Below are 72,089 nucleotides of genomic sequence, written 5' to 3'. Positions count from 1 at the left end.
TACAAGTATGGCAGACTTATTTTTCAAAGTCCTAATAATGCATTATTATTATGATTATTATTATTATTTACTGTTATTATTACAGCACCACACTCCTGTCAATACATGGTATTTTTAGACTTTCCTATTTTTGCAAAATAAAGTATTGAACAGACGTTTCAATTTGTATTTCACTCATCACTATTAATGTTGAGCTCTCCTTCATGTGTAACCTTAAGCCAGTGCTATTTCTCCTCACATGAATCACATTTGTATATTTAAGGGAAGTAATTTCCTTAGTTTTACATAGATCACAGAAATCCTTTCTTTCCAGTATGCAGTAGGAGAAAGGTCTTCGATGTTCATCTTTTGGGGAGCCACGGCAACTCTTGGGAATTTCTGACCATGTCAGTCTTTTTGGATATGCTGAACCCACAACTTCTAGGACAACATCAGATGCAAAGTGGGTCCCCAGTAAATATCTGCTGAAATGAACACATGGATAAAATTGCCTTACTTTTGAAAAGACAAGTCTGTAGACCTTTTTCTTACTGGGGTGGAAGCTGGTTCTTGACCAATACCATAAAATTCTCAGAAGGAAAGGACTTGTAGAAATCCCAGCATAGCTCATACACAATTAGTGAGATAAATGAGAGGAATAATTTAAGTCTATGTGCAAATATTTGACCACTATACCTTGTGGAATTTTTCAGACTCCTATCACCAATTCAAGAAAGGACACATCATTCTCACATGCTCCTCTTTGCCTGAATGGAGCACTAGTTAAGGTTTAATGTTTAGCTTGTGTGTGTGCATGTAATACACTATCAATACCAATATAGTTAATAATTTTTATTTAATTTTAAGTATAATGACATCCATGGGCAAGGCAATCCCTCTTCCAACTTGCGATTTATTTTGCACTCAATGTCCCAAAACCTTGTTTATCGTCCTAAATGCAACCAGGCAGCTCCTCCTCTCTTGCTAATTCTTCATCAGCAAAATCCTTTCTCATTTTATTTAATATTTTTGCTTTATAAGAGAAGCAAAAATTGGTATTTTGTCTTTCTGATCTCTCAAGATAACTTTTCTTGTTTGAGGAAAATCAGATAGTAGGAGGAAGCTTTCTTTTCAACAGACGCACAGTATGTTGTAATATAACATTAATCAAAAGCAACTCATCATTATTATAAATACACACAAATAATATCTACACATATCTTCATTTTATATTAGTGGGTAGCAAAGCATCAATTAGCTTATTCAATTTTTACCAAAGGAAATGAAAAATGCACATAATGAGAATGAAATAGATTTCTTGTCTTTGTTGTCAAATTAAAGATGATCACGTTAAAAGTAAAAATTTCTTTTCTGAGATTAAGAGGAAAAGAAACATCACACTCTGTAACCACCCAGAATTGTATCTAGTTTATATAATACATGCTCTTTTTTTTTTTTTTTTTTTTTTTTTTGCATAGGCAGACACCAGAAATCAAACCCAGGTCTCTGGCATGGGAGACAAGAATTCTGCCACTGAGCCACTGCGGCCTGCTAAATAATGCTATTTAATTTTAAATTTCCTAACACTTTTTCTGTAACTTTTCCTTTAATATTCTCCCTTTAAGGTAGAGAAAATATTGAGATTGTGCTTTCATTTATTAAAATGATAGGACGAAAGTATTTTCACAAAACATGAATGTAAACTTTTGTGTTTGATGGTGATGAAAACAGTGCATATGATAAATCACTAACAATGTTTCATGAACACAATTTTAAAAGAATAGATTAAAGGCATATTTAGTAAAACTGTGCATTATAAGAAGTCACCTGCTGTATTCAGGAATCCAAAGTATGGTTGTGACTCCTTCAGTAACTTACTCTAAATTACTAGCCTAGACAATTTGGCTACACATCTGTTAAACTGAAAGCAGATAGTTTGCTTAAGTGGCAAGTAGGTAATCTCTGTCTACAAGCCTTATCAATTAAATCATTAAATTAATGCAGCTACTTCTGATGCCAGATGCTGGCAGATAAATGCCTTTGGTGAGTCTCAAGGTCTACAATGATTAAATTCTAATCATAAGAGATTGTAGTGAAAATGACCCATTTGGAAAAATGCTGACTGAGATGTGCATGGCTTTTCTTTTAGGAATACATGCCCACATTCTTGAATGATCATCAGTGAGGGTATCATGGTGACTTATTGTTGCTTTGATTGAATATACATTTAATAACGCCTGCTCCAGTCCTCAGTCCACAGTCATGCAATAAATTGGCCCTACGAGGGAAGCATCTGAATTTCTTCAGTTTTTCATTTTTCTATCGTCCTCATCTATTTCTACTCTGTAGTGGTCTCCTTGTCAAGAAATTCAGGATAGTGTTTTATTAGCCTGTTCGGCTTCCTACAAGTGTTATTTTATCTTTTGTGCTCTCTGAATTTCCTTTCAAATGTATGATGCAATTTGGTAGGGGAAATTCTGGGAAATAGCTATTTATTTGTAAACTATCTTTGAGGGTGGAAGAAATAAATATGAATCTTCCCCTGTTTTTTTTTTCCTCCAGCACTATTATACCCTGTGGACACAAGAAAATGAAGCAGAATATTTTTATGGCTGTAGTCCCTGAACATGATTTTGTTTGCAGAGTGTATTTGAGAACATGACTTGGCCTATAAATCTCAAAATTAGGACTTGAGTAGCACGCTGGACCACGGCATCTGCAACCCCTGGTTATGAACATATGGTGTTACGAAATGCTCAGCATGTCCAAAGATAACCTGATTTGTTCCCAAGCTCTAACTTGACAGCTTCCCAAACAGCTCATGATTCTCGGTGTTTCCCGCTGGACCTTTGTTACCCCTATCTCTCTTTCGGAGAAGACATTCCTAATCTCTATGGTTGATAACTTGTTAAAACAAAGTCCATTACTCGTGAAATTTCCTGATGAATTCTTCAAAGATGCCAGCTTGTAGTTTTTCTCAGAATAAATTTAATTAAATATTTGTTAAATTATAAGGCTAATATCTTCAGTTTCAATCGTGCTTTAACTATGTAGGCCAGAGATGATAAATATTACTTTCATGCACACTCATACATACACTGTTATTTTCCTAGTATGTGCTATTTTCATTAATTACTAATTATTTTATTTTAAATAACATTTATTGGTATCTCATTTCTTATTCTAAGAATTCTAAGTATTCACAACTACTTAAAGTATAGAAAAATGATTTTACTTAAAGTTATAATGAGAAATTTAACGATGTATTTATAAAGTCCACATACAATTTCCATGACATTCGTAGGACCTCCTTCAGCCTTTGAATGCTCATTCACTGCTTCTACTTTTAAAACCCTGAGGTGTGTCTGGTTCTACAATTTTGATTTGAAATTCCTCAATTATCCCAGACCTGGTCTGAATGGTTTGGGTTTCTGTCCTCTCTGTGGTCCTAGTTGGAAATACTTCCACCGTGGCAGGTTCCTCAGTTTTTCCTTTCATCTAATATGCCCTGCAATTTGGAGCAGTCAGAGAATACAACTGATCCCCAAGTTCTCCCCTGTCACTGACGGTGCAGTCTCAGGAATGCACATGCTTAGGGTGCCAACATGGCTTCCTGTAGACATGGAGACCAAACGGACAAGGGTCACCTACCCTGCTCTTAGACCACAGCTCAAGGGAAAAACCATCCATACTTTGGTATTGTTTTCTTTCTTTCTCTAATTTTGAAAGTCAAAGCAATGTGTGTGTTCCCCTTTTGGAGTCTTGTATCAATTTTATGAATCTCTAGCTTGAATTACCATTTTTTCACTATATGTTGTTTCTTTTTCCCAAATAGCAATCATTATAAAGAGTGATGACAATTTGGGGTTACCTAATACAAATTAGGAAATTAATGTTCCCAAATATAAACATGATTTTGAGAAAGCAATGCAAATTGTTTTGGTTTGCTAAAGTTTCCAGAATGCAATATACTAGAAATGGGTTGGCTTTTACAATGGAGATTCATTAGTTTACAAATTTGCAGTTTTAAGGCCATGAAAATGTCCAACTTAAGGCATCGAGAGGAAGATACCTTCTCTGAGGAAAGGCTGCTGGCATCAGGGTCTCCTCTACTACATGAGAAGGCACAGAGCCAGCATCTGCTGGTCCCTCTCTCCTGGGTTCCATGGTTTTTGGCTTCTGATCCCAGTGGCTTTCACTCTGAGCATGTGCGAGTCCTCTCTTAGCATCTCTAGGGTGTTTCTCTCTCTCCAGACTCTCTTGGCTTTTCTGTCTTTTATCCTCTCACAAAGGACTCCAGTAAAGGATTAAGACCCACCTTAAATGGGCTGGGTCATTTCTCAATTGAAACAACCTAATCAAAAGTCAAACCCACAATAGGTGTGCCCCCACAGAGTGGTTTAAAAGAACATAGTCTTTTCCGGGGTACATAACAGCATTAAAACAGCATACATATCTTCAAGGGTTAAGAGTTAAAACTAGAATCTACACCTCCTAACTTCTGATGCAATGTTCTTCCTAATATATTTCTCTGATTATTGTTTCACAAGTACACTCAATACTCCCCTGAGTGCTTAAAAAGATGTTAAGAATGTAAAACTATGACAAGCCATAATAACCTGATGTGATGGGTAGAATATTGGATCCCCTTAAAGATGTCCATTGCTGTTCCCCCAAAACAGAGAATATGTTATGTTACATGGCACAGGGGCCAAAGATGAAATTAAGGTTGCTAATGAGTTTTCCTTAATATAAGGAAATTATCCTGGATCATTCAGGTGGGCCCGGTATGATCACAAGGATCCTTTAAATATGGAAACCAGAAGGTCAGTCAGAGAGGGATTTGAAGAAGCTATGCTGCTAGCTTTGAAGATGGATAAAGGGGTCATGAGTCAAGGAAGCTGGAAAAGACAAGAAGATGGACTGTCCTTCAGACCTCCAGAGAGGAGCTCAGCCCTGCCAACTGCTGGACGTTAACACGGTGAGACCCATTGCGGCCTCCTTACTTCCAGAAATGTAAATGAAGGTAATAAATGTGGGTTCTTTTAAGCCACCAAGTTTGCAGCAATAGAAACTAATACAACTAGTTATCAGGGGGAAAGTAAAAATTTAATTTTCAAGATCTTCAGGGTAACACGTGTCAGTTGCTCTGGAGAATCACAACTTTTCTGTTATAATCTACCTACAAACACACAAACATATTGCTGTATAGTGTTCTGATAATACACACAGGTTCAAAATGCGTTCCCTGCTTGGTGAAAGTTGAATTTCTTATAATCATGTCCAATCCAATAACTACAATTGAGAATTTGTTGAACTTCCTTTCTTCTTCCTTTCTTTTCCTCCTCCCATTCATTCATTCATTCATTCATTCTCACTATTTTTTGTTTAGGCTGATTTATTGTTTTTCCACCATCAGTTGATAAGGGAAACTTCTCAAATAATTTCCTTATAAATACATTCCAGATAGCAGTAGTAAGTGTTATCTGCAAAGTGTTTAGAACTATTGTTTTAATACTAAAATTACTGCTTCAATCCTAAAATACCATGGGTCATTCGTTCATGTCCCCATTTACTTTATACATCACAGGAATGGAGAAAAATGCATAGGTAGAACTTATGGCACCTGATATAAATTATAGAGTTTTTATAGTGTATGCTGATATAATGCTTACATGAAAAGGACACTGGACTTTCAGTAAACTATTAAATTCACTTTCTCATACAAACTAGATTTAAAGAAAGCCTAAAACCAAGCAAAAAAAGATGAAAATTACAAACATGATTAAAAAATAAAATGTGAAAAATATCTATTTGCTGCAGACTCTTCTTAGAAGTAACCTTATAATTTACCTCATACTTGAAAATAATCTTAAAATCAAAAATATAATACGTAATTGAAATTAAGTTCTGTAAGCCATACACAGTATAAACATTTTCTATGATAAGTTAATAATTTCCTCTGGATAGGGCAAAAAAAATAGAGTTTTGTTCTCATCCCAGCTTTTACATATGCATTTATTATAAATTAAATACTGAATTAGTAGTTCAAGGATAGATTTAAAGAGCAAAAAATCTAAATTTGCTTTTGTTTTATAGAATACATGTTCTTTATTGTATTTCCTTCAAGGAACGCTAAATATAATTCCAAAGTTGGCATATTTTCCTTGAAAGCCAATATTTTAGAGAAATATACATAGCCATAGAAATTAAAATGCTATATTACGATGAATTGAAAAACAATGTAAACATTAAAGAATGCTGAAGAGTTAATTAAGTGAAAATAATCTGGTATGATATTATGTTGAATTTTTAGTACTTTGGAAAAAACATCCCCAGTTATAAGAAAGTATTCCAAAATTAATTGATTTTGGAATATTTTATTAGAAACATAAGCATATATTGTGAATAAAAGATGCACTTACAGTGATAATACTTGATTATCAGATGTAGAATCAGTAGCTTCATTATTTAAAATTTCATAGATTTGTCTACAATAATTTCTAATTTAAGTTTCCAACATACAGTACTGGTTAGGGATTAGATAAAATGGCTGTATTTACAAAATGCAATTGTGATTAAAACACGGCTTTTCTAGAGGTATATAAATCCTTTTAAACTAGCACAACATCCAAGGGTGAAAGTCTGCCTGGAGTTGTGGGAGATGACTCCCAGGGATAAGCCTGGCCCTGTCACCACGGGATCAACAATGCCAGCCTGACCAAAAGGGGGGAAAGAAATGTAACTTACTAAAGTATCAGTGGTTGAGAGAGTTGAAATAGAGTCCAGAGGCTACTTTGGAGGTCACTCTTATGCAAGCTTCGGTTCTATATTGCTACTTATTATAGCTTGCCAAACCACAAGCAAAACCATTCCGGCCAATTCTAAAGAACACCTAGGGCAATATATAGCATTCTACAAAGGATCCATGCACAAAGGGTAACTTTCCATAAACCTACAACCTCCAAATGGGTCCCTAGACCAGAAAAGTCCCGAAACTTTGAGGACCCAGCCTCTCCAGAACTTCAGCTAGTTCCATCTCCCTACCCTGTATTATTGACAGCCCCTTCTAACATGAAAAAGTTAGAATAGCCATAGCCCAAATACCCCTAAAGAGAGGGCTAGATAGATTAAAGGTGATGATGGAGTCACAGAGAAAAGGTAGGGTTTAAAAACGACAATGATTGCTGAATCATTAAATTGATATTTCTTTTAGTCTCCAGTATCTTAGAGCAGCTAGAAGTAAAAACCCAAAATTGTGGAATTGTAACGCATACCAAATTCTGAAATCTGTTCTATAATTAATTGTTGTGCTGTGTTTTGAAATTTTTTGCTTTTTTGTATATGTGTTATTTTTCACAAAAAAAGAAGAAAAAAGTAAATTGTGATGATAAAAAAATATTTCTTCTACCAGCCTATATTCTGGAGCAGCTAGAAGGAAAAATCTGAGAGGTCTGTATGGTAGCCCATGACAAACTCTGGGATCTGTCCTATAACTACTTGTCAAAGAGTGCTCTGAAAATTATTGCCCTTCTCTTTCTTTGCTTTGTATATAAGTTACATTATACAATAAAAAGGTCATAGAAAAAAGTAATAGAAAGTATACCATTCACTAAAGCCACAAAAATATAAAATATATTGGAATATAGATTTTATATATATGTATATATACAGATAGTATAGATAGATAGATAGATAGATAGATAGATAGATAGATAGATAGATAGATAGATAGATAGATAGATAATGTCTTAGCTTCCAAACAGCTACAACAAAAAACATATATTTCATTGGCTTAAACATTGGAAATTTATTGGCTCATGGCTTTGAAGCTAGGAGAAGTCCAAAACTGAGGCATCAGCAAGATAATGTTTCTCCCAAGTGACAGGCATTCTGGAACTGTCTACAGATATTCCTTGGTTCTTCCCTTTTCTATCATGAGGCAATGCAATGGCAATGTCTTCTTCTTTCTCCTCCAGTTTCTGTTGACTACTGGCTTTTTTCCATGGGTTTCACTATGTCTGAATTTCATTCTGTTTAAAAAGGACAGCCGTAATCCAGATTAAGGCCCAACCTAATTCAGTTGGGTCACTTCTTAGCTGAAAATAGCATCTTTAAAGGGTCCTACCTACAATGAGTTCACACATGTGCACAGGAATGAATTAAGATTAAGAACATGTTTTCTGGGGCACAAAATTTAACCTGCCACACATATTCAAATACATATTCATACATACACACATAAACATATCCAGAGGTACATGTCTAAAACGTACATAAAGAAAACAATGGGGCTTTAATCAAAACTTTAAAATATGTTACTTCTTAATCTATATTCAACAAAAGTCTGATAAAGTTCTTTAAAAGGTTTTTGAAGGAATTTAATGTTCTTCTGGAAGGGAAATATTTAATACCAAGACATTTTGCAAAAAATTAAACAAATGTTGAAATATACTGTGAAGCCAAATATATTAACTTTAAGAATAATAAAATAGTGTTCCTAAAGTTAAGATAAAAGCAGCCAAACAAGAATTTTCTCAGTGTGTACAAGCAAAAGTCATCGAGAAGACTGAGGTGAACCACCCTAATAAAAACAAAATGTCTTGTGTGGTCTATAGACCTGGTCCATTTTCAGACCTTGATCCCAATGACAGAAGAAGCTGATTCTAAGAAGGAAGAACCCTGCCAGATCTCCGAACTCATGCAGCAATGATTCCCATTTTGGATCTATGGCAATTTACTCAGGTACCCAAATACTGGGGAGAGGTAAGGGGGATACCTAGACATTTCAGGCAGATACTTAATGACCCAAAGCATATTTCTCCACAAGCAAGATGGATCCTTGAGTATGACAGTGAACTATGCAAATTCAACCAATAATTGAATAACTGCAACTACAGTTGCTATGCCAGAGATTGTATCTTTGAATAGCGGATAAGATAGCTTCAGGTAAATTCTATGTGGCCATTCATCTGACAAATGCCTTCTAATTCCCCAACAGGAAGGGAAGGATGAGACCTGAAGCATTCTGTATGGAAGAGACAGAGTTAAGTCCCAAGGCCAAATTAACTCTTCCTCTTCTGTCTTATTTCCCGAGAGTATGGGGACCATCTGGACCGTCCAAAAACATCACATTGGTCTACTGTAGCAATGGTACCCCACTAATCAGGCCAGATGACCCATAGGTGGCAAGTACATTAGAGGTCCTTTGGTAAGAAACAAACACTCCAATGGATGGGAGAGAAACTCTGACTCTGGAAACATCATTTGAAGTTTTTAGGGGTTCAGTGGTCTGGGACATGCTAGAATATCCCCTCCTAAATAAAAGACAAAATACCGTGTTGCACCCCAACACTAGCCTAACTAAGGTTAACACTTTAATCCTTTAAAGATGTTATTTTCAGCTAAGGAGTGACCCAACTGAAAACTTGAAAAGCCTCTTTGGTTCTTGGAGGCAGCTTATTCCACATTTGAGAAAACTGCCCCAATCATTTGAGTAAATGGGAAGGGAGGATACTGAAAACAAGTGGGTCTCAAAAAAGAAAAGGAATCTTCAGAGTCCAAGCTGCCATGTAATCAACCATGAGTCCTGGGCCATACAACATAAGAATTTATAGTTTTAGAGGTATTTATAATCAGGAAAGACACAGTATAGAGTTTATGGCAAACCCCATTAGGAGAATCATAATATAGACTCTTGACTTCTAGAGCAAAGTCATATAATTTGCAGCTGAGAATTATATAAGATCAGAGAAACAGCTCCTGGCATGCCACTGCACCCTGGAAGGGTCCAGACCATGGAATATCAAGTAACTGTGCAGGCAGAACTTTCCATCATGAGCTGAAGGCTCTCAGACCCACCACAAGTTAGGGAGGGGCCAGCAGCAAACCCCAGTAAGATGGATATGGTTCATGAGCAGGACACAAGTGCACAAATAAAATGTACAAACCTGTGGCTTAGAGTCCCATGTCACTTAACATTGTTATGCTGGCATCACTCCCCCAACTCATACCTGTGACGGGGCAAGGGGATGGGAAGCATGTCCAGCTGAAAGATTGACGAATACGTCCAAACTTGGTTCACGGATGGGTCAACTCGGTATGTAATATGGGCTGAAACGACTCCTACTTCACTACAGTCCCACAGAGGGGGCGCCCAGAAGGACTTCAGCTGTGCCTGCTGCCTGGCGACTTCAGGCTCATTGTACCAAGAAACATGTAGGAAAGGGAAGAAATAGAGCAGGGATAACTGACTTTGGCCATTAGGTGGAATATTATACAATAGGGACCAGAAAATAAGTGATTGTTATCAAGGAGCTGTAGTAGGGTGACTCTTGATACTTCCTTGCCTAGAATCAATGATAAAGGACACTTGTGCATTTATGGCCTCCGAAGGGTACACTGACCAGGTGCTTAGGCCCCTGAGGAAGGAGGCTCTAGGCCATCCCACCAGGTGAGCCACCTACACCAGCAGAAGCGCTAGCTGCACTTTACCCCATTCATCTTCTTTTCAAAAATATTCAAAAGAACTAGAATCCTAAAGAAGCGGTTTCCAAGTGTGGTGAACTTATCAAATCAAGTCATCACAATTTAGCGGCACAAGGAACTTAGTGGACACCGTGGTGTAACAGTCTCGGCCCCCACTGTCACCTTCTCAAACCAAGGCATTCATCCTCCAAGCACAGACTGCTGTCTGCCGAGAACCACTTCCCCAGGAAGTGCCTTTGGGCAGAGGAGCTGCTTCAACCAAGGCTATGTCTTAAGGTGGGACACCTTGCTTCTCACGACTGGTAGACATGAGAATGACAAAAACCTAGTTATTTTGCCTCAATTTGAGACATCTCATGAAGGGCCAATCCAATTTCAGAATTCCCAGTGGGATTGTCAGAGACCGTTGTCCCAACTGCAGATGGTTCCTATTTCTTCTGTGTCCAGTCCTGCTGCCTTCACCCCCTCAGAGGGTCTGACCCTGAGAGGACGGCCCAGCAACCTGTCTGCAGACTCGTCTGTGTCAGAGTCGCTTCGCAGAAAAGCGAGGAAATGAGCTGCTGCAGAATATGAAATAATAGAGTCTTTTCTTGGGGGGCAGGTTGGCAGTATCAAAATGTAAATGTCCTCATTCTTGATCTGGTAACATTACTTTGAGAAATCTATCTCCAGAAAAACCGGTCTATGTACCCAAAGATATAAGAACAAAGATATTTATTGATAAATTAATTTAAATACATTAAAACAGAAATCTGTAATTACTATTACTAGGGGAACGCATGAATATAGTATGCCATATAAGGAAATGCTAGCATTAAAAATTGAATTTGAACCATTTACTGACACATATTTCTAAAACATGTCCTTAAGTGAAAAAGAAAATTTCTAAGTAATACATGTAAAATGACACAATACCAAAAGGCTATAATTTGAAATACTCCACAGAGATTATTATTTCCCCCCCAATCAAATTTTGGTAATTAACATGTATCCTGATTCCTGTATTTTTTGTGGTGGGAAATAAGGAATAACTTTAATGAGAATTTTTTCAATAATAAACAAAGTAACTCATGGTTTGCTTTTATGGATGCATCATTATCAAATATTTCAAAAGTTTGATTCTAACTAATATAGATGTCCCTACAGTGGGATAAGGTAGACAAGTGTTGACAAGAAACGATTGTACCTTTAGTCTCTAGTCCAAAAATATTGATATATGGACCTGGGTCAGATGGTGTTAGTTTCTCCAACCTGATTCTAAATAGTTTAAACTTATTCCCATATTCCCAGTAGCAATACGCTAAAAATTTCATACTTGCAAGTTAAAAGCAATTTTTAAATAAGTTATTTACACAGGAATGTCAATAAATTTTAGTCTATAATATTAATGTGCTGTTGAATCCAGTAACAGTAATCTACTCTGGTAGTTGAAATATCATGCTTATGGTTTATTTGACAGTATTAATTAGCAAATATTTTATATATGTGTGTGTGTATATATATATATGTGTGTGTGTATATATATATATGTGTGTGCGTGTATATATATATATATATATGTATATATATATATATATTTAAAGCCCCGAACAGACATTCAAATGCAGCAGGTTATTAAATATTTTTTCTGTTGATTGTTAAACTAGACTGAAATGACAGTATAGTGATTATTTCATCCATCTGATGAAGTGACAAGGCTTATATTTGAAGTTATATACAAGTGGAGGGTCTCATTAATTAGAATTCTGTATCCATAGTTGCTAAAAGATATATAGTAGAATTGAATATATTCAGATATTCTTTTATTCTAATATTTGTATTATTAAATATTTAAAGCTTCACAGTAATGTTTAAATTCTTTTTATCTCCCAAGAAATAACCTACTATATGCCTATAAACTCTATTTTCTGTTTTACTATTTTTAAGAATGTCACAATAAGGTTAGAGTGATATGGTTGATATCGTTAACTTTTATTATAAGCAAATTATTCATAAATATGTTTTCAAGATATTGTTTTAAAATTTTAATCCTGCACAGTAGTAGAACCTTAATAATGTTAACTGGGAAGCAGTAATTAAAGTAGTTCAATAATGACAAAATAATAAAATAAGCATTTTAAAAACTTACTGAAAAACTTCAGTCCTAATTGAAATGTAGTAATTCCAAGTGTCTACCATAGCTCAGTTGTTTAACGTAGCAGTAACCTCACATGGATGCTCCCACAGGGAGGCTTCTGGTTGGTAGTTAAAGTAGAATAGGCATGGGCAGCCCAAAATATGATAACTTAACTTGGCAGGAATTAATTTCCCTATAGTCTCTATCTTATTAAAGCATGTGGGTGCATTCAGTTCTTAAGGAAATTTTCATCAAACATAGCCAAATGCATATTCTGTTTTATCTATTCACAGAGAAACCAATGTGTGCCAAAGTTTCTATAAAATAATGAATGCCAGAGAATATTTCCTAGCAATGTTCAGCAAATAGTAACATTAATTTAAATAATGTGTACAATACCCAATTGCATTGTAGAAGGTACAACACAAATAACTGCTGATTTCAGGAACTAACTTTCAAAAGATGCAACCACTCATTCGAAGGCAATATAGTGAAAGAAAAATAACATAGTCCAAAGTATCAGAATTGCAATATACTTCAATTTCTTATAACAATCTGAACATAATGCAGATTTCTTTTCACCTAAGCCAGTAAGAGGATGTCATTCACAAAAATAAATGAATAAACAAATAAGAAAATAGAAAAAATTACTGTAAGATTAAAAAATATTGTCTGCATGGGTGAAATTTTATATGAAAAATCAAAGTTGATCTAGATTTGGAAGGAAACAGATAATGCCATCTAATAACATTCATATTATGTCTGACGAGGAAACAAAGTTATGTGGTAGTTAAGTAAAGAAGGGAAGTCTAAGGAAAGAGTGATTTTGGAATTATATACACTGTCTGCATCTGGGCTCAAAAATGTGTGTCATTAGATTAAAAAGTTTAATTTTTCAAGACTCCTGTTCATCCTCTGAGTATTATTGTACCGCTTGAGTTATATAAGATAATGTGAAACTCTTCCTGAGCCCTATGCTCCTGGAAACCAGGGAAAGTTAACATATCTCCACCTCAGTTGTTTGTGTTCCAGGATATGGCTTACTACAAAGAATCACCCTTCCCTCTGTGACTTAAGGCTCATGAATACCCCCTTGTTTACACATATTAAAGCCAGACACAGACTAACAATATTTCTTTTTTGTCTCCCAAATTATTAGCTGAACTGTTTGTACCCCCGACCAGTTTAGACAGAACACATGATGATTAAACTTCTATTCTACCTAAGTTTCTTTCCTTTCCCTGGATCCCTGAGCTCTGACCCACCCGCAGCCAGGACCAGCATACCCCCTCCTTAAGTGCCTCTCCAGTGGGTCAGCTGATCACAGGAAAAGCTATTCCTGGATTTACAATCCAATTACATCATCCAGCCTCATATTCCTGGTTCTTTCTAGCCTTCTTTGCTGCTCATTATAAAACAGAGTTCCTTCTGCCTGACCTTTGAAATACTTGCAGACCTTTGAAAAGCACTTCTTATTATGGAGTTCCTTCCTCTTTATTACAAAAATCCTTTTGAATAAAGTTTCTCCTTATGTAAATCATGACATTACTAATTATTTTGCCCAAAGCTATACACTGAATGTGTTCTATGCTGGAGCTAAACCATAGTTTTTACTTCATTACTTTAGAGGTGCCCTAGCTGTACTAAAACGTTAAAACAAACAGACCACGATAAAATCCTGGAAGTGAGAAGAACAATGCACAGCATGCAGGGAAGAGTGGGGGCAAGAGGCAGAAAAAACACGATAAGTAGCTGTAAGTTGCTCTCTCTGGGCAGCAGCGACCAGTACCCATCCCCCAGCGACCAGTGCCCATCCCCCACTCTTGCTGCCAGACTTAGGGTCCTGCTTCTGGGTCACAGAAAGGGACCTACAAATCCTCTTTTCCAAGAGCAAAGGTGGGCATGGCAGATCACTGATCACAGCTTTGGATTAGCGAATTTGGATCATTGGGACCTGGCTCTGAGGGCAGCTACTTTAACCCACCCCAGGTAAAGACAGAGGTAGCCATTGGTTCAACCCTCCTCAGACAGGGATGGAGGTGGTGGCAACTAAATGATGCATAACTTGCTCAGAGCTGCAGAGGAGAGCTATCTGAAGAGCTACATTTGCTGGAAGATCAGGGAAGCTCAGTTTCGGGGAGTCACCAGAGAAGCCCTTAGAATCCTTGTTGAGCCCCTTCCCAGGACACATTGGAGCCAGTCTGCACAGCTTTTGTGGTCCCTGTCCCTGTTTTGGATAGGAAAGACAGCCCTCTCTAGGGTGACCCTCCTCCCAGAATGTGCCTTCCAGGCAAAAGCAGCTTGAGCAGTGAAAGCAGTGTGAAAACGTATAGAAGCACTTAGTCTGGGACAAAGGTCTTCCAGCTGCAAACACGCAGGAGAACGTGCTCTACCTACTGGGAGACAGAGGGGCAACCAAGCTCCTACAAACAGGGAAACAAACGCCAAGACACCTAACAAGCAAAAGGACAAGTCAGAGGTCCAGAAAGACACGGAAAACCCAGCACACTGGGTCCGTAGGTAACTCAACTTCTTACTTCCTATGAGCACTGAAATGTAAATGCATAGAAAGGAATGATATATCCATGGTTTTGGAAAGAAAATGTACAAAGAAGTAAGTGGTAACAAGTACAAAAACATTGAGGGGAGGCTAGAGTTCAGTGGGAGAATTCTCGCCTGCCATGCAGGAGACCTGGGTTCAATTCCCAGCCCATGCACTTCCCAAACAAACAACAAAGAAACCAAGCAACAAACAATTCAACAAATGGTGCTGCAATAACAGGATACTGACATGGAAAAATAATGAAATGTGGCCCCACCACATTTAAATTAAAAATTAAAAAATAAATTAATTTTAAAAACGAAGAAAGACTTCAAACCAGAGACCTAACCTCAAAACTGGAAGAACAAGAAAAGGAAAGGCAAAGTAAATACAAAGTGAGTGGAATGAAGCAACTATCAAAGACTAGAATGGATATTCTCTTGATATTCTCACAAGCAGTGGGGACAACCAAAGCAAAAGGCAGAGCCCCCAGTCTTGGGGTTTGTTCATATGAAACTTAACCCCACAAAGGATAGGTCAAGCCCACTTAAAATTAGGTCTAAGAGTCACCCCCAAGAGAATTTCTTTTGTTGCTCAGATGTGGCCTCTCTCTCCAACCAACACAATAAGCAAACTCACTGCCCTCCCCCTGTCTACGTGGGACATGACTCCCAGGGGTGTGGACCTCCCTGGCAACATGGAACAGAAATCCCAGAATGAGCTGAGATTCAGCATCAAGAGATTGAGCGACCCTTCTTGACCAAAAGGGGGAAGAGTGAAATGAGACAAAATAAAGTGTCAATGGCTGAGAGATTCCAAATAGAGTCGAGAGTTTATCCTGGAGGTTATTCTTACACATTAAATAGATATCACCTTGTTAGTCAAGATGTAATGGAGAGGCTGGAGGGAACTGCCTGAAAATACAGAACTGTGTTCCAGTAGCCGTGTTTCTTGAAGATGATTATATGATATAGCTTTCACAATGTGACTGTGTGACTGTGAAAACCTTGTGTCTGATGCTCCTTTTATCTACCTTATCAACAGGTGAGTAAAACATATGGAGTAAAAATAAATAATAGGAGGAACAAATGTTAAAATAAATTTAGATTGAAATGTTAGTGATCAATGAAAGGGAGGGGTAAGGGGTGTAGTATGTATGAATTTTTTTTCTGTTGTCTTTTTATTTCTTTATCTGAATTGATGCAAATTTTCTAAGAAATGATCCTGATGATGAATATGCAACTATGCGACGATATTGTGAATTACTGATTAAATATGCAGAACAGAATGATCATAAGTTAAAAAAAAAAGATTCTTATATAAATAAAATTATAACAAAAAAAAGAAAAGAATACATAAATTGGAGTTCACCAAAATTAAAACCCTGTCCAACAAACAATGTCATCAAGAAACTGAAAAAACAACCCACAAAATGGGAGAAAGTATTTGCAAATTATGTATCTGATAAGGGACTTGTATCCAGAACATGTAAGAACTCTTCAAGTCAATTATGAAAAGACCAAAAATCCAATTAAAACATGGTCAAAGGAAAATTTACATTCATATAAAACCAGTACACGAATGTTCACAGCTGCTTTATTCATTCATAATGCCAACGTGGAAACAATCCCAAAATTAAACAAACTGTGGTAGGTCCATAGCATGGAATTACTACCAGCAGTAAAAAGTAATTATTTATACACACAACTTGAATGGCCCTCAAGGGAATGCTGTTGTGTGTTAAATGGTTGCCAACAAAGTACATACTGTACCATTCCATTTATATAAAATTCCAGAAAATGCACACTAATCTATGGTGACAGGAAGCAACCCTAATTCACTCACTATCCAATTTTCCTTTATCGCCTCCATTTTTGGGGGCAAGGGCGGGGGAGGTGCAGGGTCTGGGAATCGAACCCAGGTCTTCTGCATGGAAGGAGAGCATTCTACCACTGAACCATCCGTGCATCCTACCACCTGTTAAAGAAAAAAAAAAGACTAGAATGGAAATAAATGAAATAGAAAACAAAAACAAACAACAAACAAAAAACAATAGAGATAATCAACAAAACCAAAAGTTGGTTTTTTAAAAGATCAATAAAATTTACCAACCTTTATCTAGACTTACAAAGAAAATGAGAGAGGACACAAATAACAAAAATCAGAAATGAGATGGTGGGCATTACACCGACCTGGCTGAAATTAGAAGGACTTATAAGAGGACATTATGAACAATTGTATGTCAATGAATTACATAAACTAGATGAAATGGACAAATTTTTACAAATACATGAACTACCTACATTGATATAAAAAGAAATAGAACTTCTTAACAAACCAAGTAAAGAGATTAAATCAGTAATCAGATATCTCCCAGCAAAGAAAAACTCAGGGCCAGATGGCTTCATAGGGGAATTCTAACAAACTTTCCAAGAAGACTTAACTCCAATTCTGCTCAAACCCTTACAAAAAAAATTGAGCAGGAGTGAACACTCCCTAACTCATTCGATGGGACTAATTTCATCCTCATAGCACAGGCAGATAAAGATACTACAAGAAAAGAAAACTACAGATCAATATCTTTTATGAATATAGGTGCAAAATCTTTAAATCAATACTAGCAAGGCAAATTAAACAACATAGTAAAAGAATTATATATCATGATCAAATGGAATTTATCCCTGGTATGCAAGATTGGTTCAGCATAAGAAAATCAATTAATGTAATATACCACATTAACAAAACAAATGAAAAAAAGATATGATCATCTTGATGCAGAAAAGGCATTTGACAAAATATAGCACCTTTCTCGATAAAAACACGACATTAGGAACAGAAGGAAACTTACTCAAAATTATTAAGGGCATATTTGAAAAACCTACAGCTATTAGCTAACCTCATACTCAGTGGCTAAAGGCTAAGCTTTTCCTCTAAGATCAAGAACAAGACAGGGACACCCACTATCACCATTGTTATTTAACATTGTATTGGAATTTCTTGCTAAGGCAATTAGGCAGGAAAAAAATAAATAAATAAAAAGCATTCACATCGGAAAGAAAGAAGTAAATCTTTCCCTATTTGCAGAAGATATGATCCTATGTACAGAAAATCTTTTTTTTTTAAATCCACAACAGAGCTCCTAGAGCTAATAAATGAATTCACCATAGCAGCAGGGTACAAGATCAACAACCAAAAATCAATAGCGTATATATGCACAAGCAAAGAACAGCCAGAAGAAGAAATCAAGAAAAAAATTCCATCCACAATAGGAATAAAAGAGTCCAATATCTAGGAATAAATCTAGCCGAGGATCTAAAGAACTTGTACACAGAAAGCTCCAAAACATTGCTAAAAGAAATTAAAGAAGTCCTAAATAAATGGAAGAATATTACATGCCCATGGATTTGGAAACTAAATATAATGAAAATGCATCAAAAGCAATTTATAGATTCAATGCAATCCCAATCAAAATTCCAACATCGTTTTTGCATAAATGGAAAAGTCAGTAATGAAATTTATATGGAAGGGTAAGGGGCCCACATACCTAAAGTCATCTTGAGAAAAAATCATGTTGGAGGAATCACACTCCCTGATCTTAAGCTTATTACAAAGTGAGAGTAATCAAACCAGCTTGGTACAGACACAAGGACAGACCTATAAACCAGTGGAACTGAATTGAGAGCTCAGGAATCAACCCTCACTTTTATGGCCAATTGATTTTTAACAAGGTGGCAAAGACCAGTCAATTGGGAAATAACTGTCTCAACAACTGGCACTGAGAAAACTGGATCTCAGTTGCAAAAATAAAATAAAGTAAGGAGGACCCCTACTTCATGCCATATTAAACTGTCAACTCAAAATGCCTCAGAGAACTTACTCTAAGAGCTAGAAGTGTTAAATTATGAAAAAGGCATAGGGAAGCACCTTCAGGACCTTTTCTTAGGCAATGGTTTCTCAGAATTTATACTCAAAGCACAAGCAATAAAAGAAAAAAAAAGACTTGGGAATCTGCATTAAAATTTAAAAAAGCTTTACCATGAAAGTAAACAGACAACTATGCAATTGGAGAAAATATTTGGAAACGGCAAATTTGATAAAGGATTAATATCTAGAACATATAAGAAATCCTTCAACATAACAAAAAGACAACTCAATTTAGAAATCAGCAAAAGACTTGAACAGACATCTCTCCAAAGAAGATATACAAATGGCCAAAACGTACATGAAAGATGTTTAACATCATTAGCCATCAGGGAAAAACAAACCAAAACCACGATTAAACCCATTAGAATGGCTGCTATTAAAAAAAAAAAAAGGAAAATGACAAGTAATGGAAACACTATGGAGAAACAGGAACACATTATTATTTTTGGTCGCAATGTAAAAATATGCAGCCACTATAGAAAACAACTTGACAAATCCTCAGAAAGCTACGAATAGAACTGCCATATGATCCGGCAAACAGGTATAAACCTGAGAGATTTGAAAACAGGTACTTGAATGGATATTTCCAAACTAATGTTCATGGTAGCATTATTCACAATTGCAGAAAGAAGGGAGCAAACTCAGGGCCCATCAACCAATGAATGTATATTCAAAAATGTGGTATATACATACACTTGAATATTATTCATCTGTAAAAAGAATGAAGTCATGATACATGTTTCACCATGCGTGAGCCTTGAAGACACATTGAGTGACATAAACCAGACCCAAAAGGATGAATATTGTATCATCTCACTGTTCTGAAACAGTTATAATAACCAAGTTCATAGAGTGAAAATCTAGAATATAGGTTGCCAGGGAACGAGACTGGGAAATGGAATGGGGAGTTATGGCTTAAAAATTATAAGGTTCCTATTGAAATATTCTGGTAATGGATGGTGGTGGTGATAGCACAGCACTGCGGAGGTAACGATCAGCACTGCAATATTTATCTGAATAAGATTAAAAGCTAAAATGTTAGATTTTATATATGGTAAAATAATACATTCTTACTTTAATCCATGGAGCTACACTATATTTTCAGTGAACTCTAAATTAAACCATAGACTTTAATTAATATTACAATTATAAAAAGGGTTATGATCAATTGTAACAAATGTTTCACAGCAAAGCAAGGTACTGGTGGTGGGATGGGTACATGGGAATCCTGTATTTTATGCATGATGCGTCTGTAAATCCACAACTTCTCTAATAAAGAAAAATAAAATTTAAGAACCCCCCAAAAAAATTATCCACATTCTCATGTTATGCTGTAGCCTACTTTCCTCCCTATGTTTAATTTTGAATTTTAAAGTCAATAAAGTGGGTTATAAGAGAAGATTATTTCAGAATTATCTCTGGGGAATTTTCCTTTAAAAAATAGATAAAAATCATGTATTAAGTCAGGGAAAATGAAAGGTTTAGCCTCACTTAATACCATATTCATACCTTAATGAATCATGTTATTAGAACTTGAATTTTATACCTTGAAAATTACATGAGATGGAAAGAATAAGAATATTGAGTTTTCTTACCCAGTGTTTCTTTCTGATGGATAAGTGAGGTTTCATGCAGGCAGATAATGAAGTCACGGACACTATGTCCTAAGAGAGGAAATACGCCAGACACACACAGAGACCTCGGTCTGCAAACTTGAGCAGAAATCAGAATTACTTGGGATAGTTAAAAAATGGATGGCTGTGACCCACACCACATTTTCTGTCTCAGTGGGCTTGGAGTACAGCCTGATACTTTACATTTCAACAAGTTCTTAGATACTGCTGCTACTGCCCCAAGGACCACTATAACGGTTTAAAGCCATATATACCCTAGAAAAACATGTTATTAAATTGAATCCATTCCTGTGGGTGGAAGCCCATCAGTAAGCTGGACCTTTTGATGATGCTACTTCAATTAGATGTGGCCCACCTCATTTAGGATGGATCTTATTCCTCTTTCTGGAAACTTTTATAAATGAAATAAATAGAGAGAGAGAGAGAAAGCCATGGATACAAGAAACTGAAACCAACAAGACCTGGAAGAGAAGGGAGAGACCAGTAGACACTGTCAGGTGCCTTGCCATGTGGCAGAGATACCATATCTCTGGCAGTTTTGGGGAACAAAGCACCGACTTGGAGATGCCTTGATTTGGAAATCTTCCTGGCCTCAAAGCTGTCAACTGCTAAGCTCCCACTGTTTAAGCCAACCCACTTCATTGTATTTTCTGGAGTACCCTAGGACACTTAAGCAGCCACACTTTAAGAACCATTGCCCTAAGACATGTGGGAGCATGCCAGGGAGTTTGTAAAAGCCAAACTATTCATTTACAGACTCTTGCATCTACTCTTCTGGCAATATGGTGGAAGAGAGTGCTAGAAAAAAGACAGAAAATACCCAAGTAATTCCAAAATGGGAAAATGAGGAGTCAGTAAAAACCGATGTGGTGAATTCTAGCTTCCCTAGGAACATCAGTTGCTCTTGCTAGCCCAAAATGCTGGTAAAGAGAAAAAGCTTTCCCTTCCCTGAATTTGAGACTTGAATATATTCTGCCAGTATAGACCAGGAATTCATAAATCAAAATAAAAACATAAGCAGATGGCCAAGAATCTTAACTAAAACCAAGATTCAGGCCAAAACCTGCAGTGTATCAGAATTTCATCCTCTCCCACTACTAAAATCCCATCCTGAGTTTGTCTTACAGGCAAGCTCACCTGCAGTCAAAGTCAGCCACCCACACAGCATGGACAGATACAGCCACTCTCCACCCTTGTTCCTTGAACAGCCCCTGAGACACGGGGAACAAAATCACCTTCTTCAGAACCAAAAGGGGATGAGGAGTCGTCAGAAGCAGATACAATAGGAGGGGTCCCTCCAAAGGAGGATAAAATGCAGATGTCTACCACACATATTGACAGTCTTATAAACAACCAGTCAGAACACGCCAACATGAAGCCTTGTCACTTCTCCTCCCTTTGTTTCTGTCTTACGAGCCTCTCCAGGTGTGAACTTGCCTTCTATCTCCTTGCTGGTCCACCTCACAATAATACCTTCTTTTCTCAAAATGCTGGGGTCACAATATTGAATTCTGTGTGCTTTGGGCAGCAAGCCCATTGCTCAGTAACAAAAAACAGAAGGTTAAAATGGTCAAAAGTAACACAGAAAATTTTAAGACTAAAGTTTTAAAATTGTATTGAGTTGTCATACTTACAAAGAAATACCTGAACCCCCAAATCAGAGATTGCATATCATTTTAATGCATAAATTATGCACATATAGCCTATGAAAAAGACCCACAGAAAAGGTCATAAAAAAGTCACAACAGATTTCAAAAACTGGTATCAGATAAGAGCAGACTCCATATCCAAAATACAATAACAAGTCAATTAAAAAACTTTTTAAAGCTTCATTGAAAAATGCTCTTGTGAAAAATGCAAGGATAGGAGAAAAAATTTAAAATGAAATTTAGAAAATACTCAGAACCAAATTACAATGAGAATTATTCTTTTAGAATATGGATAAAATAGTATGCACTTAGAGAGAAATTATATAGACTAAAATTATCAGATTTTGAATATAAAAGGGTAAGAACAATGCAAAACTTTCCACTTAAAATGTTATATTCAAGAGAATTTCAAAAGTGTTTAATAGAGAGCCATTCTAGGTGGTGCTATTATATTTTAACTACTTCATTTTTCCATAAATTTTCATTTATTATCAATGAACAAGCTTTTTTCTCTGATTGTAAAAGCACAAGAAATTTGATTCAAATGAATTTGATTTTAAAGTACATATTTTTTGTTTCATACATTAGCATTAGAATTATATTTATTTTGTGTTAGAGTGTTTTACTAATTAAAATTATTTTTATTTAAGTTTATTTGATTTCATTCATGTGTTTCCTAATTCTTCTCCTTTAGAAACCTAGAAATCTATTGCGTTTGAGGTTGAAAAAATATTCTGTTGTATATTTAATGGTATGGGGTTAAATAAAAGTCATAACACCTTGACTCACTCACATCCACAACAGTGGGCATCTGCTGTTTTTGTTTAGCATTCACTGGTAACAGAAGTCCTGTCCCCTTTGGGGAACTACATCCCCTTGTTGTTATGGTTTAGGAGGAATTTACACCTCCCAAACAAGGGGTGGGCTGGTGGCTAAGTTGCCCTTACCATACTGATTGGACAAGAATAGGCATATGCCCCAAATTTGCCAAAAACACCTGAACTTGGGACATTTACTGAGATTGTCTTAAATAAGATGCCATCTTTCCTTGGGGTTTCTAAGCAGTGGGTGTGAGTGCCAGAAGGCAGCAGAGAGTTGCCATTTTGGTTTCAATTTCTTGTATCAATTAATTTCCTTTTTGGTTTAAATCATTTACAAGGATATTTTTTTAATGGGGCTGTGAAGGTAGTTCAGTGGTAGAATTCTCACCTGTCATGTGGAGACCTGAGTTTTATTCCCAGCCCATGCAATTCCCAAACAAACAAAGAAACCAACAAAAACCAACAAACAATTCAACAAATGGTGTTGCAATAATGGGATAGTCACATGGAAAAAAGAATGAAATGTGACCCTGCTATACAGCATACAAAAAAAAATTTGTGACTGATCATTTAAATCATTTCAAATGATTATAAAACTATTTCAGATAATTATAAAATCATTTGGTAATGAAATAAAGCTGAATACATACATATCTCCAATTTCGTAATTATTACATTATGCTACATGACTCTATGGAGGTGTGTGTACTCTGAGGAAGTTCTAGACTCATTCTGTATCTTCTTTTGTAGGAATTAACATTCAAAATTTTTTATGCTTTCTTTAAAGTTTTATTCAATGAAAAGTTTGAATTCATACTATAGCTGTATAGAGAAATCTTTGACTTCTTAAGAAGAGTTTTCTTAATCGATGAGGACATACATATGAAGTGTTTGAAATGAGTATATTGCCAATCATTCATTGAGCATTTTGAAATGACATCAAAGTTGTTTAAATGATTAAATTCTGTTAATGAAATACAGTGGAATTCTTTCAGTTCATTAATAATTAGAGATTCAGCATGTAAAGCTGCAGCTACTAAATATAAAAAGTAGCAGCACGCAATAATTTTTTACTTAATGTAATCTGTTTTAGGATCAAATTGACTAACACCCCTCCCCAAAATGGGCTTAAATGAACAACAATTAAGATCAACATTAAGAAAATTAAATAAATAAGTATGGACCTTTATTTTATTTTATGCTACAATAGATAAAGGATGTCAACCTTTTACTACAAATAGTAATTCTCTTTCCCACCAGTTTGTGGAAGTATAGATGCATGTAAAAGCAAAGCAAACATCCTTCAATTACAAGCAGTAGAAGACATCACTATATAAAAAGTATGGTCATAAATGTAAAGTAAATAGATTTAAATATAAATCCATACTCTTCTCGAAGGAGGTATCTTCAAATATGAATTAAATTGTTAAGGAGTGGAATCAAACAATGGTTTTTCTATATGAGATTTCATCAAGTAATATAGCCTTGTCAACATCAAAGAAAATTGTAAAAAGTGATGTGAATGCCAACCCCACTCTAAATTGTAATATGTGATCCTAACCAGTCATTGAGATAATGCATTGTCTGAAACACAGGCTTCTGCAACCAGTTTCCCAGCTCTACTATTGTGACGTGCAAGAAAACATTTTAAGTTTCATTAATTACAATGGCTATCAGATATTATGATGCTATATCAGTAGCATTGGCAAAATTATTTTTGGCCATTATAACTTTGAATGTATCTCTCAAACCTTTTGCTATTTACACTTGTTTCCAAGCATGTCTTCATACATTAAAATATCTGGATAGTTTCCTCCCTCTGTTAACTCAAAATGTTGAAAAATGAATGTTGGCTCAAGTTCTGCATCGATGAACAGTTCTGAACGCCTAGATAGTTAAAGGTGGCTGATTTGGTGAGCTTTCCTATTCATACTCATTTGTTTCCCCTCATGTTATTGAAGAAGAACACTTTCAAATACGAATCATCAGGTAGGGGTCCCAGGGCTAGAGCAAGGGGACTTTGGCTTCTCCCCTCTCTTTGCGATGGGAGAGAAGGGCAACTGCTCTCCAACACCTCCAACTGGATTAGAAGGACTTTGAGATAACCACCCATGGAGACGGGGACCCCTACAAAGAGGGACAGGCTTCTAATCCAGTCTGGTTGAATGCTTGATGAACTACAGAAATTTATAGGTCCATCCTGCTGCACCTGAGCACAGGGAGGAGGGAGAGTTTTTGGGAAATTTTGGTATGTGTTCATGAAGTTTAGAGGCATGCATGAATAAAGAAATGGAGGCCTGTATCCTCTTTGGGTAACTTTTTATCTTCCCATGAGGACGAGGAAGAGAACAAGTCTCTTTTGAGATACAGCCCAAACACCAATGACTGCTGAGGCAACCACGCCTGAGATAACTGAGAGCTAGCTGGGCACTGAATCTATTGGCCAAGCTTGAAGGCCCTTGTGGGACTCTGCCTCAGAGGTTTCCTGAAAGGGTAAAAAGTAAGATAGAGTGGGATATGCTCCTAGTAAAAGAGGGAGCTGGTGGTTTACCACAGAAGATTAGACAGTACATTTCTCATGTCTGAAAATTATGCTGTGAGTCTCCCCAGAGACAGATGCTCTGAAGGACACACAAATAACACCCCACAATAGAACAATAATTGGTAGCCTTGCTATAACGGAATGATGAAAGGCTAATGTCATCAAAGAAAGAACAAAAAATGGAACCATCCGAGTCAAAGAGCTTTTTTCCATTTTAATCAAACCCCGTTTCTATTTCACAATTCTGGAAGAGCAAACACCAAGCTTAGGGGTGTATGGGGGACTGTGGAAGAAGAATTGAAAGAATAGAGAAGACTTCCATAATCCGTCATGCTCCCTTCCCCATTGCCAGTGTGAGGGGGCAGATCAGGGCTGAGCAACATGCCACAGGGGCGGAGAAACTGTTACGAGCAGTAGAAGGAGGGCAGAATTCAACTGGCACGAGACTAAATTTTTGGCTTGGAGTGTACCTGAGAAGAAGATGAAAGGGACCTCAAGACCAAGAGGCAGGACGAGCTGTCTCACAAAGCACATGCAAAGACAGTATAGTGGTTGGAATTATTCCTTTTTATAACGGTTAAATCAATCCTTTATGATAGTAATACAGAGCGGTGGGAAACCAAAGATTCAGATTCATTAGCTGTTAGCTGTGCCCATGTAACTGTATTTTTTAAATGCTTACCTGATAAACTGTCTTAAGCCTAAAGTCAGTGTCCTGACTAATAAGATACATTAGAACCTTCCCCAACAATGTCACGAACAAGACAAGGGGCCCACAATCACCTATAATTTACGTTGTCATAGAGGAGAGACAGGAAGTACAAAAATTAGAAATGAAAATGTAAAATTATCAATGTTTGCACATGATAAGATTTTGGAAAACTTGAGGGAATTAACTGAAAAACAAAGCAAACGAGAATTCAGTAAGGTTTCTGGGTACAAACATTTTCAGAAATTATTACTACTTTGATTAAAGGATGACAATTTAGGTATGCAATGGATAAAACCACCCAATGACATGGGAGCAACATAAAATACCTCAATAGTTTAGAACAAAACTTAGAAAGGAGTGTGAAAAATCAATATGAAAGAAAAAGCTTACTGATAGATGCAAAGGGGGTCTTAAACATAAAGTCCACCATCATAAAGATGTAATTGGACTTAATAAGCTATAAATTTTTGGCAACCCTAATAAAAATGCCAATAGGATTTTATATTTCTTTTGAAGTTAATTCTAATGTGCAGGAGTATAGAAAATTAACAACTGTGGATAACGAAGGACTATCCTGCCATAAAAGAAGATACGGAATGCTATGTGGGGAAAGGAACTAGCACTAATAGAGATTAAATATACCTTTAAAATTACATTAATTAAAAGAGTGTAGCACTGGCATATGAATACATGAATATATCAGAACAGAGTAGAATCTTCAAATACTCAACATTAATAGACATAATTCAGTATATGAGACAAGTATTATTTAGTTTTGTGGCAAAATTATTCAACAAATGTTGCTGGGACAACAACTGGTTCTCTTAAGTGAAACTAATTCAAGTCTTTAAACAAACATCATACAAAAATTAATTCCAGATTTAAACATGGAAAATGAACCCACAAAAGTATTAAGAGAAAACATGAGGAAGAATTGTTTTTCAAACAATCCCAGTATGTGAAAGGTCTTTCTTAGAATGACACAAAATCCAGAACCGTGGAAGAAAACTATAAAAAATTTGATTATAGCATTTTTTAAATTTTGCATGATAAACAAGTGCCATGAAAAAGAAAAAAAGTAGAAACTTTCTACCAAAATGTTATTTGGTAGAAATATTTACAGTTCATATTAAAAAAAATATCCTTTCAAAAAGGATAAATTGCCATAGTATTATAAAACAGAGTTTCTATAATATATTCCATAATATATAAATATATACAGTATTACAAACAAATAGGGAAAAATCATGCAATGACTCAACAGAAAAACGGGCAAAGAATGTGAGATCACCTTAAGAAAACAGAACAGAATTTGTCCTTGAACATAAGAAAAAATGTTCTTCTACCTTACTGATAAAAAACAAATGCAAGGTAAAACTACTACAGATTTGCTTCTTTTTCTCTGATTTGCAAGTATCAAAAAAGTTTGCTAATATGCTGCGCAGATAAGGACGTCAGGCAACATAATTAAGAAGAATGTGGGGAAACAAGCAGGATACTCAATTAGTGGAATTTTTACGAAGAGCACATTGCCAGTATCTAACTTTATTAAAAATGCCCTTTGAGCCATCAATTTCACCTTCAAGGAATTTGACCTATATATAAACTTGCAATTGTGAAAGAAGGCAAGTTTATAAGCACATGCATTTAAGCATGTTTTGTATTAGCAAATAATAGTAAAAGTCTAAATGTCCATAAACAGGAGAAAGGTTAAATTATTAAAAAGTATGGGAAAGGGTGCATGGGTGGTTCAGCGGCAGAATGCTTGCCTTCCATGTGGGGAACCCAGGTTCGATTGCCTAGACCATGCACCTAAAAATAAATAAATAAATGAAGTATGGGACAGAATGCAATGATATTAGATTATTAACAGCCAGTTATTTATGTATTTTTGTGAAAGGTTATCTAAGTTACAGTAAATAAAAAGAAGGTTCAGTACCCTGCAAACAGGATGTTGTGATTTGCAAAAGTTAAATGTGTCTGTGAATATTATATCTATTGAAAACTGCACATGAAGAGCAGCTAAGAGTGCCTGAGGGTTATTGGAAGAAAGAAGCTGGAGGAGACTTAAACCTATCTACACCCATTTGTACTTTTTGAATGTTTTACTAAATGTATGTATTACATATCAAAAACAATACAGTAAATAAAAAGAAGGTTCAGTACCCTGCAAACAGGATGTTGTGATTTGCAAAAGTTAAATGTGTCTGTGAATATTATATCTATTGAAAACTGCACACGAAGAGCGGCTAAGAGTGCCTGAGGGTTATTGGAAGAAAGAAGCTGGAGGATACTTAAACCTATCTATACCCATTTGTACTTTTTGAATGTTTTACTAAATGTATGTATTACATATTAAAAACAAATACAATTTAAAATGATTCCTGGGTGATGATTCTGGTCCACAGCTGTAGCTGTGGACCAGAATAAAGGAGATTCTGACAGCTGCTAAAACTCCCCACGAGCGCCATCTGGAAATTTCCTCAAAGTTTTCTGTGGCTATCACCTGCAGCCTATCGAATCACTGGAGGTACTTGTCTGTTTCCTTAATGAAGAGGATCTATTTCCACCAAAGTGCATGGGGATTTCTAATTGTAGTTGTCTCTGTTAGTGCCCGTTGTGATCTTTCAAGTTTGAGTAGGACATTAGTTCTCAAACTTTGGTGTGCGTCAAAATAACTAGAAGGCTTAGGGACACAGAGTGCTGGGCGCATATCCCCGCCTTCCAGACGCCCCAAGTGTTTGGTAAGGCCTTACTTAGGAAATGCATTGTTTTGTCAGGGGGAGCGCATGTTCCAGAAACCGAACCCAGGTCTCCCGCAGGTGAGGTCAGCATTCACCACTGACCCACCCATGCACCCAGGAAATGCATTTTTAACATGCAGACGGTGCTGATGTATTTGGGGACCATACTTTGAGATCCGCTGGTCTCAGATTTCAAGTCAATTAGGAGAGATGAATATAGTGGTTTTGAATAGGAGAAACATTACATATATTGAGAATGTTTTACCCCAAATGACTATAAACATTTTCCTGCTTTAAAAATGAATAGTCTTTAAATTCTTTGAGCTAGTTGCTGGGTGGGCAGCTGGAGCCATTTGGTAAGGATGAAATATGTTGCAGGCAATCTTTCAGGTGTCGTTATGGAATTTCTTCTTATGAGGGTTCATTTGTCACATATAAGCCAAATTGGGCTTGTTTTGCTTCAGGATGTTTCAACATGATGCTTAAATCAAAACAAGTGAGAAAACTCCTTAATTTTCTGGAGCTTTTAAATTATGAAGTCTTAATTATATTTCAGTAAATTACTTGAGAAGTTTAGTGTAAACATGAAACAACCAAGGATAAGTTTTCTGTGTGAGAGACCAACATGTTTCCAATGTGAAAGGAAACAATGAATTAAGTATCTTACGGTTAATTATCTTACAGTTTTGGATATCAGAAGTCTGAAGTGGTTCTCATTGGGATAAAATCAAGTCTCTGCAGAGCTGAGTTATTCAGGAGTCAGAGGAGAAACTGTTTTCTAGCCTTTTGCAGTTTCTAGAGGTTGGCGCATACTTTGGTTTATGTCCCCCCTTCCACTTTCAAAACCAGCATTGGCCAGTTGAGTCTTTCTCGTATTGCATTACTCTGACTCTGCTACCATCATCATATATATCTCCTTCTCTGATTCTGACCCTCCTGGCTTCCACTTATAAAGACCCATGTGATTAGTTTGGGTACATTTACGTCTATTATAGTTTTATCATCTGCTCTTCTAATCATTTTATTTATTTTGCAAGACACAGTTATCTCAGACTAGATTTACTATCTTACCCATGTGTGTGTTCACAAGCACACAAGAGTCACATAACAATTAATAAATAAATGTTTGTTGAATGAATAATGGAATGCATTAACAATCGTATGACAGGTGATTGAGTGCAAGGAAAATGTTGGGAATGTTAGGAGATTTTTTAAATCCCTGATACGTTAGGTGGTTATTTTGTTCTTGTTGCTATTGTCTTGTTTTGTTTCAGTCTAAGTCTCACCAAACTGAGGAGACAGTCATGGGCAAAGATTTTTTTCATTAAGTAGTTGTTTATTTCACACTTAAATCCATTAACCAAAATGTCACAAGAGTGGGTCCTTCCTAAGCTAACCTTGCTGGACCTTGAGAGAGCAACTGAGTTTTTCTGGCATCAGTTTTATTGTTTTTGCCTTTCTTTCGGGGGTCACATCACTATAAAGAACCTATGATTATTACCATACAGTAGGTCCTGTCAAGATAAGGTTACATGCTAAATGTGATTACTCCCGCATTAGAGACGAGGACATTGAGGTGGAAAAATGTTAAATCTATACACATTGCGAATTTAATACTTAACTCTAGGTCTGTCTAATAATTACTCTGGGCTTTTAATCACAAAGCTTTATTTTCTCCTTTATGAATAAAAAATACATGTTTTGATGGAAAATCTATATTAAAGTGTTATATTTTACAGCCTCAAAATAGAAATAATCCTTACTAGTAATGAGCATTTGGCAACTATCCCTTATCAGTAAATTGTAAATCAAATGATTATCGTTCAAGTTATTAGTTTGAATTATGCAGGTCCGTGAAGAATAAACATGACTTTATTTTCCGAAACAACTCAGTCAACTAAACAAAACATACATAAAACAACATATAACAATGAAGATATCTTGAAAATTAAGTGACAGCCAATAAGTTTTAGAGAACTCTAAGTTTAGAGAACATCTCTAAACCAATTTTAAAATTAAAATGAAGGTTGAGTCCGATATATGTCAACTGAATAACTGCCTACAATGGGTCAACTCATCAAACTCTGATCATCTACATAATTTATTTAATAAAAGAAATGGAATTGTGCAATGCAACGTTGGCTCAACCGCAGAATTCTCACCTACCATACCAGAGACCCAGGTTTGATTCCCGGTATCTACCCATCCAAAAAAAATACGGAATCAAGAAAGTTCACATAAAATTCAAATAATAGGGTAACATTAAATAATTGATCCTTTATCATGTCCATGATATTTAATTTTCATATTTTCACATCATAAATCATTCTTATTTCTGAGTATTAAAAAAATTATGTATGCCATAGAAGAAAAATTTTCCTGACATTTGTATTAAACTATATATTAAAAGTGACTCAGAATGATTTTACATTGCAAAATTTAATAATGAGATCAGAAATGGATACGAATAACCTCAAGGGAAGAAATAGAGAGTACAGAAACACACAAAGAAATACAGCTTCATCTATTTTATGATTAAGTTCCAAACCTCAGAAATTGAAGAATTTTTTAATGTCTGGCACATAGCTACGGAAAAATTCCAATATCCTACACTTTTAGCTAAAAAAGACTCTAACCAAAAAAATTTTAATATTCTAGGGTTGGGTCCAGAGTTATATTAACCCAAAGTAGAACTTTTAGGAATATAGGGTAAAAAGAAATAAGAGATAGTAAATACTTGGACTTTGGCGAAATTAAATCAATATTTTCTCATTATTTAAGTTTATTAAGGAAAAAGATAGGTTCAGGACACATTTTAAGTAGAATAACTGCTGGTAGAATGGAAATGGGATGTGCACTTTCTCAGTTGATTAAGGACAAAATGAAGTTTTTATATCCACATAATGACATAAAAGACATTGGTTAGGGGGAAGTGACTGGAATCAGATAGCCCTGTGTGCTACCAGCACCTCTGGCTGTGTGATCATGGCAGCAGCAATAAACCTGCAGCAATTACATTTCCTCATCTGCAAAACGAAGATGAAAATATTATCTAAGGAGATTGTTATAAATGGTGCTGTAGATGATGCATATATTGCAGCTTATGTTAATTGCTTGTCCAGTATCCATCCCCTGCAATTTCTTCATTAAAAAAATAATTTTTGTCAGCATCAATTTTTTTTGAGGTAATAAAATTGCTTTTCAAGTCCTTTTTTGCCACCGGGGAGATAAAGGAATGTGTGTGGTAGGAATGTGAGAACCATAAGGGAAGGTGGGGGTGGGGTGGGGGCCCTGGAATGTTTTTTGCTTTTACTTTCAAAAGAGAAGATGGTCACCTTGAGCGCAGGCCTAGTGGGTAGAGATGCAGCCGTCTTCTACAGAAGGGAGAGCCATGTACCGAGCATGACTTCCATGAGTGGGCCAGCCCAGCACAACCCGAGACCAAAGAACAGGCCACAGAGAAGATTAGCCACGGATTTTACTCAGGGACTGGTAGACAGGAGATTACTTCTTCCCAGGGGCAGCTGACTGAGAAAAATGAGAGTCTGCATTCTGCCTAAAACCGAGAATGAGAGAGAGCCAAGGGGGCTACTCATAAAGTTCAACAGAGTCCCATGAGACTGGTTGCAATGGAGCCTCAGCAGAGTCCCACAAGAGTTGGCTGCCAACAGTGATTAGGGGAGGGGAGTTTCAATGAGTGGCTGTGCTTTGGTCATAAGGGCTGCTGTGTCCTTAAGACCTGCCCTTTCCCTAAGGGAGAGGGAATCAACCCCCACACAGCAGTATGCACTGACCACAGGACAGACACTGCATCTGTATTCCACAGCAGCAATGTGAGAGGCACCAGGGCATTGGGAGTCCCTAGAGATGATCTTACAAAGTGATGTCCTTATGGCCAAGAAAGGGAATTAAGCCATGTTACTGATAATCGATAAAACCTGTGATTACAGTCATAAGTGAAAAGATTTCCAAAAATTTTCTGATATTATGAATTCTGCCAGGTCAGCAGAGTAGCCTATGCATTCCCATACACAGGGGTCAGAGTCCAAGGCAGGCCAGTGGCACCTGACGGTGGCAGCTCAGTACATATGCAGCATTGAGATTTATTGTGGACATAGGTTCCTGAGAAACCTGTTTCAGAAAGACATTTGCTATGATGCGAAGGGCAAAAAGAATACAAGCTAAGTTTCCAATAATAGAGAGATACCACACCTTTCCCCCTGCACTTGCAGGCAGCTTTCTGAAGTCAAATCCGCAAATAGCTGGGCGTAATAGTGTCCACAGAGTCATATATATTGTGCCTTGGGTTTGGGGGGGGGGGGGTCCCAGATTGGTTATATATACAATTTTTGGAATTTTGTGTTTAAATTATGGTCCAATACTTAAATTTTGGGTGACCCTTAGATCCCATGGGCTTAGCATTCCTAGCCAGTATGGCTGCACTGACCTAGACTGCAGCCAATTGACCTTATTTTCCCCAATTTCTAATGCTTGTGGTGCAGGCTGGAGCAAGTTATTTTCATTAGCTCACTGTGGCTGTAGGATTGCTGGCCCTTTTACCCAAATTTGCAGTGTCTGCATGGGTCCTGCTGTTACCAGTTCAACAGGGATGGGAGCAGCTGCTTGGGTCCATGAACTGAGGCTTGTAAGGGCCAGATACAACAGGTATGTCCACTACTGCAGAGATTATGTATCCTCTTTTAAAAGCTCATTCATCCTTTCAATTAACCCTACTGCTGTAGGGTTGCAAAGCAAATGAAATGTACATAAGACATCATGTTCCCAGTCCAATCCAGGCTTGGGTTAGTTGCTCGTTAAAGGGGGTCCCCCATCATTGTCCACATATGTGGGTGCAATGAACAATGCACTGAGCTTCTCTGAGCTATGCACTGTAGTTCTTTGGTTAGCTTCCCCTACTGAGAAGGCCAGCAACAGTCCAATAGATATATATCTGTGTCTGTAAAGGCATATTTTTCACTTTCAAATAAGGAAAAGGTACAATGTAATTTTTCTGTCACCTGGTGACTAGAATCTACTCACTGCTGATGTGAGTAAATTGGTAAGGAAGCATCTATAGGCATCACAGTAAACAGGAGAGGCAGGTACCCATGACTTCTTTCAGTTGTTTTCCAAAGGGACTACACAGCGCTTCAGCCCTTTTAACTCACTTTGCCACAAACCCCACTAAAAGCCAATATCCACATTGGCCACATCTAATTCACAAGGCACATCTGGGTTCAGCACCCAAAAGGCCTGAGGCAGTGTGATGGCACATCTGGCTTTTTCAACAGTAACCTGCTGGGAGGTATCCCATTCCCAGGGATAGTCTATCTTAATCAAAACACACACAGGTTTAACAGTTGGGCTGAGTGAGGAACGGAAAGTTTCTAATACCCCAACAATCCCAATAAAGCCATTAGTTGTTCTGGCATATGCAGCGTAGGAAAACCTTTTACTTTATCAATTACTACAAAGGAATAAGTTTTCTCTTTCCCAATGATGCAATACCCAAGAATTTGAAAGGACAGTCAAGGCATTGCAGACCATCGTGATCAATGGCCTGTCCCCACTGTGAAGCTGAAATAGCAATGAGCCTGAGGCTTCTTTTGGTTCTGGAGAAGAGTTACTGGTTAATATGACATCATTAAATTAATGAAACAGAGTGACACTTTTCCACTTGGCAAAATCCTTTGCTACAAGCTTGTGGCAGATGTTCAGTCTATACAAATAGCCTCATGGGATCACAATAAAAATCCTTTGTTCTTCTTCCCAAGTGAGGACAAAAATAGGTTGAATGGCCCTATTTAATGGAATACTGAAGAATTGAGTGTTAATTCTTCATAGGAAAGAGGCAACCTTTGAAACTGTGGTGTACAAAGGTGCTGTCACTCCACCTTTTACCTCCCAAATATTTTTTTCTTCTTTTCATCATCAGATAAAGAATCTATGGGGTCCCAAGCCTTTGGGTCCCAATCAGGGGAAGTCAGGATATGTCTTCTATGCTCCTTGGACAGCCTATGCGACCTTATTCTAGCCTAACGGCATGCTAATATTTGTACTATCTACATGGTGTAAGCTCTCATTCAACTCATCCTGCAAATCTGCTGATCTCTCTGCTTTCTGAGACTGTGTGCCACAGCTGATCACACCACACACAACAATGGCCGTCTGACTGCATTACAGTCAAGCAACTGTGCGACCCCTCCTCACATACAGGAAGCATGCCCCCCTGGGATTACCCCTGCAGACTTGCAGATTTCTCTGTCTTCCTTGAGACAGTCTGCCATGGAAGCCGCATCACACACAACAGCGGCGAACGGACTGCAGCACAGTCAAGCCAGTGTGCAATGCTGACCCACATCAGGGAAGCAGCCACTGGAGATGACCCCATGCAGTCACCTTTCCCAAACTCATGCTCTCCATGCCCAGAAGCTCTCTAGTCTCCTGGCCAGCTCACAAAATGTTCCAGCCAAGCACAACACCAAGGCTAAAGGACATGCAGACAGAAGATTAGCCATGAGTTTTAATTAGGGATGTACAGACAGGAGAATAAATCTCCAGTGCTGGCTGGTAAATTAGAGTCTGCACTCCACGCAAAGCAGAGAGGGAGAGAGAGAGAGAGAGAGAGAGAGAGTGTCAAGGGGCTGGGGTGGAGTTGGGGGGGACAGGGTGCAGGGCTTATAAAGTTCAACAGAGTTCTATGATGTTTGGTTGCAGCAGGTCAGCAGAGTTCTGCAAGGGTTGGCCACCAACGGTGATTAGGGGAGGGGCGTTGTAATAAATGTCTGAATGTCTATGCTTTGTTACATGGGCTGCAACAGGCTATGGTCCCACACTTTCTCCAGGAGAGGGCTTCCCAAGCCCTGAGCCACCACAATAAGCCACTGAAGTAGGATCAGAAAGTTTCAAATGTCAATTTTCTACTAGCTATTGTCTCGCTCTGGGCTTCTTGTTAGGTAAGGTAACAAATGCTTTATTCGTTCAAGATTCTCTCAGTTAGGTATTGTGCTATCTATGGTTACACACATCCTCAACTAGTATTATGATGAAAAATTTTCAATATAGAGCCTGACGCATATAGATGTCCGTGGTTGTTGCTGTTGTTGACACTCTCTTAAACTATAGAAAACAGCACAAGGCAAAAAGTACAGAAAGTTTAGAATCAGGTAGTGAAAGGTCAGACTCTTCAGTTGAGAACTATAAAAAAGTGAGATTGAAATCCCATGGGTAAGGATAAATGTTTTAGTTTAAAAAAGACAAATTCTACCAAATACTTTAAAGAAACCAATAAAAAAGAAAAATTAGTCAGGCTGTATCAAAATTAGTAATGCACAGACCCTTTGATTTAGTAACTCATTTCATGGGAAATTTCCATATTAAACCAGCAAACAAAAAGTGTGTGAACACGTATGCAAAGTATTATTCATACTAGCAGTGTATATAATTGTGAACCACTGAGGAATATCCTAATTATCAATCATTAAAAGATATAAAGAAATTTGAATCCATAAAATAAAGAGTACTCCACTCCTAAAATGATAACATAGACCTATATTTACAGGCATAATAAATATTGTACATAATAAACATGAAACATTGAACATGGTTTTGAGTTAAATCCAACATGAAAAATATATTCTCTTTTATGTGAAACTGTAGAGAGAGATGTTGAAGGATGATAATCAAAATGTTAAAAAAGATTACTTCTCCATTAAAGAATTTCACAGATTTTTTCATTTTATACCAGTCTGCATTTTAATTTTACAACAAGCTTACATATGTTTACAATAAAAGTAACACTACCCTCTAGTTTTTCTTCATGTAATAAGTGAAATGGTCATAAAAGACAAATTAGGAAAACGCACCAAAATACCAGAATAGTGATTTAAAAAGCAGATGCAATAAAATTAAGTGCCCAATGCATCTAAGGGAGTATTAAAACATCACATGTTAAAATAAAATATAAAATCTGTAAGAAAAATTTCCATCTCTCTTTGTAATACAACAATTACTCTTCACTTTATATTCACCATAACCTAGGGCAGAAATTAGCATGGCAAAAGGAAAGAGCCGGAATGGGTGATGACAAAGTAAAGATAGAAATCAGTTTAGGTAAAATATTATTGCTTGAGCTGGTTTGACTCTGCTATGTACCATAGAAAGATTAATGGTCTTTTAATCCAATTTTGTGAGGGCAGACCTATTGTTGGGCTGGATCTTTTAATTAGATTGTTTCAATGGAGATGTGATCAAGATGGGTCTAATCTGTTTTCTAGAGTCCTTTAAGGGAGAGCCACTTTTGGAGACAGCTCAGAGCCGAGAAAAGCGAAGAGAGAAAGAAAACTCCTATAGTCACTTTGGAGAGAAGGACGAGCAATAGACACTGCCATGTGCCTTTCCATGTGAAAGAGGAAATCTACATGCCAGCAGCCTTTCCTCCAAGTGGGTGTCCTTGCATTGGTACCTTAATCTGGGCATTTTCGGGAGCTTAGAATTGTAACTGGTAATTTAATAAATCCTCTTTGTAAAAACCAATCCATTTCTGATATAGTGCATTCTGGCAGCTTTAGCAAACCAAAACAAGGTTGGAGAATGTTCAAACAATAATTTCTATTTGGTGGCACCTAAAAACATTATGTGTAAGCAATAGCCCAATTTTACAAAATTTTTATTTTTTGTTGCTAATTGCTGTGTTCTAACATTAGGTCACAGCATTTTTTTTACCAAAACGGATCTTATATATATACAGACATGATTACTAATATCACCTAAATTTGAGCAAATTATTCTTTCCCATCTTCTACTCCACAATATCCGGAATCCTGAGTATAAATTGAAAAAATAAATCACCCAACTGTGGTATCTAAATTCAGCTGACTCTAAAGTCAAGAAATGTTTTCATTAGTTGGCATTCTCAAACAACTGTTTCAAATGTTTTTCATATGTCTCACAAAAGCATAGCAAAATGAATATGCCTCACTTCACAGAGACTGGGCTTTATCAAATGGAAGACATCATTTTGTCACACCTCATGTTTATACTTGTCCACACTCACATCTATCTTTTTGTCCCTCTCTGCCGTCACAATGGAAGAGCTGTCTTTCTTTGTCTCTCCTGGCTCTGAGCTCACATTCCCTCTTTAACAACATCACTCTAAATTTTATAACCTATCAGACCTGACACCGATCTCTCTTTCTTGACCTACTTCTCAATATCCTCAAGCTGCTCCTATATTTAAAAAGAAATTCCTCTTAAACCCTTGTTCCTTGGCTCTTCTTTTCTTTGTCACAGTTAAATATGTTGAAAGATTGTCTGCATTCACTGTTTATACTGCCTCACTACTCACTTACTCATCTAAAGGCTCTAGAAAAAATATCTTCCCCAAAACTCTCTTAAAAGTGCTCGCAATAAGAAAATAATGTCTTCCTTATTAACGCTGAAAGATTCTTTCCAATCATACCGTATTTGGTCTGTTAGCAGCTTTTGGCTTGGTCAAGGGTTGACTGAAACGTTCGCTGAAACCCTTTTTCTTCTGTTTATTTACTTGTTTAGTATTTTAAGGAAGTGTCATTCCCCCGGCACCAATAAATGTGTATGGTTCTTGTGGTTTCTTCCTCTTCCATCTTCTGTTCTTCCTTTCCCTGGACCCGAACAACAATCATCTAAACAAATTTTTAGAGAAAATTTTAGTGTCCCAAGGAGTTCACAGCTACCTAAGGGAAAAATAATAAAAAGACATTGTACACACAGGGTGCAAAAAATGTATTATACATTGACCCCTTCCTTAAAAATGCAAGGGTCTGGTCTATTTAGCAAAGACAATTAAGAAAAAAAATGAGGGGGGCATTTGGGCAGGAGAGGTTTTATGCTAGACTGTTGTGGTTGCTTGCATTATCTTTTTCAAAATTATCATTCCTTCCCTGCCCATGTCATACTTCCCTGTACATAGTACATTGCTCCACTGACCTTTTGCTTGGCCTGTTACCTTGTAGGAACAAAGGAAAATGAGTTGCCTTGATGTGTGCATATTCTAAGTAGAAGTTTCACATGAACTTTCTTTGACTCCTCTCTTGCTTTAATTCTTCCCCATGTGGAAAACATGTGCCTTATGTTGGCTCCTTCTTTAGCCTGGGTTCCATACTGAGAAGACACACGAAGGCGAGCATAACTAACTGCAATTGAGACCAGGCAATAAGATACAGCCACTGTCAAACAACTGACTTCACATAAAGTGAGAAATTAATAAATATTCCTTGTTTTAAGAAACTAAAACATTGGAAATATTTGTTGTTGTGACAAAGACTAATAAAATATTAAAAGAGTTAAACATATAGTTAAATTTGGATAATTTTATTGCTCAAATAATGCACACTTTAAGATCTTATTTGTGAAAAATATGTGTATAATCCAGCTATTGATTAGGTAAACCATAATCAGTCTAAAATTCTCATGTATTAATAAAGACAAAGATGTGAGTTGACAACAGATGAAAAGACATTAAATGCTCAATTTTACCTAAAATGATATGAAAAATATATTATAATTAATTTTGAAATTTAGGAAACTATGAATTAAAATACATCCAATAATATAAACAAGAAAAATAAATTAAAAATGCCCAGAAGATGTAAAAGAAAGAAATAAAGTACGTTTTATTGCCAATCACAGAAACTAAAAATATGGCAAAAATAAATAAAACAAAATGTTAATTTTGATATAATAATATTTTATAATACCTGGCTCTTTTGATTGCCTACCACACACTGTGCCCTTAATTCAAAATTTAACTAATATTGTCTGAATTAACTCTTAAAAGATTATAAGACAGGTATTATCATTAAGCCAACCTATAATTGAGGTTTACAAATCAAAATATAGAAACAAAATGTAAACAATAATAGTATATTTTATAACATGATTAGTAGATACATCATAATTTATGCTTTACAAATTATAGAATACTTTTTAAGAGCTCTGGTATCACAAGAACATTCTATGTTCATAGATTACAAAACTCAATATTAAGATATCAGTTCTTCCCAACTTTGTCTACAGAATTAATACAATCCCACATTTTTGCAGGTGAACTTCGTGACCTCTCCCCTGCATGGGACATGACTCCCAGGGGTGTAAACCTCCCTGGCAGCGTGGGACAGAAATCCCGGGCTGAACCAGAACCCGGCATCATGGGATTGAGAAAGCCTTCTTGACAAAAAGGGGGAAGAGAGAAATGAGACAAAATAAAGTCTCAGTGGCTGAGAGATCTCACACAGAGTCAAGAGGTTATCCTGGAGGTTATTCTTCTGCATTACATAGATATTCCTTTTTCAGGTTATGCATATTGGAGTGGATGGAGGGAAGTACCTGAAACTGATGAGCTGTATTCCAGTAGCCTCATTCCTCAAAGATGATTGTATAAAGATACAGCTTTTGCAATGCTTGTATAATTGTGAAAACCCTGTGTCTGATGTTCCTTTTATCCAGGGTATGCACAGATGAATAAAAAAAATATGGATTAAATGGTAAATAAATAATAAGTGGGATAAGGGGTAAAATAAACTGTGTAGATTGAAATACTAGTGGTCAATAAGAGGGAGGGGTAAAGGGTATGGTATGTATGAGTTTTTTCTTTTTCCTTTTTATTTCTTTTTCTTGAGTGAGTGATGCAAATGTTCTAAAATGATCATGGTGATGAATACACAGCTATGTGATGATATTGTGAGTCACTGCATATACACCATGCATGGACTGTATGTGTGTGAAGATTTGTCAATAAAAATATATTTTTTGGAAAAAAACCCGAAAAATTTTTTGCAGATATCAACAAATGATTCTAAAAGTTATATGGAAAGTCAAAGGACCTAGAAGAAGTAACAATTGAAAATAAAAGCAAAGTGAAGGACTCACATTATCTAATTTCAAGACCTACCATGAAGCTATCATAACCAAGACAGTATGGTACTGGTAACAGAATAAGCACATTTCAATGTAACAGAAAAGAGAGCCTCAAAATAAACCCATGCAAATATAGTCAATTTCTGTTTTTTACAAAGGTACAAAGATGAATCAAAGGAGAAATATAGTCTTTTCAACAACTGACATTGGAGCAAGTAGATGTCCAAATGCAAAAAAAAAATAGCGTAGGAAAACACTTCACACCTTGAAAAATTAACTCAAAATGTCCCATAGACCTAATCGCAAAATGCAAAACTATGAAATTGCTACAAAGATACAAAACAAAGAATCTATGTGATCTTGGATTTGGAGAGTCTTTAGATCTTCATCTAAAGCAAATTCATGAAAACAAATAGAAAAGTTGGATTTTATCACAAAAGCACAATTCATGAAAAGAAATTGACAAGTTGGACTTTATTAAAACTAATGACTTTTGCTCTATGAAAGATACTGCTAAGATAATGAAAAGACAAGTGATAGATGAGAAAATATTTACAAATTGCATATATGATAAAGGATTTGTATTCAAAATATATACAGAAACTTTAACATGTATCAGTAACAAGCACTCCAATTAAAATATGGGCAAAATGTCTGAACAGCTACCTCATCAAAGAAGACATAAATGGCAAATAACCATGTGAAAAGATATTCAACATCATTTGTTATTAGAGACATGCAAATTAAAATAATATTGAGACATTACTATATATCTATTAGAATGGATAAACTAAAAAAAGAAGAAGAAGAAGAATTTTAAAACATGCAAAAAGCAAAAAACAAAACTGACAATACAAAGTCCTACAATTCCTAGCAAAAATGCAGAGCCCAAGAAAGTATGATTTTTGGCTGATGAGAATACAAAATACTACAGCCACTTTGGAAGACAGTCTTGCAGTTTCTTCAGTTTCTTTTAAAACAAAATATAGCGTTATATTATCCAATAACAGGACTCCAAGTTATTTACCAAAATGATTTGAACACTTATTTCCATATAAAAACTTTCAAATGAATATTTATAGCAGCTTTAATCATAATAATAAAAAATTGGAAACCACCAAGATATCCTTCAATAGGTTAATGGTGCTAAAAAAAAAACTTTTCATGCAATTTAGGAACTCACAGCTGTCTTGAGCAATTCATGAATCAGGCAGCATCCCATCTGAAAGTATAAGAAACTCCAGGAACAGACAGGAAAAGAGAAGCTTATGTTGGGCAACTGCAGACGTAAGTGGTAAGTGTTCTGATTTGCTGATATTAAGCTTCCATTTTACTTAGGGGGAGGTGTTCACAAAGTTTATGATTACCAGTTTATGATCTAGGTTTTAAAAAGTTTGGAATGAAAACTCCTGTAGAAACTTACGGAAGTGGAAGCTTTCCCGGTGGCAGGATGCTGGGTTCATTCCTTCGGCATAAGAGTGAGGCTGTTGGAAAGAACTGGGTGTACTGACAATTCAGGCACTTCACATCACCTTAAGTGCTCTTTGAACCAATATTTCATCAGGAAAGACGGAAGGGATAAGCATTCTGTCCCGGGCACTTTGCTCAATTTTTCATTTTTCATACTTGACCTCATATGTTTCAGAATATGAACAGCATGTGAATTTGAAAATTATGCATCTCTGGGTTTATTCACTCAATTTTGACTTACTGTCATTTTCACATTTTTGAATAGATACATGGATACCAGGTCATCTCATCGACAGTGAAGTAGAGTTTGCCTTCTTTTAGGACTGTATCCCTTACAGCCAAAGAAAATATTCAGCATAGTTAACAATCATTATGTAAAAAACACCAACCAAACAGAACAGATATGGGTTCAACTTTTTGCTATGCCAGAAAATCCCTCTGGGTTTTCCCAAGGTTCTCATAATCTCCAGAGAAGGGTCCCAGTTCAAGCAAACCCTCAGGGATTGGGAACAGAAGGTTTTCACCAATCAATAGGAAAGTATTTCAAAAGTTGACCGCAGATGGAGGAAAAGTTCAGCCTTGTCTTAGTATTACAAATTCCACAACCTTATGTAACTGATTTCCCCTAATTGCACTAATCAGCAGTCTTAAAGAGAAACGACAATAAATATTAAATGAGACATGCTAAAAAATGCAAATTCATTGTATATTTTGATGTGTTCTATGAATCACAGTTAATAACATTTTTATAAACAACATTTTTAATTCATTAAAAGAACTTAGTTTGTATTTTAACAAGAAGGTACCAATCAATCTCTTTGGTGATTTCATGTAGAAAATATATTCACTTCAAAAATAGGCATGCAAGCAAATACAGGTAGCCCGAAAAAATGGCTGACATAAAATTAAGAGAAGTGCTTACATGTGAATAAATACATATGTCAGCTGAATAGAGACCCTGTAATTTGAATTATTCTGAGGGCAATTGGGAGTAATTCAAGTTCAGAGACCTCAAGTGACACCACAACTCCAAGGTACGGCAGGTAAATTCTATTCTTTCATGTTTGTTTTTACCCACTTTACTTAAATTATTCAGATATTTAATGTAAAGTTAATAAAGAATTAAGATAAGCTTTATTTTGAAATAAGTCAAAGATGACTTACTCTTCCTGAGGATAACCAGACTGTAATTAATTTTGAATATAAAATGTACTAAAGATTTAGGATAATTTTGCTTACTCCATTCATTTCACATGGCTTCATTCTCTGCCTTGTCAATTAAACAAATGAATAATATTCTTATAGAGAATGAAAAATAATAGTGTTGGAGCACTGATGAAGTGTAAAATGTGGAGAAACAACGTTTCAAAAGAGAAGAAAATGCATCAACAGAAAAAAAAGACAAACTCTAAGTTAATTAAATAAGCAAAAACAAATATGACAAGTGCTCAGGGATGTGATCAGACTATCATCTTTCACTGAGCCTCAATAATGACAGTTTTGCCCAGAAAACTTCAGTTCCACTGCGAAATAGCAAAGAATGCATTTCAGTAGGTATGAAAATCAATTTATAAATAAATCTGAAGTTAATTTGAGTTTCTAAGTTTTTAAATTATTATGGAATGCTGCAATGAAACAATCATGACACTTTGCCTACACAAGATTTCCAATAATTTGCTGTATCTAAAAAATGCTGACAAGGATTTTCCTGTGTTCATTGTTAATTTATGCCCTTGAAAACAATGTAATTATTTGCAGGGTGGCTGTAATAGAATGAAATTCATATTTCAATCTTTTAACTGCTGTGAGTTGGTCCTGTAAGTATGAAGTAATACAGTGTAATTAATAATTAAATTTACCATATTGTTTTATATTTGTAGGTCCTCAAATTATAAATACTTTTGAGGATATAGCATAAGTTAACACCTCACACACCAAAAATTGGTGGGGGGGTGTGAGAAAGAAAAATCTAGGTCTAGCATTTGTGGGTCTCATTGGAATGACTATTTTCAGACTCTATAAATTCCAGCTTGTTTTGATATTTGAGATGTTGATCAAATAGGAGGCAACAGAGAGATAGAAATGTATGTATCATATCAATGAAATAAAATTATACTTTGTGTGATCAAATATTGATGTATTAAGATTTAAGACAGTAAATATTAAATGAGCCTTATGCAAAAAATGCAAATATAGTGACTAATTGTTTTGATGTATTCTTTAAATCTCCAGCTAATAAAATTTTTATAAAGAACATTTTTAATAGCTAAATAATTAAATTTCCTCAGTCATTAAAATGTTTATTAAACATTGATGACCGAAAGGTCATAGTGACTTTATTTTAAAACATTTTCTTAATCAACCTTAAAAGAGACTAATTAATATTTCACATTTTAATTAATTTGGTTTTATTATTTTTAATGCATCATTTGGAAGGTTTTCTCATGATAAAAATAAGGGGAAAAATCATTAATCTCCATAAAATAAAAGTTCAATTGTACTTTAAAATTAGTCAGGTTGGGAGACTTACAGAAGGTATAACTTCATTTTTCACCAACTGTTCTCTGAGAACTTAGAACATTTTCCTCCTAACATTTTTGGTGACACTCCCAATAATATGTCTCAAATAAATTAATAAAGAAACAGTAAAATATTATCAATTGTCCCCACCCATATACATATACCCTAACTTTGGAAAAATGAAAAAAATTATGTGACTCACAATACTTACATTTACCACTCCTTTCTACATTACCTTTTGTCATCACCTATAACGCCACAATAAAGCAAAAATACGACTGTCTCAAAAATTATGTAAAGTATAAAAGAAAATCAGTATTTCGTAAGTATTCACAGGTGGGAGCATAATTTATTGGCATTCTGATTTGGAGTAGCCAGCTGCTTTCTCTATTATAATCTCTGTGACGTTTCTTCCCACAAACAAGAAAAAATATTATCAAATATTGTATTAAAAATTAGCTATACTTTGTCTAAATGGGTAATATAATGAGATGGAAACATAACATTATTGTGAAATAGACACCCCATAAATTAAATCAAACCTAAAAATGTGTCTGACTGATCAGCAACCATATTTCTCAATGTCTGGTGTCTAAACGTAAAAAGAAATAGGAAAAGAAAATAAGTTCTGTAACTATGATTACTTGATGGTGTTTGCCAATCTCAAGGACCAGTGGATTTTAGAGGCCACTGAAGAAGCGAATCAGTAGGCAAACAACTTAAACCAGCCACTTAAATCCATGTTTCATCATCGGACTTTCCTTCTAGTGACGTGCCTGATGCTGCACTTTGAGGGGAAGAAGAGTCAGTGAGGAAGGTAGAGTTAAGTCCAAGCTGAAAGCACCCAGCTGGGTGGACCCCAGACGGCCTAAACCTGAAACTACCACACGATGTGCATATTTACTTATGAGTGCGTTTTGTTATTTAATTTCTTAAAGTAAGCATAATCAAGGCAATTTTTCCATATTGCTGCATGTCTGAAAATTTAGTTCCAAACTGTATCTTTTCTATATTCATCAATATTTCTATATGCATAGTAATGTTTCCACTAGTATCCAAATAACCGGGAAGTGTCTAACTTATTTAAAATTCTATGAATTCATGCCGGACTTCAGGGTTATTAGTAAAACAACAAAACGTAGTGGGTAAAGATACATTGGCTGAATGATTTGGCCTTGTTTTTATGAGAGCATATACTAACAGGAAGAGCGCAGACACAGAGGAATATTTTAAACTGAACCATTTCTGAACTAGGATAAAAGAAATTATTCTAAGGCTTATTTTGCAATATTTGGATTATCCAAGTTTGTTCCATTTATTTTTTTCTTTCTGATCCTTGAACTTTGAGAGTTTTTGCATATTAAAATTCTTCCAGAAGGTGATCCAGGGAAGAGAAAAGAAAGAAAAGTGAATGCAAATAGGGTTATTTGTGGAAAGCTATCTTGCTTACGAAAAATGGTTGTGTAGAGGGTTTTACTTTATCTAGTAAAATTATATTGAAAGATTATATGTTGATTTAAATTCCCTAAGCTCCTATAATTCTAGATGAATGGTTTAATTTTGGTTATTTTCCATATTCTTTTTACTTTTAAAAAAATCTTTCCTTAACATGATTTCTCCAAACACAAATTTATAAGAAACGATAAAGCAGTCTAGGTCATGCAAGAACATATACTCACACATACACACATACACACATACAGCACCCACACACATCCATGAACATATATGCAATAGGCACACACACGCAGAAATGGACATCAGCACATCAGCACCCCAACCCCAAGTCCTTCAGTCACCTCTGTGGTACTGTAGGACTGGATGCAATTTGAAAATTCGCACTGTAAATCACCAAGTGTTATGTCATGGACCATAAATTCTGTAATTTTTTAAGCATTAGAACAAATTACCTGAACATACACAAAGAGAATGAGTTTCATAACCAGCTAAGAAAGAGGACAAAATAGTCCATAATATTTAATGAAATGCTTATTTATAATTTTTTCACAAATTACTGTGCAGAAAAGGCAACTATTGTTACATAAATAACTAGTATTAGTAACTCATCATATAATTTGATTGCACATATGAGGATAAACAGCTAGTAGGCAATGCAGAGGCAGAAAGGTTCTACTACTTTCTGAAGAACCCAGGAGCAAGAACACATCCAAATTCAGACTCTTCTACTTTCTCAGCAGCATTGAAGCGTGAGGTCATGGAGTAACATGATTCCTTCTCCTTACGCCTCAGCCTAGTAATAACATTGCAGGAGTGGCAATGTGGCTTAAATTAAGCCCGTGTGCCTTTATCAAACCTGCCATTCCCTCAGAGGAGAAAGTACTTTATATTGAAGCAGATTTTCAAGTACATTTACAACATCAACCTGTAAATGGCTAATAAACTTTCTGCATCGATCAGGATGGTTTGGCTTCCAGTAAGAAAATGCCCAGATGAAAGTAGCCTTAAAAAATAGGAATTTAATAAGAAATCCAGAGTAGAGAACTTTGCTCACTAAACAGTGTAAAGGCGAATGTGTAATCCCAGTCTTTTCAAGTGTTGAAATTTACCTCCACCTTCAACTCTGCTTATTGTCTCCAATCCAAACTTAAATGGTTCTGCAGCTCTAAAAAATAATCCATCGCGTGAGGGGAGGGTTTCTAACACTTCAGATGTTCAAACGGTTCTGGCCTTAGCACTCTGAGGCCACACTGGAGCTTTTCTGAATAAGTTATAAACTTTTCCATTTTCTTTGCAGTTTCCATAATGGTGTCATTGCTAAGGTTCCCTGTGCTCTTGCTGATCTAAGTTTTTTCTGTATTGTTTTATTACAATTTTAGTGGAGTTTTGGGAAGAAGGACGGATAAAAATGCATGGGTTCAACCAGATTTCATTGTAAATGCAAGGATATTTACGTTGTATGGGCCAAATATTCACAGAATTTTGAGTGCATAATGCCTGAAACATTTAAGAAACAACAAGTAAATGCTGATATCATTCTAACTTGCTTAGATTATTGTGCGTAGACTACACGGCTGTCAGCCTGCACAGCTCCTGGCATTTGCTGAGAACAAGCAGTGATTTATGCCAAGCTGCTGAGGAAAAATAAGTGATTGTTCATTAACTGGCAAAACTATAGGATAAGACAGGCTGACAAAACAATTTTTGTGCTGAAAATTGTGGTGTACTTATTTGCAGGGTTGGCATAAATTATCTTATTTCTTCAAGGTGCAAACTATAGATAGCAGGAGACCATTAGATGTCATGCCAGTGACTGGCCAACAGAACAATTCAGAATCTTCAGGGATTTTTTGCGTCAGGATCATTAATTTGGGTTTCCCAGTGTGTAGTTCATTCCTAAGAAAAATCTCAAGTCGGTTCTGACCATTTTGAATGGGAAAACAGTCAATGTTGAAAATAGCGATCTGGTTGTCTATTTGCTACTCTTTAGAAGGAAATTTACATTGTACATAAAACTAATGTATTTACCTCTGATGGGAAGCAAGAGCAGCATGAATTTGAGGAGATGTTTTGTTCAGTGTTCACTATCTTTATTTGGCCCACACTAATTTAGAATGGAAGTTTTAGATGGCAAAAATAAAACTTGCAAACTCAGTTTTTCAAATGTTCAGTTAAGTACTTTTTTTTACCATACTTAGAAAGGAATGATAATATGTGGTAAAAGTGATCAAAATAATTGAAATATGAGGACATTATAATTGCAATTTAACATACTAATGGAAGGTATAAGAATTAAAGTTGTTCCACCCTATAGTAATATACCATCTCACACAGTAATAAGGGCATTTGGACGTTACCATTAATTAGAAAATGAATATAGATTGTATTGCAAATTAGATTAAAAGGAATCTTTACTCCAAATTGAATATTAAAAGTGTTCTTAAGGTAATTTCATCTTATGATAGATAGCAATAATTCTAAACATGATTCTACTTAAAATGTTTTAGATAATAATACAAATTTCCATTTTATTTCTTCATCCCTTAATACAAAAGGGATGAAACATCTGGGTGAATACAGATGAGAGATCGCTGGATGTGGCACTCACTGAGTTTTCTATTGAGATGTATGGGCTATGTCTTGGTTTTTGTTGGAAGAATGAACTCTATTGCAGTCTTTTACCTTATGAATAATTCTTCATTCAATTCAGGCCCTACTGTCTAGTTTTTCCTTTCGCATGGGCAGGCACTGGGAATTGAACCCTGGTCTCCAGCGTGTCAGGCGAGAACTCTGCCTGCTGAGCCACCATGGCCCACCCCCTAACCATCTATTTTATCTCCACAAGTCTCAAGTCTCTCCTCATAGCTCCCCCCCAGTCACACAGGCCATTCTTAGTTCTTTTACCAGTTGCTGTCTGCCACTGTACAACAACACAGTAAATTCAACAGCTCTTTCAAAGTATCACCAAAAGCATGTTCCAAAATAATGGCTAAGAATGTTCAGTAACAAAAGCTCAGTTTAGACATTGCTTCTTAAATAAATTGCACTTGCTTTTCTCATCAGGCAATATTAATTAATGCCTTGATTCTTTCATAAACCCAATAATAGCAAATTGAGTTATGTAATTTAGATCATTTTGATAGATTAAGAATTTTTATCTACGTCCAACTCTATTAGTAACCCATTTTGTGACCCTAGAAAGTTATTCATAAATACATACCTTAAATAGTCACTTTGTAAAATCAGAAAATAAAGAAATATATGACATGTCATCAACTTTGTCTAATAAAGCCCACATTGGGAATAAAGAATTAAAGTTTTATTAGGTTTATCAGATGATTTATTTACTTCGTCAGTTCAAGGTATGTGCTATTGTGAATTATGAATTTACATCATTTCTCGTAAATATGCATGATTTGGTTTTGAGTTACATGAATACACAGGGAGAATAAGGAGGAAATACTTGGGATATATATATAAAAAATAGCACATCTTCACAATCTAACAAATCATTAAGTAAAATGGCTCAGACTCCCCATATTCATAAAATGTGAGTGACTTGCTTTATTCATTTTGAAGCTTTTTTCTTTGGGAAGATAACTGATTTTATTCTTAAGTGTATATTCATCATTGAATTTTTCCTTAAGCTAAATATATAGAGAATATAACAAGGAGATTTATGATAATAGATCATTTTCTTTAGAAGCGAGATGGAATCTGTTTATTACTAACCATTTATAAAGACTGTCAGTTTGTTTCATCTTCCAAGAATAGATAAATTTTTCAGCATGACATAAATCAGCAGTAAAAATTATGGTGTTTTACTTGGCTTACTGATTTTTAAAGGAAGACTAATCCTTAAAAATCATGTGATTAGGATATAAAAAGTTTGGGAGAGCAAAGTGTTTTTGAAAATCCTGACTTGTTGCATACATTTAGAAAACAATTCTCTGTCAAGCTTTGGTTACTCCAGTTCACCCGCCTCCTCCTACAAAATGCATTCTCTTATCCCCTTGACTTCCGATTTCAAATGGCTCTCTCAGCCCCTGTGGGTCCTTCTGGCTTCTGACTTGCTGAGCACCTCATGGGAAGGACTCCAGTAACTAATAAGACCCACCTTGGAGGCGGAGTCACATCTCCATCTAATCAAAAGGTCACAGCCACAAGTGGGTGTGTCACATTTCCATGGAAACAACCTAATTAAGAGCTTCTACCTTACAATATTGAATCAGGACCATGGAACATGTCTGCCCCCAAAACATTGGATTAGGATGGAAAGAATATGGCTTTTCTGGGGTACACAACAGTTTCAAATCAGAACAATGAGTTAAAATTTAATTAAAATAAAACAAAATCAAATACGTGTGTGGATTGAGATGAATTTTACCAAATACATACATACTTGTAAATACAAACTCAGTCCTCAATCAAGTAAATGGTGATCTTATTTCCATCTCTATAGATTATTTTTGCCTGTTCTAGAACGTCACATAAATAGAATCACGGCATGTTTATGTTATTAATCTTGCCTTCTTTCACTCTACCAACAGTATTTCAAGATTCATCCATTTTGTTACACATATCAGACGTGTATTCCTTTCTATTGCTTTGTGTATCCAATTGAATGAATATGCCACAATTGGTCATCAAGTCACCAGCTAATGCATACACGGACTATTTGCACTTAACCACTTTTGAACAAACTGCTATGAACATGTACAAGTGGTTGCACTTAACCACTTTTGAACAAACTGCTATGAACATGTACAAGTGGTTGTAAAGACATGTGTTTTTATTTCTTTTAGGTAAATACCTAAGAGTAGTTGGCAAAGTGACTGTACCATTTAGGATTCCCTTAAAAAATGTATGAGAATTCCATTTGCCCGACATCCAAACCAACACTTTTCATTGTAAGTCATTTTGACTTTAGCTGTTAGAGTAGGTGTGCAGTGTTAAATCATTGTATATTATTGTGCATGTCCCTGTAAACTAAAGATATTGAGCACACTTTGCTCATTCTTACTTTGTTGTTTGTCTTTTTTAGAACTTTTTATATTTTGAATGCAAGCACTTTGTCAGAAATAGGTAATATGAATATTTTCTCTCAGCATTTGGCTTAGCTTTTGGTGGCTCTGGAGGAGGATGTTTTAGTGACGTCCAATTTATTGATCTTTTTATTTCACAGTTTGCACTCGTCTCATTGGCTGACCCCTAGAGAATCAGCCTGTTTCCTACTAGAAATTTTAGTCTTTGGTTTTATAGTTAGGTCTATGATTCATTTTGAGTTAATTTTCATATGATATAAAGTAGGCCCTGAAGCTCATTTCTTTTCCGTATGGACATCTAGGTACTCTAGCACCATCCAAGTACTCTAGATGCCATCGTCCCATGTTCATTTACCTTGGGGCCTTTGTTAAAACCAAGTGGTCACTTATGGGCATCTCTTATCCATTCTGTTCTGTCACTTGATCTATGCGTCAGCCCTTTTTTTAACAAGACACCTTCTTGAATTCTGAAGTGCTATACTATGACTTAAAATCAGGTAACACTAGCCTTCAACTTTGTTCTTCTTTTAAAATTGTTTTGGCTGTATTGTATATTTTACATAAATGTCTGAGTCAGCTATGTAGATAGCACGTTGTTTGCAAATTGAGGCCGTAATACTTCTTCAATTCCAATCTGTATGACTAAATTATATCGCTTGCCTTCTTGCACTGATTTGAAGTTTTGGTACAATATTGAATACAAGGCTTGGGAGCAAACATCCTTACATTGTTACTGATTTAAGAGATTAGCATTCAGTCTTTCACCTAAAATATATTTTAATATGATAGTATCTGTAGATTTTTAAATGTTACTCACATGAGTTTGGATAAATGTCCTTCTAGATTTTTTATCAAGAATGGGTGGTGAATTTTATTAAATGCTTTATCTGCATAAATTGAGATGACAGTGTTCTATTTTTCACATTATTATCTTTAAGTGGTTGTGCCAGTTTGAAGCTATTATGTACCCCAGAAAAGCCATGTCCTTTAATCCTCATTTAATATTGGAATCTTTTTCATTGTTCTCATGGAGATGTGACCCACCCAATATGGTGGCAACTTTTGATTAGCTGGTTTCTATTGAGATGTGTCTCCACCCATTCAAGGTGAGGTTGCTTACTGGACCCCTTTAAGAGGGAGCCATTTTTTTGTTAATTTTTTTAAATTTATTTATTTTTTTAAACATATCATAAGGAAGGTGTTAAAACTGGTGTAATAGCTCAATAGAATAAGTACTCCAGATTTGAGGAGGGATGAAGAGGGAGATGTTCAGAACCCTTTGCCAGAATCCCCTCAACTTGATCATAGCGGATTAATGACGTGCTTTGTGGTGGATTAATGACATGCTTTGTGGATGTGCTTAGTCGATGACACCAGCTTGATGGATCTTTCTTTCTGCACCAAATCCCACTGAGTTATCTGGCCCCCGACGCTGACAAAGAACCATTAAGCAAGGAGCACTGGCACCATCCAGGGTGATGCTCTCCAAGCGATTGACCAACCGATCAGGTCTTGGAGCTGCCACAGCTTTTGGGCCTTGGCAGCCTCTCCAAACACTACAGGCACTATACTTGCAAGGCGCTGATTAAGAATCACTGAGAATTTCACCTCATCTCCTGCCTATAGTTCAGTGCCACCCTGAACATCTTTCATGTGGAAAAAGAGCTTCTTGCCATTTTTTACTTCATAGTTAATGATGCCAAACTGTTTCACACACCCCACTGTAGCCCTACACCGAGGTGTGATGTGACAGGCCATGGTCTGTGCATTTTGGCCCAGGACACACACTGGAACTTGACACACTCCCCTTTATGTAGGCAATCCCTTTTGTTGAAGACCCCAACCATGCCCAATGGATAGACCTCACCTTCCAGATGCCCTCCTCCATGATCCAAGTCGTTCCCTGGGACTCAGTTTGGGCTGGATCAACACTCCTCAGGGGGCAAATGACTTTACCAGAGTAGGTGGTGGGATCAACTTCCTTGGGATTGCCATCCACTGAATGCGCTTTGCTCACCTTTCTGTACTGACCTTGTTGCCTCAGCCTTTGGACAAGCTGTACTCCACCATGTCCCCCAGTTCCAGACTTCGACATCACCTGAGAGCTCACTGTGCAGGAAAAAGATTTCCTTACCATGATTGGCTGTTTCAATAAATCCAAAACTATCAGAGTTTCCACATAACTTAAGAGCCTTTGGAACTGGAATTATGATCTAAAAGTCACACACAAGTGGCAATCTCCGGCCCAGAACTCTGTCATTAATACTAAACTCAACCTTATTTCTTATTTGAGGAGAAGTAGATCCTTCCACATCCTTGGCTGGAAAAGTAATAGTCAGTTTGACCTCACAATGATTATAAGCAATAATGCCGTCCTCAGACTCCTTCTCTTTGCCTTTATTCGGACTAGTGGTTTTGGGATCGGAAAAAGTGGCTTCTTTTTCTGAAGTCCCCAGGAAATGATGATCTGAGTGGGAATGGAATGAAACCATGCCCTTGGGAAGTTTTTTAATCCTAATAGCATGATTTCTTTGGACAGAGAGCAGATCAGGAGCTTCAGTAAATGCTACCTCATCTGCAACATGGAGTCGATTCTCATTGAGAAGTCCACTGATGGGGAAGAACATGCGATCATCACTATCCGCACACTTGATGAAACCAACACCATCTCTCATGGCAGCAATCACACCCACTTCTCTGACTTCATTTGTGAACCGAAATGCATTTGATAGAACTTCTATGTTGGGTACTCATTCTGGTTTGTCACATCAGTCTTTTGAAATATTAAACCTAACGTGGTCACCTTCCAGTAGGGTCACCTTGGATTTTGTTACTTTGTCTCCAAAGGGAAGTTCTTTAGGAATCACAAAGTCAACTTTGATGTGTCCTGGCAATGAGTCTTTCTGGTTTTTATTGGGTACTTTTGGGATCACTTTGGTTACAGTTCCTTCAAAATGTTCAATGCTGATATCCTCAAAAAATGACTGTTCCTTGAGGCAGTAGCCTGATGTCTGTTACAACTCCTTTACCAATTCTGTTCTTGATTGTGAACTCCTCACCATCTCCAGGATGTAAGGTTTCTAGGCCACCCTTAAATTCACTCTAGCAAAAGAATATCTCTTTTACAACATCTCCTCTTTCAATAAAGCCAGATGCCTCCTTCATGGCACAAACTTGTTTCTTTTTCTACAGCATAATATTATGAGCACTTGCAGCACCAGCATGTTTATTTGTTATCAATTATAAACTTCAGAGGTATGAATCAGATAAAACACTTCTTGTCCATCAATTTGTTCTTCAGGGATGATTTCTGGTTTTATCTTCACCAGTTTAACATCAATGGGTTTCCCGGTCTGCCAGTCAGATGATACTTCAAATTCAGCATCATCTCCTACTTTTCGGTCCCACAGGTTGCCATTATACTGTGAGTAGTGGAAGAAAAATCTAGCTTGATGTTCTGAACACTGAATAAATCTGTAAGAGGTTAGCAGATTTTTGATAATCCCAGTTTCACGCAGTGCTGCTGACATACCACTGGGGTACCCATTGTGTCCATTGTTGTGGAGAAGGTTTAGATTAATGCTCATCTCACAGTGATAAACAAACATTATTGCACTTTCAGTTGAATTTGCTGATTCTTCTTTTTCAGCATGTTTCAAAGAATGAAAGCTGGTCATATTTTTTTTAAAAGTGAGAGAAAATTGTCTATCAAGCTAATAAAGAATACAAGTGCTGCTTCACTGACCAATGTCACAAGTAAACAAGACCACTAGCAGCATTGAGAAGTGCTCTTTCAAAGCTATTGAGTAGGCACAAACTTCTTGTTTCAGATCAAGTGTCATGTCTTCAACTTAAGTGTACTCTTCATTGGTCTTGTTAGTTGTTATGACATCTGTTCCTGGCCTGATCTGAAATTGAAGGAGCAGCTTCAGGTGGTAAAGTCTGTTCTGTTCAACACCCTCTCTCCAGCACTGCCATAAGCAGCAGGGCCCAGTACATAAGAGGGAACCACTTTTGAAAAAGTTTTAGAGCCACCAGAACCAACAGAGCCAACAGAACAGACAGAGCCCTGGGGGAGTGACTGAGGCAGCCTGGAGAGAAAGCTAGCAGACCATTGCCGTGAGCCTTCCTACCTGAGAGAGAAACCCCAAACATCATCAGCCTTCCTGAACTAAGGTATCTTTTCCTGGATGCCTTAATTTAGAATTTTGATAGCCTTGACTTAATTTTTACATTTTCATGGCCTTCAAACTGTAAATTTGCAACTTAATGAATTTTCCTTCATAGAAACCATTCCGGTTCTGGTATATTGTATTCCAACAGCTTGCAAACTATAACACTGGTTAATAACATTAATTCCTTTTCAAGGAATAAATCAACCATCGATTACTGGGAACAATGCCATGTAGCCATGTGGTACTACCTTTCCACATATAGTGGAATTTAGTTTGTTAATATTTGTATGAATATTTGTGTCCATTTTCAGGACTGATGCTGCTTTGTACTTTTCTTTTTTGTAATTTATTCCTTTACTTTTTTTTCTTTTCTTTGCACGGGCAGGCACCAGGAATCGAACCCGGGTCTCCAGCATGGCAGGCAAGAACTCTGCCTGCTCAGCCACCGTGGCGCATCCTACTTTACTTTTGATTTTAACACCATGCTGGACACATGAAAGAGTTAGTAGATGTCCTCTTCCCTCTGATGAATTCTTTAGTATTGGTTTTGTTTTTGTTTTTGTTTTTTTCAGAAATCACCAGTGGAGCCATCTTAGCCAGGATTTTTCTTTGTTGGAAAGTATTTAATTACAAAGTCAATTTCTTTAAATTATATAATCCATAAAACTTTTGGTTTTATCTTGAATCATTTTGGAATTTTGTGCCTTGTAAGTGTTTTACTAAATTTCATCTAAGTTTTCAAATTTTTTGATAGATTTATCATAATATTTCACTATAATCTTTTCAATGTCTGCAATCTGTAGGTCTGTAAACACTCATCTTTTTTATTTACTACCATCTATTTATTTTGGTTATAATTTGCTTTTCTTTTATAGATTTTTAATTTGGAAATTTAGATAATTTTAACCTTTCTTCTTTTTAAAGTATTGGAAATATAAATTTTCATATTCATTGATTGAGCTATATTGCACAAGTTTTATTATGTTATATTTCATGATCTTTCTATTCAAATTTTTTCTAGCATGGTTTGTTATTTTTTCTTTGATGTATCAATAATTTAAAAGTATGCTGTTTAATTCCAAATAATTGGAAATATTCCAGATATATTTGTATTAATTTCCAATTATATATGTTTTCTTCAAAGGACACATTTTCCATTAATTTAATCCTTTTGATTCATCAAGACTTGTTTTATGGCCCTGCACATAGGGCCATAAATATTTTGTGACTATTCCATTTTAATTTCCCAAGAATGTGTACTCTGCAGTTGTTAAATATAGAGTTCTACTAGTTTTTATTATTGAGTTGCTTGGAAATCTTCTTAAAGTCCTCTATAGTCTTACTAATTTTCTGTGTACTGTGTACTTTTTTGTTAAGAGAGAAACATCAAAATCTTCCATATTACCCTTATTTCTTCATTTAGTTTGAAGCACTCTTATTATATACACATACATTTAAATTTATTGATGAGTTGATATTTTACCATAAAGAAATATCTCCTTTAAGGCTGCTATTATTCCTTGACCTGAAGTCTACTTCAGATATTAAACAGTCTCTACAACTCTGTAATGGCTATTTTTGCACGTTATAACTTACCATCCTTTTACTTTCTACCCATCTATTTTCACTTAAATTCCATGCCTTTTTAATAGCATACGTGCTGGTTTGAATCTACTATGTACCCCAAAAAAGCCTATGCACTTTTAATACACCCCTCTTGGGTAGATCTAACGTGGGTGGGGCCTTCTGCTTAGGTTGTCTCCATGGAGATGGGACCCAGCCCATTCAAGGTGGCTCTTAATCCCCTTGTAGGAGTCCTTAATCAGAGGATAAATGGCAGAGAGCTTTAGAGAGAGAAAAGAAAGTGTCTTGAGAGAAGCTAAAAGATAAAAATGTCCGTAGAAGCTCAGAGACTTTTTGGAGAGAAAGACCAGAAGACATCACCATTCGCCTTTCCATGTGGCAGAGGAAGCCCAGATGCCAGCAGCCTTTCCTCTGAGAAGGTATCTTTCTCTTGACTCCTTAATCGGGCATTTTCAGGGGCTTAGAACTGTAAATTTATAACCTAATAAACCTCATTGCAAAAGCCTACACATTCCTGACATATTGCATTCTGGCAGCTTTAGCAAACTGAAATAGATTTTGGTACCAAAATAGTGAGGTGTTGCGATTTGCAAATACCAAAAAATGCTGTAACAGCTTCATAAATACATAAGGGGAAGATTCTGAAAGAACTGTGAGAGGCTTGAAGGGAAAGGCCTAAACTGCTTTGAAGAGAATGTTGTTAGAAATATGAATGCTTAAGAGGCTTCCGGTGTGGCTTAGCCAGGAATGATGAATGTGTCATCATCAGCTTTAGCAAAGTGAAACAGCATGTATTTGGAGTTTCCTTTGTATTTATATGTAAACACATATTTACCCAATTTGGCACTTTCCAATCATTTTAATATACACATTATCTATTTGGAATCATTCTCCTTCAGCCTAATGTATTTTCATTAAAAAAAATTCAGTACAGGTCTGGTGGAAGTGATACATCCTGTTCTTTGACTCTGATATATTGCCAAAAATTTCACACTCACACATAGCAGATAATTCTGCTAAAAAAGAAAACCAAAAAAATCTTGCAAGCCCATCACCCAGCCAGTCTTAAGTTATATTTGCTGTATAATACACAGCAGTTTAAGAATTCTAATTAATTTACCCCCTCTCCAGTTGATTGGCATTTATTTATCTCCTTCTTTCACCCCAGCAAATATTAATATAATGAACATTCTTATGAATACCTCCTTGTGCATATTAGTGTTGACTTCTCTACATTATATAACTAAAAGTGAATTGTAAGACCAATGCTTAGGTAAGCATTCTCAATTGCAAATTCATTGTCTAATCGATTTCAAGGCAGTTATATCAATTGTACTCACCCTTCAAATGATTGTGGGGAATCAATATCCAGAATTTCTACAATATATTAAGTTAAATGTCTTGTTTGCACATATAATACATGCAAAGAAACAGGAAAATGTGACCCAAACACAGAAAAGGGGAATAAAGGCAGGTGGTAGTTAGTATAAACTGCTGTTGAGAAGATGCACATGATGGAATCAGCACAATAAAACTTCAAAGAAGCTATTCTAAAGTGTTCAACAAACTAAAGGGAATCATATCTTAAAAATAAAGTAAAATATGATGAAGGGTGGGACACCGTGGCTCAGCAGGCAGAGTTTTTACCTGCTATGCTGGTGACCCAGGTTCGATTCCTGGTGCCTGCCCATGCAAATAAATAAATTAATTAATTAAAAAATTTGATGAAAATGTCCCATCTAATAGGAAATGTCAATAAAGAGTTAGAAATAATTTTAAATTATCAAATGGAGTAAAGGTTACAATATTTAAAATTTAAAAATTTCCTTAGAGAAGACCAACAGATTAGAGCTGGCAGAAGAAAAAATCAGAAAGCTTGAAGATATTTCAATATATGTTATGTAATCTGAAGACCAGAAGGGAAAAAAATGATTCAGAAAAATGAACAGAGTCTCAGAGAAATGTGGGTCACCATCAGTCACATCAACATTCACAGACTAGGAATACCAGAAGGAAAAGTTCACAAGGAGAGGAGAGAAAGAAATGGGCAGAAATATTATTTGAAGAAATAATAACTAAAAATTCCACATATTAGAAAAAAAATTTAATCTACACATCCAAGAAACTCAAAGAACTCCAAGGAGGATAAACACGAAGAAATCCACAGCCAGAGACATTGTAAAAATTAGGAAGCTGAAAATTAAGCTAAAATCTCAAAAGTATTAAGAAAAAAGATTTATCACATATTAGGGAACCCCAATAAGTTTAACAGTTGCTTCCCATCAGAAACAATTTAGAGCAGTGTTTTAGTTTGTGAAAGCTGCCAAAATGCAATACACCAGAAATGCATTGGCTCTTATAAAAAGAACTTATTGAGTTATAACTTTACAGTTCCTTAGAGGAAAGCCAACTTTCTTTCATCTGGGTTTCTTTGTTACTTGGGAAGGCACACGGCAATTTCTGATAGACCTCTCTCCAGCTCCTGGGTTCAAACGCCTTTCCCAGGTGGTTCCTCTCTGCATCTCCAAATGTCTGGGCCTATGTTGGCTCTGAGCACCGAACTGAGGTGCGCTGGTCTCTCTTCTGACCTCTTTCTTTCAAGCCTCTGGCTAATTTAACTAAACGTCACTCTCTGTGGAAGGTACAACCTATAGCTGACTGCAGATACAATCAGCCATAGATGAATTCCACATGCTGATGATTTAAGTCCACTGCAACTGACCAACTGGGCTCCATCACCTGACACCTGAACTAACTACCATGGACAGAAAGAATGTGGTGATAAAGTAAAAACCTGTCAACCACAAAGCTTAAGTCCAGCAGAACTGTCTTTTACACATGAAGGCCTATCTAATAAGGGCATTCCAAGTTAGACAAAACTGAGAGAATTGACTGCTACCAGACTTGCCATAGGAGAAATACTAAAGAAGTACTTTCAGGCTGAAAGCAAGTTACACCAGCAAATTATTTTTAAAACCACATCCTAAAAACAAAGTATGCTAGGCAAGGTAATTATAAAGGTAATTATAACTAACAGTATAATTATACATTTCTTCTTCTTTCTTATATTAATTGATTTATGAATAAATTGCTTAAAACTACATATATATTGGGCTTATGACATTTTGAAATGCAATGTATAGAGAGAATAACAGCATAAAGGAGGTGGGTAGTAGTAAAGTTATGTTGGAGTAAGTAAATGACATCAGAGATCATTCAAATACACAGGAGATAATGAAGTTATCATAAATTATAAGTTACCATAAGAAGGCCAATATAATGAATTCTATAAATATGAATTTGCTATCCAGTCTTCCATCAACTTTTTAAAGACATAAGACTTCATAAAGTAATACTAACAATACATTGTTGTATTTATAAAAAATATGCATATAATATGTAAGATAATGATAGCAAAAATGGGGGTGAGAGGGAATGGAGTTATATGAAAAAATTTTGTAAATTGTACGTAATTAACATAAGTAAGTAGATATCATATGTTAAGATGTATTTTATAAGCTTGAGAGCAACTAATCAGAAAGTAACTTAAAAATATAAGAAGAGCATAAATAATAATTTGAAAGAATGCATAGAAAAATAACAGACATTATGGAAACAAAAAACACTATAGATGAAATTTAAAATATATTGGAGACACACAACAACAGATTTGAAGAGGCAGAAGAAAGGATCAGTGAGCTAGAAGAAATGTCAAATGAATTTGAACAGACAAAAAAAATAGAGAAAAAATGAAAAAAATTGAGCAGGTTCTCAGGAAAATGATTGACAACACAAAGCGTGCAGACATATGCATCATGAGTATCTCAGGAGGAGAAGAGAAGGGAAAATGGCCAGGAAGAATATTTAAAGAAACAATGGCTGAAAAAATCTGAACTGTTATAAAAGACAAACTATGTAAATCCAAGAAGCCCAACATTGCCCAAACAGAATAAATCCAAATAGACCCACTCTATATCATAGTAATCAAATCATCAAAAACCAAAGAGAAGGATAAAATTCTGAAACAATAAGAAAAAAACAATTCAACACATACAAAGGAAGCCACAAAGAGTAAGTGCTGTTTTTTTCATCAGACACCATGGAGGCAGAAGGCACTGGTATGATATATTTAAGATACTGAAAAAGAAAAACTGTCAGCCAATCAAGAAAGCCAAAATTTGGTTCTTTGAGATGAGTAAAATCAGTAAACTCTTAGCTAGATTGACAAAGACGAAAGATAGAAGATGCAAACAATTAAAATTAAAAAATGAGGGGGGGACACATTAGTTCAGATGCCACAGAAATTAAAACAAACAAACAAACATAAGGTTACTATGAACAACTGCATGCCAACAAACAAGATGACTTAAATGAGTTGGACAAATTCCTACAAACACACAAAAACCTATGGTGAATCAAGAAGAAATAGAAGACCTCAAGAAACCAATTACAAGTAAAGAGATTGAGTCTGTCATAAAAAACCTACCAACAAACAAATATTTAGGACTGGATGGTTTCACAGGCAAATTTTACCAAGCATTCCAAGAAGAATTAACACCATTCCTGCTCAAACTCTTACAAAAAATTGAATAAAAGGAAATACTATCTAACATTAATATGAAGCCAAAATCACCCTAACCAAAAGCTGGATAAAGATACCACAATTAAAGAAAACTTTAGACTAAACTCTCTAATGAATATAGATACAAAAATCCTCAACAAAATAATTACAAATCAAATCCAGCTGTATATTAAAAGAACTATACAACATGACCAAGTGGGTATTGTGTATTCCAGGCACACAAGCATGGTTCACACAAGAAAATCAATTAATGTAATACACCACATTAACAAAGTAAAAGAAAAAAAAACACAGGATCATCTCAACTGATGCAGAAATGGCATTTCACAAAATTCAGAACTGTTTCATAATAAAAAAACATTTCAAAAGGTAGGAATTGAAGGAAACTTCCTCAATATGACAAAGGGTATATATGAAAAACCCACAGCTAACATCATACTAATGGTGAAAGACTAAAAGCTTTCTCTCTAAGATCCAGGCTAAGACATGAAAACCCATTATCACCTCTGCTATTCAACATTGTGCTAGAAGTTCTAGCTAGAGCAATTAGGCAAGAAAAAGAAATAAAAGCTTTTAAACTGTAAAGAAAGAAGTAAAACTTTCACTATTTGAAGATGACATGATTCTATATTTATATATATGTATCTCCTGAAAAAATGACCACAAACTACTTTAATAAATGAGTTCAACGAAGTGATAAGATACAAGATCAACACGCAAAATTCAGTAATGTTCCTATACAATACTAATAAGTTATCCAAGATGGTAATAAAGAAAAAAAATTCCATTTAAAATAGCAAATAAAATAATCAAATATATAGGCATAAATTCAACCAAGTATGTAAAGGACTTGTACAAAGAAAACTACAGAACATTGTTAAAAGAAATCAATGAAGACTGCATAAATGGAAAGACATTCTGTATTCATGAACTGGAAAGCTGAATGTCATTAAGATGTCAATTCTACCCAAATTGATCTACAGATTCAATGCTATACCAATCAAAATCCCAACAGACTACTTTCAAAAATCAAAAAGATAATTATTTGGAAGGGTAGAGGGCCTCAATTAGCCAAAAATATCTTGAAAAAAAAAAAAGAATGAAGTGGGATGTATCATGTTTCCTGACTTTAAAGCATGTTATAAAGCCACAGTGTTCAAAAAAGAATAGTACTGGCATAAAGATAGACACATTGATCAATGAAATCAAATTGAGACCTTAGAAATAGGCTCTTGGATCCATAGTCAATTGATTTTTTGACAAGGCTCCAAAGTCTACCATAGTCCACTATAGTGGGACAGAATAGTCTCTTCAATAAATGGTGTTGGGAGAACTAGATATTCATCACCAAAAAATGAAAGAGGGTCCCTAGCTCACACTCTATATAAAAAATTAACTCAAAATGAATCAAAGACTTAAATATAAGAACCAGTACCACAAAACTCCTAGAAGAAAATGTAGGGAAACATCTCCAAAATCTTGTGATAGTCAGTAGTTTCCTAGCCTTTATACCCAAAGCACAAGCAGCAAAAGAAAAAATAGATAAATGGGAACCCCTCCAAATCAAATACTTTAGTGCTTCAGAGGGCTTTGTCAAAAGGGTGAAAAGGCAACCAACTCAGTGGGAGAAAATATTTGGAAGCCACATCTGATAAAATTTCATTATTTCATAATAAATAATGAAATCCTACAAATAATAAAGAGACAAACAACCCAAAATAAAAATAACGCAAACATCATGAAAAAAACATTTTTTTCCAGAGAGGAAATACAGATGGCTAAAAAGCACAAGGACATATGCTCAGTTTCATTACCTATTAGGGAAAGGCAATCAGAACCACAATGAGATATCATCTCATGCCTACTAGAATGTCTGCCATTAAATGAACGGGCAATTGCAGGTGTTGGAGAAGATGTGGAGAAATTGAAACACTTACTCACTGCTGGTGGGAATGTCCAATGGTACAGCAACTGTGGAGGACAGTTTGGTGGTTCCTTAGGAAGCTAAATAAAGCATTGTCTTATAATTCAGGCAGTCCCACTTCTTGGAATATACCCAGATTTGAAAGCAGGGATGTGAGTAGACATTTGGACACTGATGTTCATAGCAGCAGTTTTCACAATTGCCAAAAGATGGAAACACGCCAAGTGTCCATCAACAGAGGAATGGATAAAACGCGGTATACTCATATGATGGAATATTATTCAACAGTAAGAAGGAATCAAGTCCTGAAGCAGGCGACAACATGGATGAACCCTTAGAACATTACGTTAAGTGAAATAAGTTAGACACAAAAGGACAAATATTGCATGATCTCATTGATATTAACTAATCATAATGTGTAAACTCATAGACAGAAAACATAGATTAGAGGTTCCCAGGATGTAGAATGAGACTAAAGAGTGCTTAATATGTGCAGAAAGCCTAAGGAGGTTGAACTTACTTTTGGAAACAGACAGAGGTAACAGTAACACGTAATTGTGAGAAGAATTACCAGTGCCGAATGGTGCGTGAATGTGGTGGGAAGGGGACACTTAGAGCCCATGCATGTCATCAGAACAAATATTTGAGGCTTTTTTAACATGGGAATGTGTATCACCGTGAACCTTGTGGTGGACAATGTCTGTGACTAACCAAATATATATAAAAAAAACTTCTAAAACTGGATTAAATGTGTGACACTGTTATAAGGAGTTAATAATAGAGGGTAAAAGGGAAAAATGTACCTATTACAAACTATGGACTACAGTGCACAGTAAATGCCTCCACCGACAGTAGCACATGTGCCACACCAATACTATGGGTCAATAAAAGGTGGTGATAAAGGATATAGGAGGATTTGCATTTTCTTTTTTACTTTTATTTATTTTATGGAGTAATGATAAGGTTCTAAAATTGATCATGGGGATGTATGCACAACTATGTGACGGTGGTCTGAGCCAGTGCTTGTTTAATTCAGAGGTTTGCATGGTGTGTGACTCCATCTCAATAAAATCACATTTAATAAAAGCCATGTTGAAATGCCACTTCCACCAACAGGAATAGTTATTTAAAAAAAACTAAAATAAGGGCTGGAGAAGACGTGGAGTAATTGGAGTTCTGATACATCAAATAGTGGAAATGTAAAATTGTGCGTATACCATGGAAAGCAATATGGAAGTTCCTAAAAAATTTAGATGTAAAATTAACACATACCCAGCAATTTAACTTTTCTGTGTATACCCAAAGAATGCAGTAACAATGTCTCAAACAGATCCCTATATCCCAGTGTTTATGCCAACACTATTCACAATAAAGAAAAGGTAGAAGAAACCCATATGCCCATCAACACATGAATGGATAAACAAGGCACTGTACATGCACACAAAGGAATATTATTCAGCATTAATGAAGAATGGAATTCTGAGCGACGCCACAACATTGAAGAACCTTGAAAATATTATACTCACTGAAATAAGCACGGCACATGAGGGCAAATATTGTATCACTTATAAGACATGACTGAAAAGGGCAAAGTTAATGAAATTAGAAAGATTAGAGGTTACCGGGTAATAGGGTTAGATAAGAGGAAGTATGCGTTCAGTGGACATGGAGCATTTATGAGTAAAATTTATAATTACAAAACACCCACAGCTAACATAAAACTTAATGGTGAAAAACTGTATATTTTCTTGCTAAGATAAATAAACAAAAATACCCCACAGGGACATACATTTTAGCCACTTCTATTCAACATTGCATTGCAGGTTCTAGCCAGGGCAATTAGATAAGAAAAATGAACAAAAAAATCATCCAGTTTGGAAAGGAAAAATAACACTGTCTGTGTGCAGATGGAACTATATTGCATAGAAAATATCTTAAGGCATCCATTCATAAAAACCTGTTACATATAATAAATAAAGTTTATGACGTTGAGGATAAAAGATCAACATGCAAAATTTGGTGATATTTATTTAAAACAGCAAGAAATGATCAGATAATGAAATTAAAGAAGCAATTTCATTTACAACAGAATGGAAAATAATAAAATACTTAGGAATAAATTTAACAAAAGAAGTGCAGGACTTGTACATGAAAATTACAAAATATTGCTGAAAGAAATTAAAGGTTTAAATGAGTAGAAAGATAACCCAGGTTAATAAATTGGAAGATAACATTATTATGATGGCAAAACTCACCAAATTTATCTAAGATAGAACAAAATTCCTTTCAAAGTTCCAGCTGATTTACTTTCAGAAATTGAGAAACTAATGTTTTGTCTTATATGGAAATTCAAGGAATCCCAAATAGCCTAAACACTCTTGAAAACAAACAAGTTGCAGGACTCAACCTCTCAAAGAGAAAAAATGATAAACCTGACTTTGTCAAAGTTAAAAATTTTTGTGATTCAGAGAACATTAGCAAGAAAATGAAAAGATAACCCATAAAAAGGGAAGAAATAATTACAACTCATAGCTGATAAGGGCCTTTTATCTTTAGTTATATAGGACCCTTTTTATGCAACAACAAAAAGACAACATGATTTTTAAAAATAGGCAGAGGATTTAATGAGAAATTTCTTCAAAGTGTATGTATAAATAGAAAATAAGCACATGAAAATATGAACAACATACAGCCATTCTTAGAGAAATGCTAACCAAAACAATGAAATGACTCCACATGAAATTACGTGGGTTATAATATATAAAATGGGCAATATCAAGTGTTGGTGAGGACGTGAAGGAATCAGAACCTTCATTCATTGCTTTTGGGTATGTAAAATGATGAGGCCCTTTTTACAAACAGTTTGACCATTCTCAAAACATAACACCAAGTACCTAGATGGCTCAGCAATTCCATTCTTAGTTATGTACCTCCCCAAGACAAAAATATGCGTGCGTACACAGAAAAACTTGTACATGAATATTCATAACAGTATTATTCTAATAGCCCAAAAGTGGAAATAAGCCATTCTTTAAATAATTGATGAATGGATAAAACAAGACATATCCACATAACAGAATATTTTTCAGCCATAAAAAGAACGAGTTACCAAGACATGCCACAACACTATGCGAAGTAAAAGGAGAGAGTCACCAAAAAACAGCATATTGCATATTTCTATGTATGTTACCCATCCAGAATAAGTGAATCTATAAAAACTGAAGTTAGATCGGGGATGCCAGGGGCTGGGGTTAGAGGAGAATAGAGAGTGACTGCTAATGGTATGAAGTTTCTTTGGGGTTATGAAAATGTTTTAAACATAGATTGTGGTGAGGCACAACTCTTGGTCTCTATAAAAACCAGTGAACCCTGTGTTCTAAATGGGTGAACCTTATGAGACACTACAGCAGGACAATATCCTAGTACCCTTGGAGCAATTGGCCATTTGTTCCCTGAGACTGGTCATGGGACTACAGATAATAACTGGTAAAGTTATTTTGACCCATTAATTGACAATAACTCTGTAAAGACACTGGGACATAGAAATAGTGCCCCAAGGGATTATTAAAATAGCAGTGATCACTCTCATCAATGATAAATGAGCTTTTAATCCTCAAGTATGCCAGAATAAACCAAAAATGGTCTCCACAATCAACACACATCAAAATAGCATTTATGATCATGAATATAAAAGCAAATTACATATTTTACTTATGAAATTTGCCTATTAGGCTGATAAGATTTTAAGTACAGAAAATTTTTTATTTAAGATTTCTAGCTCCATTCAATGTTTTCCTTAAATTTTAAATTAATTTCTCAAGTAACATGACAATTTGCAAACATCACATAATTTGGGCCAATATAAGTGAAATTAAATTATACAGAATTAGAATAAAATGTAAATTTACTAAATGTGACTGTTACTTTTTGAAGCGTTTTAATTTAAATGTTTGCACCATTTCCCCATGGGGGAAAAAATGTTTTTAAACTTGTTTGATTAAAGTACCTAAAGGAGGTTCCACGAAGACAGGAATTTCGTTTTCTTTACTGCTTTAATCCTATTTATAATATTGCGTGGCACATGGTAGGCATTAAATAACTATTCTCTTTCCATTTCTCCAAACGTATTTTATCATCATCTCTGGATAACTTCCAATTTATTTTCTCTCCCCCGTTTACATTTCTTCCTTTCTTCCTTCGGGAGATTTCTGTTAGGATTTGTTTGCCACATTGGGTTAGGGTAGATTGCCAGAATAAACCCTTCTTGCACTTCCAACTGCTTAATGAATTCACCCATTGCCATTACCTTGGGTTTTAATTTTTATCCTATGATTGCTGCAGTCAGAAAATTCCATTTTGCTTTACTCTTCCTAGCTTAATAATTATTAACAAATTAAGCAGCACATTTTTCAACATTTAGTATATGTTTGTTGCTGTTATATATTGCAGGGGATGCAAAAAAACTTTTAAGAGAAAGTTTTTCTTTCAGTAAACTGTTAATTCATTTGAGCATACAGAATTACAGAATAATTTTTTTTAATTGCCTTAAAATGGTATACAGCATACACAATAGAGGTTAAGAAGAGAAAGATTTAATGCCTTTTGACTTTACAGTGAAGCATCTATTTTTTCCTTACTCAGCCTTCTCCTTCTTATCAAAATTAATTTTGTTTTTGTTTTCTGCTTAACATTCTCATGATGAAGTAAAGCAAATGCAGAAGCATACAGACTAACTAAGACCAGGGGCCCAGCACCAGTTTCAATCTTATTTCATTTATACCTGTACCCACTCTCTCTATCTCCTTCCTAGGCCGTGTTCAACCAAATTGCAGCCATTCCATCATTTATTTGTAAATATGCTAGCATAAATCTCTAAAAGAAATGGGCAGATTCTTTTTAAAAATTCGACACTGTCATTCTCAAAGCAATATCAAAGAAACAAAAATTTCTTAATATCATCAAAATCCATCAGTGTTCTAACTGTCCTAGTTGTCTTATTTTTATAGTATTTTATTTGAATAAAAGTCAAATAGTTCCATATATTTGAAGTTAATTAATATCTCACTAAGAGTAACTTTATAGATGCATGCTGTATTTCTAATGCTAGAAGTTTATTACTTTGGATTATGAAAGCTTTTCTGTAAGTCTGGGCATTAAAATGTTGGCTACAACTTTATGATACTATAATAATTGGCTGTAACTTTAGTAAGAAAATTAAGATATTAGGGTTTGATTTCTGCAAAGAATCATTTCTGCTTCACTGGTTTGTGGATGAGAGTTTGAACTAAGAAAGCCTAGAACTTCTTGCTAATCAATCCCTGTCATCGTAGCTGTCATCTTGATTGAAAGTCCCAAAGAGTGTACAGCTTACTACCCAAAGTAATAGTGGGTGACTCTTGTTCATGGGTTTTTTTCAACCAGTGTGTGGGCTGTATTCCATTGTAGGTTGTTGCATTTAAATGACAATATTTATTCAATTTCTGCTGCTACAGTCTTAAATGTAATTTTTTTTTTTGCAAGGAGAAATATAGCACAATCTAGCAGCAATGATTGGAAATAACTTCTTGAAATGTCAAGGACATTTTCTTTAAACAATAATTAGCAGATTAAATGCCAACAAGTACATTAAATAACTCTGATATTTTGCATTTGCACCTTAACCTAAATCATCAGTAGAAGGAGTCACTTCAGGATCCCATGGCAATCTCATCTTGAATTAAATGTTATTTATTCATGTATATTTTAATTATTCAACAGTAGCCTCCACAATATAAAATATGTGTAATGGTTATTGAAAAGTTTGCTAAGCAACAGAAAAGAATTTGAAAGTAAATTGCACATTCTTTTAGCTTTTCCCTTAAAAAATTCTTAAAATTGTTTTATTGCACTACCATCAAAATTCAGATTTTAAACTGCATAAACAGTGCCTTACAAAATATGAACATCAAATTTATTAATAATTAAGTCACCCGATGAATAGCTATTTAATGCCAATTTTATACCAGGCACTATTCTGGTATAAAAATAGCTGCCCAAAGCATAGAGCTGTTTCTTTCTTGGAGGATAGAGAGGTCCATGACCGGGAAATTGAACCCGGATCTCCCAGCTGGCAAGGGGACGTTCTACCACTGAGCCGCCCGTGAACCCTCAAAGTGCAGAGCTTTTGTTGTCATTTTTGTTTTGCCTTGTTTTGTCTTCCTGTCTTATCAGTCATCTGATATATCACTGGAAATACTATTCACTAGCTTAGGTGCCGACAATTTGCAAACTTGCTGGGTTCTCACTGCATTTGTCTGTTCAGATAAAACTGAAAAATACATATCTCTCTTTCTCACCTGACTTTGAACAGCATGGATAGGTTCCATGATATTGGGGAAAACGTTTCGTCTCTATGTGATAATGTTTTAAAGGGAACCTAATCAGATAGGAAAGAAAAGGAGAGGTAAAATGGCATTCGGATTTTCTCACTTTAATGAAGAACTTGTATACATATGCCAATATTACAAAATTACCTCAATTTCATAATTATATGCTGAGAATATGACATTATGCATTTTTGTGGAGCACTTTGAGTGTAATTGCACACTAAAATTTCATAATTTATTCTATATGTAGGTCTGCCATTTGCATTTATATATAGTTAATCATAGCCATAAATTGATTCATCTGTGCTTTATACACATAAGTGAAATTTTAATGAAAGGCAAAAACCAAATGTGTAATTTCTTGTTCTGTTCATACTCCATTAAATGAATAGGGTTCCAATGGTTAAATCCTAAAGAAAACGTAGATTCTTCCCATCCAAACTTCTTACCTCTAAAAAAGAGAAAGAAAATAAATCAAAGACACATTAGGTATCTATATTTCTCTATATCTCCAAATGAGCAAGTCAAAATATCATTTTTCCTCTGCCCTTTTACAATTCCATAGTTTCCTTCCATTGCTACTTTTGTGATATTTTGAAAGGATGCATGGCTTTCTCAATCCTTCCAGAGACCCTTCTCCTAATGAGATCAGTAAAAAACAAACAAAAAGTAGAAATGGCTATTTTGTGAGCCTGATATATAAATAGAAACAAAATTAAAGCAATAGATCCATTGTAGTGAACTCTTTCACACATAGAACAATTTATTTTAAAAATAATCCTTACCTCATTCTACAACATTAAGTCAAAATAGCATTTTATAACTGAGAAATCTCAAATTTCCGAATATTTGACTGAATCTTAATGGAAATGGAGTAGAGAACAACCTTTGCATGTTATCCATCACATCTGGCAAATTTGGCCTTCTAGACCATTGAAACCCATTTTATTAATTAAAATAAAATGCCACTGTTTTAAGAAAAACATTTTCTTAAATATAAATTAATTATAATTGACTAGTCTTTTTGGTAAATCATCTTAAAATTGAATATTTATCAATAAAATTAGAAAAAAAGATCTTGTTATAGTTTTTAAAATTTATATCTTCTTTACTTCAAAATTCATTTTAAGAGCATGCATGCATGTGCAATCATACTGGCTAATTCAGATTTCAATTGGTTAATTTTTATTTCATTGCATATTTGATTTGATTTGATTCAACACACTGTGAAATATAGGGGATATAAACAGAGAATATTTGTAATTAATATCTACTACTTGCTGGATATACATTTAGAAATTACTTGCTTTCCTCAAGATACAAAAACATACTTTTAAGAAAAATTCTCTTTTTTCTAGAACTACATTCTCAGAAACAGTGTGAGCAAATGTAATGAAAATTAACCAATAATGTTAATTACTTATGATGTAACTCAAATTTAATAGCATATGCTTATTTTTCCACTTATGTGTTATTGATAAATAACAAAATCAAGATAGTCAATTCCTGTCAAAAATTTTGTAATTTTAATTAATTTAGCTCTGACTCTTCTTTTTCCCCATTCTAAACTCAGTAAAGTGAAATTCAGAATTCAGGACACGGATAAGGATGTACACATATCAAAAGTAATTCTACCTGTACTAATTTTGAAATTTTTGTTTCAATATAATGTAGAAGAGCTTATCACAGTTTATAATACATCAAAATAAGACTATATAACTAAATAACTCTCAGATTCATTTCATATCCTCTGAAAACAGTCCGCCACCTCGCTCATGGCCTAACTCAGAATTAAGTCTCAAAAAATGTTGAAAAATGAGGTTATAGCTCATCACTAATAAATTTGTGTTAAAATCACTGTAATCAAAAAGGCCTTATCTACTGAAATACAGCAAGACCTTTCTGCTGAACCATGCAGAA

The 72,089-nt window shown here is 35.5% G+C and overlaps 1 pseudogene; it reads right to left on the bottom strand.

The window, feature by feature from the left end:
* Positions 1 to 52,899: 52,899 nt before the first annotated feature.
* LOC143654782 (cold shock domain-containing protein E1 pseudogene) lies at positions 52,900 to 55,126 on the bottom strand (annotated as a pseudogene).
* Between the last annotated feature and the right edge of the window lie 16,963 nt (positions 55,127 to 72,089).

Source organism: Tamandua tetradactyla, chromosome 14 (genome assembly GCF_023851605.1).
Source record: "Tamandua tetradactyla isolate mTamTet1 chromosome 14, mTamTet1.pri, whole genome shotgun sequence".
Taxonomy (NCBI): Eukaryota; Metazoa; Chordata; class Mammalia; order Pilosa; family Myrmecophagidae; genus Tamandua; species Tamandua tetradactyla.
The sequence above is the reverse complement of the archived record's forward strand: the minus strand, read 5'-3'. Positions and strand labels throughout refer to the sequence as shown.